Raw genomic sequence first — 72,089 nt, 5'->3', positions numbered from 1 at the left:
ACATGGTAAAATAAATGGTGTCATAGAGCTATGTTAACTAGAGATGAGTGAATCTTTTGAAATTCAAATACGCCAACTTCGACAAATTTTCCCCAAAAATAAGATTTGCGGAAAATAAATTTGGGCACATTTCAATACTGGAAAGCGTAAAATTGCTTCTACCATGCGAATTTGGGAGAGGGGAGAGAGAGAGAAAACCTAAATGACAATAAGACCATACACTTTACACACGAGAAAGAGAGGATCCTGCTAATCATAATGACTTTAACTCTACAGAGTAGAGTAAAACATAAAGTAAAGAAGTTTGGTTTCACCAAACCATACTTACCCAAAAAATAAAGTTACCTGGTAACTTTTGCTACAAAGTGATTCCAGAAAAACAAAACCGAGAAAACAATGCAGCAATTTACTTTTTTATTTCGTTTTCAATTCCACCCGACTTTGTTTTTTTTTTCCAGTACAACATATGGTGAAATAAATGTTCTCATACAACTACGAGTATGTTAACTACAGATGAGTGAATCTGTCACTTTTCCACCCCTCACTGTGTCTGGGATGCAGTTACTGACAGTTCAGCCATCCAATCTTGTACAGTGGCGTGCTGGAGCTGTCAATGCTGTGATTGACAGCTAGACCATCCAATCTGGTACAATGGAATGCAATAGCTGTCAGAGTGGTGATTGACAGCTCGGCTGTCCAATCTGAGACTGGGAGGCACTGGCTATCTTCAGGTGTTCATTATCCCAAGTGAATGCCTGGTTACTTCACTGAGCTGTTTGTCCCAGATCTTTGCCAGACGTACATTCAGCTTGTGTGTGTGGTTTGTTCTCTGTGCCTTGTGTTCTGCTATTGATCTTCTGTTGCCTGACCTTGGACCTTGTTCTGGCCTTCCATCTGTTAATCCCCTTTTGCTCTGATCTGCTATCCTCCTGGTATTATGACCAATGGTACGTTAACTGACTATGCCTTTTCCTCTTCAGGTGTTCATTATCCCAGGTGAATACCTGGTTACTTAACTGAACTCTTTGTCCCAGATCTCTGCCAGACGTACATTCAGCTAGTTTGTGTGGTTTGTTCTCTGTGCCTTGTGTTCTGTTTATTGATCTTCTGTTGCCTGACCTTGGACCTTGTTCTGACCATCTGTCTGTTTAAACCCTTCTGCTCTGATCTGCTATCCTCTTGGTATTCTGACCAACGGTACGTTCTCTGACTATGCCTTTGCCTCTTGCCTCTGTTTTTGACGTACCCTCCTGCCTTTGACTTCGGAGTCCTTGATTTTCCCATCTCACGGCCTGGCTGTGAAAAGTGAATCAGCGTCTGGCCCATATGTTTTTCTTTTTCGCCAGTAGGGAAACTGTACACACTCTCTGTGATCAGGTGGCGAATCTGAAGCAGATGACTCAGGATCTGGCTAAAGAATTCGAGAGTCTGGAGTCATCACAATGTCAGTTGCAAGGTCATATAACTAATTTAATGATGAATACCTCCCATAGCCCTCTACTGCCGGCAGTGGCTGTGACGTCAGTACCCTCTGATGTACAGTTTGTCTCTCCTAAACCTGTAATAGCCCTCCCTGATAAATTTTCTGGAGAGAAAGACCATTTAATCTTTAGGGAGAGCTGTAGCTTATTTTATTATCCTGTGCCCCCGATCGTCAGGGGAGGAGTTCCAGACGGTGGGAATAATCATTTCCCTATTGCGAGGGGGCCCTCAGACCATGGCATTTTCCTTTTTTCCACAAACCCCAGAAGGGTTTTCTGTTGACGCCTTCTTTGATAGATTAGGACTGATATATGACAAACCCAACAGGATCCAGGTTGCTGAGGCTAAGATCATGAACCTGGCACAAGGGGGGTCGCACAGCTGATGACTACTGTACTGAGTTCCGGAAGTGGTCCACTGCAGTTCTGTGGAACGATGCTGCTCTCAGGTGGCAGTTCCACAAAGGCCTTTCCGAAACCCTTAAGGATGCCCTGGCCCTCATGATGTGCCTTGTTCATGACCCAGGACATACGAATGGACGAAGAATCCGTGAGAGACGGAATGAACAGCAGGCTGCCCATTATACTTCCCCTGAGCAGGTCCATTTACCGGAGGTGGAGCCATCAGAGATTAGAGTTGCCACTCTTCATGTTGGAAAACAAGATCTCGAACTCTGTCTGTACTGTGGTCTCTCTGGACATTTTCTCAAGAATTGCCCAACTCGTCCTCAGGCTGGCAAACCATCAGGAGAACATCTGAGTCTGGGTGATGTCCAAAGAGGTCACCCAGACTCACAGGCACATTTTTCTTCATCTACTAAAGTATTGATAAATACTGTGTTATCCTTCAAGAACCAGGTGTTATCAACATTGGCGTTCATTGACTGTGGGTCTGCTGCTAACTTTATTGATTTGGGACTGGTTCTAGGGTTAGGGATAGTTAGTTTAGAAAGACCCATGCAAATCTTCGCCCTCGACAAGACACCATTATCCTTGAATTTGGTCAAGAAGGTAATGGCGGATTTCACGCTTCAAGTAGGAGCTCTCCACTCTGAATCCATCTCATGTTTTCTATTGGATAATTTGCCTGCTGGATTGGTACTGGGGCTCCCGAGATTGCAGATTCACAATTCTGTGATTGATTGGTGTCAGAGGGAGATTGTTAAATAGAGCTCCAATTGTTGCAAGAAATAGTCATATCCGTCCTTCCTCCTCTCCAGTAGCTGCCAGATTTTTCTTCATAAAAAAGAAAGATTGGGGTCTCCTTCCTTGCCTTAATTTCCGAGAACTAAACAAAATCACCGTTAAAAATACATACCCACTTCCACTCATCCATGACGTACATAATCAACTTCTGGGGGCCAGGGTGTTCTCTAAACTTGATCTTAGAGGGGCTTATAATTTGATATGCATCCGAGAGGGTGGAAAACAGCGTTTATAATGTTTGAGGGTCTGTTTGAAAACCTTGCCATGCCATTTGGGTTATCCAATGCACCTGCTGTGTTTCAAAATTTTATGAATGATATTTTCTCTGATTGCGTTGGAAGATATGTTGTGATATGTTGTGGATGATATTCTAATTTTCTCTCCAGACTTGGATTCTCATCAGGAACATGTCCAGGTTGTGTTACAAAGATTAAGGGAGAACTCTTTGTTTGCTAAATTAGAGAAATATTTTTTTTCTGTCCAGGATATTTCATTCTTGCGGTTCATCTGGTCAGCAGAAGGGTTTAAGATGGACCCTGGGAAGGTAAAGGCCATAATTTACTGGGTTTAGCCTCGTGATCTTTGCAACGATTTCTGGGATTCGCCAACTATTATAGGAAATTTATCAAGGCTTTCTCTGAGATTGCTGAACCTCTTAATGACCTGACATGTAAGGGGGCTAATCTCAAGGAATGGTCACCGGGTGCTATCAGGGCTTTCGAAAAATTGAAAGAATGTTTCATGTCTGCCCCCATTCTGATCCAACCTGATCTTCAAGAACCATTCATTGTAGAGGTGGATGCTTCAGAGGTCAAAGTAGGGGCGGTTTGGTCCCAGGGGCCCAAAACTTTTACTTAATTGGGTCCACGTGCTTTTTTGTCTAAAAAATTTTCGCTGGTCGAAAGAAATTATGATGTTGGGAATCGTGAGTTACTTGCTGTAAAATTAGCCTTTGAGGAATAGAGGCATTTTTTTGAAGGGGGCGCTTCATCCAGTTACTGTGGTCACTGATCACAAGAATCTAGCCTACATTGAGACAGCTAAAAGGTTAACTCCCAGACAGGCCAGATGGTCCTTGTTTTTCTCAAGGTTTAATTTTTCAATTACATTCAGACCGGGGTCTAAGAATGTGAAAACTGATGCATTATCTCGTAGTCTCGATCCAGTTTTTCCTCCAGAACCTCCATCCTCCATTATTCCTCAGGTTATTAGGTTTCTATGGTAACCTCAGAATTGGAGGAGGAGATCCGTAATGCCCAGTCATTGGCTCCTCCTGCTACTCCACTTTCTAAATTATTTGTGCCTGTGTACCTAAGATTACATGTGTTACAGGAATTTCATGATTTCATCTTTAGTGGTCATCCTTGGGTTACTCCTACACGGAAAGCCATTGCCAGACTTTTTTGGTGGCTGTCCATGCATAATGATATCAAAGATTTTGTATCAGCCGGCCGGGGAATTGGCTCCATTGGCAATTCCATAAAGACCATGGACTCATTTGTCCATGGATTTCATGACAGATTTGCCTCTGTCTGATGGGAAAACTGCTATCTGGGTGGTAGTGGATCGATTCAGCAAACAAGCTCATTTTGTTGCCTTATCTGGATTACCTAATGCAGAGACACTCTCCGGGTTGTTTATTTCCCATATTGTAAGGTTACATGGTTTCCCTCTTAATATTGTGTTCAATAGGGGAGTACAATTTGTCTCTAAATTCTGGAGAGCTTTTTGTAATAAGCTTGGGATTGAATTGTCATTTTCATCTTCTTACCACCCTGAGACCAGAGGTCAAACTGAGAGGACAAATCAATCTTTGGAACAAATTTAAAGGTGTTTTGTGGCGGCTCAGCAGGAGGACTGGTCTTCGTTTTTACCTCTTGCTGAGTTTACCTTTAACAGTCGAGTTAATCAGTCTACTGGAACCTCTCCATTTTTCTTTAATTATGATTTTCATCCCCATTTTGGTGAATTTTCTAGAATTAGTTCTGAATGTCATGGGGTGGAGGTTGTCGTAGAAAGGCTTGGGGATATTTGGAAGTAAGTTCAAAAGAATATTGGGACTGCTCAGACTCGCCAAAAACTGAAGGCTGATAGAAGATGTTCGGTGGGTCCTGTTTTTAAGATTGGGGATAAGGTTTGGTTGTCTTGCAGGAACATTAAACTTAAAGTGCCGTCGGCAAAGTTGGGTCCAAAGTTTATTGGTCCTTAGGAGATCCTTAAGGTGGTCAAACCAGTGGCATTCAGATTAAAGCTTCCTCCATCCCTTCGCATCACTAATGTCTTCCTTAAATCCCTATTAAAGGAGTTTGTCCCTTTGGTATTGTCTCCATCATCCCCACCTCCTACAGTGCCATTTGATGGTGGCTTGGAGTATGAGGTTCACAGAGTGGTGGATTCTCATAGGGTCCGTAATTCCATCCAGTACCTCATCCACTGGAGGGGATATGGACCAGAGGAGAGATCATGGGTCTCTGCTCGAGATGTAAAGGCCGATCAGTTAGTCAGGGCCTTCCATCTAAAGTTTCCTGGGAAGCCTGGGGGTCTGGTGGCCCCCCTTAGAAGATGGAGTACAGCCATGGTTCCACCCCTCATTGTGTCTGGGATGCAGTTACTGACAGTTCAGCCATCCAATCTTGTACAGTGGCATGCTGGAGCTGTCAATACTGTGATTGACAGCTTGACCATCCAATCTGGTACAATGGCGTGCAATAGCTGTCAGTGTGGTGATTGACTGCTCGGCTGTCCAATCTGAGACTTGGAGGCACTGGCTATCTTCAGGTGTTGATTATCCCAGGTGAATGCCTGGTTACTTAACTGAGCTGTTTGTCCCAGATCTCTGCCAGACGTACATTTAGCTAGTGTGTGTGGTTTGTTCTCTGTGCCTTGCGTTCTGTTTATTGATCTTATGTTGCCTGACATTGGACCTTGTTCTGACCATCCGTCTGTTTAAACCCTTCTGATCTGATCTGCTATCCTCCTGGTTTTTCTGACCAAGAGTACGTTACCTGACTGCGCCTTTGCCTCTTCCCTCTATTTACGACGTACCCTCCTGGCTTTGACTTTGGACTCCTTGACTATCCTGTCTCATGATCTGGCCATGAAAAGTGACTCAACGTCACAGAATCTTTTGAAATTTCGAATTCGCTGACTTTACTGTATTTTCCCCAAAAATTTGATTTGTGCAAACAAGTTTGCACAAATTTCAATACCAGAAAGCTTGTAATTGCTTGAAACATACACATGGGGGAGAGGAGAGAGAATCTTCTTGACCTTAATATCTTACACTTTATGCACAAGAGAGAGAGAGGACCCCGCTGACCATAAAAGCTTACAATTTACAGGTAAGAGAGAGGACCATTCTGTCCATAAAAGCTTACAATCTACAGGAGAGAGAGAGAGGATCTGACTGATCATAAGAGCTTTCACTATACAGAAGAGACAGACTTACCCAATGACTTTGGGGTTAGAAAATGACTCTGGTGTATAAAATGTGCTACACAAATTTCTGAAGGCCCAGGTCAGGTACTGGCCACCACTGTTATATGATAATCTGTAAGATGTCATAGCTGCAGGGCATTATGAGGGAGCCATATGGCAATGCAAAATAACATTTACCTACTCTCTGTTGCTTCAGTAGTGTGGGAAATGTTTAGTTACTTTTTTGTGAACCACAAATCGAATTTAATAATTTCTAATTTGCATGAATTCACAGGAAATTCGAGTCAAACTCATATGTGAATCGATTCACTCATCTCTAATGTTAGCAAAAAAGGAAAATATTGATGGTTCTTGAACGGCGATCAGAAAAAGCAGAAGTGGAAAAAAAGAACAAATTATGGCCACTACTTTACTACTGTACAACTTCAAATATGTGTAAAGTTTTTGCAAAAAACTAATTTACTTTTCAGTTACACATTCGGACTTTTGAGGTGTTGGAATTGGTCATTATTACCTTGATAATTAAAAGTATTTTGCACTTATTTCATTAAATATTTGGAATCATACCCCTAGGAAAAATGTGACAATGATGAGATTATTTGTGCAATATCAATTTATAGAAACAGATGTTGTGGAACACATGAGGACAACTACTTAGCTATATCCAGCAGATGCCATATATTATCACCTTATTATAGCTCTATGTCAACAAATATCAATAAATTAGAAAGGTCACTAAATATTAATTTATTTTACAAGAAATAAACATTTTTAAGCAGCAAACTCATAATGTAGAATAACATACAAAGATCAAACATTTTAACAGCATAGCCAAATGTTAAAAATGCTTTTATGAATGACATTGAAAGTTTACTCTTATCTCTTCTCAAACAGAAAAAAACAGTCAAGAATCTAATTGGCACAATAGTTTTCATATCAACTTGTAAACTAGGGTATTTAGTAGAAATTGTCTTAATTTACATAAAACATGGCTGAAGTCCAATTAAAAAATTACACGTTTTTTCATGTAAATGAAATGTATATTTCCTGGTTTTGCAATTTAATTACATTTACTTTTATCATCATTTTGTAATCACTTACACTTAAATTGCACATAAAACTATTCTTTTATGTCATGGTACAAATAGAGAATATTATGAGCAAAAGTGTTAGGCTACTGCTACACAGCGATATGAATCATGTATCACTGATATAGCAGTATCGCATTAAAGGGGTTGTACATTACTTTATATTACCCCCCAATGTATCTCCCCGGGGCGCCTAAGGATTTTTGTAATTAGCTTATGTTTCAGATACTGCCTGTGAATGGCGCTATTATTGGTCGCTCACAGGCATCATGTGACCCCCGGCTGCTACCGGCTGACATCCGCTGATGTCACGACAAGTGCTGGTAGCAGCCGGGGGGCTCTGTTTTACGCGCTCCACAGTGGTTGCCAGACTTTGGGCGGGGATACCCCCTGCGTCACACTCGGCATCCACCGTGCGCTCTGCCTCTCCCCACTCATTGGGAATACGCGTGGTGGATGCTGGGTGTGACCCGGGGGGTAACCCCACCCACAACCCAGCAGCCACCGTGGGGACCCCAGCGCTGAGTCACGCCTCACTTGCTGTAACATCAGCGCGAGGTTACGTGATGCCTGTGAGCGGCCAAGGATAGCACTGCTTACACACAGAAAAAGCAACGTAACGTATTTGCAAAAATCTTTATGGGCCCCAGGAGGATAGATTGCGGGGGTAATATCTAGGAATGGAAAACTTCTTTAAGATATTATATCTAATGATTTCCTATGGTGTCACATTGCGATCTGCAAGCTGCTGCAAATGCAACACAGTGTTCCAAATGTTTTGAATTTTCTGTCCCTTGTCACAAGTCACATACAATTTACTTGCCATAGATTTCAATGCAAGTGACATATGACTGCAACTTGGATGTGACTTCTCTGCAATTTGGCCATTCTAATAATACAAAATTACAGCTATAAAATTAAAGTTGCAAAGTTTGGCACAAATGTACTTTAATCCATCTCCGGATTTATTTTATGAAAGGCAGTTTTTTTGGTGCAATTTTTGCACCATTTTGCAAAATATGGATAGACATTAAAGATAAAAAATAAAGAACATTTTTTATTTTGCGTAAAGCTCATGAAGCATACCCTTTTTAAGAGTTCGACACAGAAAAAGGCAATGAAAACCACAAGACAAAAAGAAAAATCTTTTTTAAAAAAACGCAAACAATGAACTGGTGCCTATGGCCCACATTTATCACTGCTTTTAACCCAGTTTTCTGGAGTAATTTTTTCATTTTTAGTGGCTTTTGTTTTTGTATATTATTCTCTATAAATTTTGTGCAACTTTTTAAGTTGATTTTCTTTTTTGTGTTGTGTTTCCATGGAAGCCAGAGGTCTGCTAAAGGCCCCCTTGCCTGTCATGACTGTACTCCTGTGAAAATCATTCTGTATCTGAAGTTCATATGAGACCATACAGTACATAGTAGTACTGTAGTATTGCTATGTATAGCATAAGCAATCAGATGATCACAGATTAACGTCCACTAAGGGGACTAAAAATACAGTAGAAAGTGAAAAAAAAAGTTTTTAAAAATATGAACAAAACAAAAATTTAATTTACCTCCTTTTCCCCCATTAAAAATAAAGAAATAGTAAACAATACAAATATTTGGTATCACTATATCCATAAAAGTTTAATCTATTAAAATATAAAATTAATAAACTCAATTGGTAAATGACGTACTGAGACAAAAATCGAAACACCAGAATTATGGTTTTTTGGCCCCCACAATACTGCAATAAAATGCAATAAAATCTGATCAAAACATTGTATCTATTCCAAGTTAGTATTGACTAAAAAATCAGCACAGGGTGCAAAAAATAAACCTTTACAGCTCCATCGACCCAAAATTGAAAACGTTATGGGTCTCGGAAAATAGAGATGAGCAATTTTTTTTTTTCTACAAATTTCTGATTTTTTTTTCCACAATTAAAAGAAAAACTATGCATGTTTGATATCTGCATAATTGTACTGACCTGGAGAATCATAATGTCAGGTCAGTTTTACTGTATAATAAAATTGGAAAATGAAAAAAACAAAAAATAATTGTGGAATTGCACATTTTTGCAATTTCGACACACACTGGGAAATTTTTTTCCTGCTTTCCAATGCATTTCATCATAAATTAACAAAGTCAATCAAGATTACAATTTGTCTCACAAAACACAAGCCCTTATATGGCTATGTAGCCAGTAAAATAAAAAAAAAGTTTATGCTATATTCATGAACTGCATGTGCCATTTTGAAGAATTTGTGCACAAAAATCATTAGTGAATACAAGACAATAAAAGAAAAGTGACTTCAAAAATCACAAATCATGAATCAGTAACTCTGTGTATGATAAAAATAAATGTCAAGTGTGAAGGAAAGGTAAAGAAATTTTCTGTGGTGCTTCCCCAAAGGATATTCATAAAAAGTCCTGAAAAATCACTTTCTTGAGTTTCAACTGTAAGAATTTTGGATCCAAGCCAAGTCCTTCTTAATGAATAGAGATGAGCAAACCCAAGCTAAAAGTTATTTAACTGATCCAAATTGTTAGTACAGGGGTCCCATTGACTATTATAGGGTAAGTAATAAAGTTGGATGGATTGCTTAAAATTCAAATTTGCCAGTTTCGCCAAATTTTTCCTGAAAAAATTAGATTTATGGCAAATACGTTTGTTGTGAATAGCAATACTGAAAAGCCAGTAATTGCTTGGAAAGGAAAGAGGGAGTGAGAGAGAAATATTCTATACTATTCAATTTTGTATCAAATGAGATATAAAGGGCATAATCAACTTTTTGAAATTACTTTGCCATATAGGTGGATCTGGAGATGGAATCCAGCTATGTTGTAGAAACTGCTAGTCCTGCACCTAGCTGTGCTCCTCTTGGATGGTAAGGAAGGAGTGGAAGATAAGTCACATTCAATTTCTATCACTGCTGTCCAGAGGTGGGATGTGGAGAGGAAAAAAATATGACAGAGCACAGAAAAGGCTATCTCATTCTTCCAAAATGGAAAATCACAAGTACTATCCGTGTGTCAGCAAAAACCGTCATCAGCCCACTCTTGGATTATTCAGCATTGTGTGAAATCATGGCAGGCAAGTTTCTTTTTAATTCCTCATCAATCAACTTGTAAAGTATTTAAATTTGAGTGGCGACTTCGAATTTCAGGAAAATCGACTCAATGGATCTACCGTGGATCAATATGCACATCTATAGTAACTTTTGTGTCAGTTTTAAGAGAAATAAAATATGTGCAATGTGCTTTTTTTTTTCTTCCAAAGCTTGACATGTATGATGCATCTCACTATAGTCCTAATTCTGCCTCTAATACAGCCAAGTCAGATCTCTTGCTTTGCACTGAGGAGGGGCAACACCCAAAACACACATCTACAAATACAGATTCTGGTTTGGTTTTTATCCTGAGTCTTTGAGCAAGGTTCATTAAAGGAGGGATATTGACTTTCAGAATTGCTACTTCCAATATGTGGAACTAGAGTTTAAGTCATTTTGAATGTAAAAAAGAGGAAAATCCAACACTACTCGTAAACCTCCTAATTAAACACAAGACATACACTGCAGCTGTTGGAAATTGTGGTGTTCAACATGAAAAAATAGTTAGACTTCAAATGTAGAGATGAGAGAATGTTTTGATGTTCGGGTTTGGCGAACCTGAACCCGAACAGGGCCCCAAACATCCCTGGATGACAGCGCAGTAATCAGGGGCTGTGACCAGCGGTAAGATCGCTACCATCGGTCACAGTGCTGCAGGATCATGCTGACAGGTGTCAGCATGATCCCGCAGCTGTGACAGTGACCTGTGTTATTCCACGCAATTATGGATGCGCCATTTCTGAGGCCACTGAGGGCTGATAATATTAGCCTCGAAGGGGGCCAAGATTCATAGCTCCTTCTCTGGCAATTAATATCATCTCACAGCTGTCTGTATAGCCTTTGCTGGTTAGATTTTATTTGTCAATTTTTTTGGGGTCCCCTTGTAATTTAGCCAGTAAAGGCTAATTAAACAGCTGTTATTAGCCAGGAAACATCTTTGGCTAATGACCCTTTCCCCGGCTAGTAATATCATCCCCCAGTGTCCAGCTTTCCCTCTGCTGGTTATTAAAATGATGTGGGCGCTCACACCATTTTTCTTATTTAATTCTTCATTTTATTTCGTTTATAAGAAATCCCATGCCCACTGTGCTTGTTTTTAATGCTGCGTAAACTCACCCACAGCATGTCAATTTCTGTAGGGGAGATGCCTCATATTTTGACCGATTGAAATGTAATTACATGCAGTGGATCCGCATGTACTGACAAAACAAGTGCGGCATTAGAACAGAGCGGTTTGGATGCAGCTAAAATACCCCAGGTCCGACTGTAATCTAAGGGTTAGGGTATGTGCTCAAGATCCAGAGAGGCAGCATTTTGGACCCAGCATGCTTTATGCTGCAATGAAAGCGCTGCATTCTATTGAACGCACGTGAATCCGCATGTGTTCAGTACATTGTACTAATCAGATTTCTCTTGAGGAAACTAGCAACTACGCAAGAGAAATCGACATGGTGCGGTCTTGAAAGATGCGCCTCATGTCCGTTTCCGAGGGTGATCCGCAGGCACAGTTGAAAGCATAGTGGACATGGGATTTCTACAAATCCCATCCACTATGCTATAACATCTGGCCTCTGCGGGTTTGACGCTGCATAAGCACGCAGTGTCAAACTCGCAGCGGCTCCTGATCGTGTGCACATATCTTTAGCTCCAAAAGCCTTAATTGCAGTACATGCATGCAAAAACACACCAAAAACTCTGCAGCAAAGCGAATGAGAAACGTCAAGTGTCAGCATGTCAATTCTCTGTGCATTTTTGCAGCGTTTTTTGCCTGTGTTTTTTCAGTGCATTCAATAGGAGAAAAATGCAGGCAAAATGCACCAAAAGTCAAAATAGAAAATAATCTTCAGCATGTCAATTCTCTGTGCATTGAATGAACTGAAAAAACGCATATGCATTTTGCCTGCGTTTTTCACCCATTGAATGCACTGAAAAAATGCAGGCAAAAAATGCGGCAAAAATGCACAGAGAATTGACATGCTCATGATTATTTTCTGCACCAAATCTGCAAATCAAAAATACTCAACGTGTGCATGACACGTCACGTTTCTCATTCACTTTGCTGCAGAGTTTTTGGTGCATTTTTTGCATGCGCTTTTTTATGCGTTTTTTTAAAGCAATATTTGGAGATAATTAGAGATATTTTAAAAAAGAAGTGTGGGACATTGCTTTAAGGGCTTATACCCAAATGCGAGAAAAATGGACGAATGCAATCAGATAAAAAATCGGATTGGACTCTGACCAATGTTATTCCATGAGGCACATCTCATTTGTGATTTTTTTTCAGCTGAAATCGGACTGAGAAAAAAATCGCAGCCTGCTGCATATTGCCGTGTATCTCGGACGAGACTTGCCAATGCAAGTCAATGTGTGCGTGAAAAAAAATTGCACGGCACTCAGACCATGCGAGTGCCGTCTGATTTTCACGCACCCATTTCCTTGAAATCTGATAATTCATCATCCATGTACTGTAAAATCACAGCAGTAGCCAACATTATAGAAGAGAGAGAATAGCTATACATACATAGAATAGTTAGATAGAAAGATGTCAGTGACATATATAATTAGTACATTGACTGTGTTGCTTACTGTACATGTAATTTATTGATAAACGAATTAATTAAAAAAAAAAGGAGTGGGGTCTCCCGTAATTTTACACACCAGCAGAGGTTAAGCAGACAACTGTGGGCAGATATTTATAGCCTGGGAAGGGGGTAATGCCCATGGAGCTTCCCAGGCTATAAATATCAGCCCCCAGCTGTATACTTAGCCTTTACTGGCAATTAAAATGGGGTCCCCCTATTTTTACAGCCAACATAGGCTAGGCAGACAGTTGGGGGCTGATATTAATAGCCTAGGAAGGGGTCATGAATATTGGCCCTTCCAGGACTACAAACACCAGCTCTCAGCCATCCCAGAAATGGCGCATCCATAAGATGTCAAACAGATGATGATCAGTGGAGAGCTCCAGTTTTCTCACTTACGGCCTTAGTGTTAAGTGGGAAAATTCCCACACAGCACCAGTGCCGTAAATGAGGTCCTGGAGCTCTCAGCTGATCATCAACTGTTGAACTCCTGTGGCTTCAGTGCTGACAGCTTCTCACGATACACTGCGGGAGTGAGTGCACTCCTGTCAGTGTATCACCGGTTGCCTGATAAGACAGTCACATCTCCAGATGTGGCTGTGCTATCCGTGATATTGACATGGGACACTCGGTATATGTACTACGGTGGACAGGTGAGGATGAGGGTGGTTTATTAATTTATCTTTATTGCACAGGACAATGGCATCAGCTGTAAGGTGAGTATATGGTGTGTTAGGCATCAGTCTGTGGCTGGATTCAAAATGGGTCCAGGACCTTCTGTGTTCTCCCATTTCAGTCCAGCCAGGGCTGATGCTGCTCAGCATCATCGTCAGCCCCAACACCTAGTTGGTCTTTTAGACGTACAGATTGTCTCCCGTAAATTGGTACCTAGCAATGTTATGCATGGGTTGCAGAGGGAGACAGGGCATTTGGAGTCTAAGTCCAGGATTCGCTGCACTGAGCATGCCCGTTATCTGGCGGATCGTGATAGGTGGTTTGGCACCCACCTGACTCGGTGACCTGGCACTGCCTGATTGACGTCCTATCCACGGCTAGTGCCTGTCAGCCACGTGGAGTAGTACCCTTCAGTCCGGTAGCACGCCGGCTGGAGGCATGTGTACCCGTCGGCGTAGTCACACACGCATCCTAGTGCCGCCAGTGTAGTCCCTGTGTAGTTAACAGGGCTACAGCTACTTCCCCGATCGTGCATCTCCCGTGCAGTTAACGGAGATTGAGCGAACCGTTATACCCGTTCCTGTGTGCAGTAACATGGAAGGGTTTATCATTTTAGTTGGTTGCTTTCCTTTTCACCCGGAAAGTGTTTGGCAGCAGTCCACCAGGCTGCATCGCGGACCCCGGGGTCGGTTGCGTTCCATTATAATAAAGTTGTCTGCAACCGCCCTCCTAGCATGGTGTTTTTTTATTTTTTACAGGGAACGAGAACATTGGGGTCAAGGTGTAGGTAAGTATAATGTGCTTATCATTTTTATTTAAATAATTATTTATTTACACATTTTTTTCTTTCTTTCACTCTCATTGTGCCAGCGCAGCTGATGAGAGATTACTTCTCCCATCAGCAGCGGTTATGTAGCTTGTGTACAGTGACAGCAGGCACTGGATGATGGGGGTAGCAGTCCTATCAGCTGGCGCCTGTGACCCGTGGTAAGCTTTTTCCCGTGAGTCACTGTCATAGCTGTGGGATCACACTGACACCTATCAGCATGATCCTGCAGAGCTGTGACCGGCGGTAGCGATCTTACCGCCGGTCACAGCCACTGATTCCCATGCTGTAACGCAGATAACAGTGTAGGAAACCAGGGATATTTCTGTTAGGGGCTGACTTTTGCCAATTTTTGCACAAAAAGCTCGGAACACAAATTGTGCCATATTCGTGCCGAATTTGAAACTTTTCTTGAAATTCGTTGAAATTTTGAAAATCGTTTCCCCAACATATTCGCTCATCTCTTATCAAATGTATGCAGATGATGAGTGCCACTTGTGTTTTCTACATTTGAAGAGTTTAAGTCCTCTTCCTCTCTGACGAGGCAATTTGCATATTTATTTTCACGGAGGAGCATTGCATGGTCTATAAGTCTCCTTACACAGGCATGTCAGGCATACCATTTTCCACAAGGAGACATTACCCCTTAGACCACATGATAAATATGAATTAGTCGTCAGACTTTGTTAATTATTATAATTCAATATTAGATAGATGTTAATCTTTTCTGTATTAATAATTCTTTTGGCTGAAAATCCCAGTACTTCAATATTTTGTCACTTTCCAATTTTTATTATAGAAATATTTGCTTGTTTTGTTTATGATAGTAAGATAAATTCAAGAATGGTATATTTATGTGAAGAATACTCATCCTTTCATGTGAAATTCTGATCATGTTACATATTTATTCTCATGAAAGAGAAGGAAATGGTAAAATAGGCTTTTCTAATACAATATAAATACAATTTATAGCTCATGTTGTATTCAGCATGTTGATCATTCCAGTACATCCAACAGAATACTATGCTATGAGATGTCTCAGGTCTATGATGTTCTTTGAAGAAAAAAATATTCTCATTCAAAGCCTTATCTAAATTATTAAATTAAATGTAAAAAAAAAAACACAAAAAGCCCTGGAACAAACTCACAAGTGGCTTCATCTGACTACTTCTGACATCTCGTCCATTATGGATGTCTGCCTGTATTATCAAACTCATCCTTCCATACAGATCATATTTTGGTCAAGATTTGTTCACAATACTTGGAAAGTATAAACTTCAGACAAATGGTGTATTATTTTTTTTGTTTAAAATTACATTTATTACATTTTTTGTGTTTAAATTACTAATATTTATTAGTATGCGATATCCACAGTCAGCATATATAAAATTAAGTTCTGTTAGCACAAATGTCCTTGATAGATATGATACATTCCTTATGATCTGTCATAATAAGAGAAGACTACTGATGAGCGAGCATGCTCACCACTGCTCGGTACTTGCGCTATGCTCGGGCGGGAGCTCGGGTCCCTGTCCTGCATGTCTGGTGCTATTTAGAGCACCAATCATGCAGGGATTGTCTGCCACTTACTGTAATGCCACAGCCATGGTGGTTGTGGCATTACAGTGATTGCCCAAATCAATGGGAACAGTGCTCACAGTGAAACATGAAAAGCCGGCAATTCAGCAACGGCATACACGGGTACCCGACAATTTAGAACAGAAAGAATAGAGCATCACACATAGATTAGATAGATAGAAATATGTCAGTCACATATATAATAAGTACAGTGACAGTGTTGGTTACTGTACTTGTCATTTAGTGTTAAAGGATTTATTAAAAAAAATAATAGTGTTTTCATGCACCTGTCTCTTTAAAAATGCCGGCCGGCAATTCATCATCGGTAACCGACAATTTAGAACAGAAAGAATAGAGCATCACACATAGATTAGATAGATAGAAACATGTCAGTCACATATATAATAAGTACAGTGATAGTGTTGGTTGCTTTACTTGTCATTTAGTGTTAAAATAAAGGATTTATTTAAAAAAAAAATTGGCGTGGCTTTCACCATAATTTTAGTCTCAAGGGGAGGTTAAACACACGGCTGGGGCAGATGTTTGAAGCCTGGGAAGGGGGTAATATCTACAGAGTTTCCCAGGCTACTAATATCAGCTCCAAGCTGAATACCTAGCCTTTACTAGCTATTAAAATGGGGGACCCAAAAAAAAAAATGACGTGGGGTCCCCCCCTATTTTACTAGCTAGCAAAGGCTAGTCAGACAGCTGGTGGCTGATATTAATAGCCCAGGAAGTGTGCCATGAATATTGGCCCCCTCCCAGGCTAGAAACACCAGCCGTCAGCAGCCCCAGAAATGGCGCATCCATAGGATGTGCCAATTCTGGCACTTAGCCTTGCTCTTCCCACTGCCCTGTAGCGGTGGCAGTGGGGTAATAGGGTTGGGGTTGATGTCAGCTTATAATGCCAGCTGACATCAAGCCCAGGTTAGTAATGGAGAGGCGTCAATAAGACACCCCCATTGCCAACCCCATAGTCAAAGTTAAAAAAAACACAAACACCCAGAATAAAGTCCTTTAATTGAAATAAAGACACATTCCTTTAATGTTCTAAATTAAACCCTACGTACCGTATCGCCCATTCCAGCTGAAACCAATGTCTTCTGCAATAAAAGTAAAATAATAAACCAACCTCATCCTTACCTTTCCATGGTTCCAAGGACAGCTTCAGCTCTACTACTTTGACATGACAGGCTGGATCGTAGCAGAACGCTGCCATCCAGCTTGCCATGCTGCAGAAACCGAGAAGCTCCTCAGTGAAGCTCCTCAGTGTCTCGCTGTGACGGCATCCAGATGAGCCGAGTTCATGTCCAATAAACTCAGCTCACCTCATGCACATCACTGACAGCGTGGGAGAATTCTCCTGTGCTCAGCGCTTGAGCAGGAGAATTCTCCCACGCTGGGATGGCATTGAGATGATAGGCTGGATCGCAGCTGAGCGCTGCTATCCAGCATGCCATCCTTCATTGACACTGCAGAGCGCAGGCAAGGCTAGGTATTCACCTGGGGGCTGATATTAGTAGCCTGGGAAGCTCCGTGGATATTACCTTCTAACCAGGCTTCAAACATCTGCCCCAGCCGTCTGCTTAACCTCCGCTAGAGACAAAAATTACGGGGAAACCCACACCAATTTTTTTTAAAATAAATCCTTTATTTTAACACTAAATGACTAGTACAGTAATCAACACTATCACTGTGCTTATTATATAATCGACTGACATGTTTCTATCTATCTAATCTATGTGTGATGCTCTATTCTTTCTGTTCTAAATTATCGGGTACCGATGCAGAATTGCCGGCCGGCTTTTTTAAAGAGGTGGTGAATAGTGTTGAGCATTCCGATACTGAAATATCGGGTATCGGCCGATATTCACTGTATCGGAATTCCGATACTTAATTCCGATACTTTTATAATATCGAATACCGGAATCGGAAGTTCCCATAATGCCTGCGCTCTGCAGTGTCTGTGAAGGATGACAAGCTGGATGGCAGCGCTCAGCTGCGATCCAGCTTGTCATCAGAATGCCATCCCAGCGTGGGAGAATTCTCCTGATTGTTTAAAAGCCGGCGGGCGGTAAAAAGCCGCCGGCTTTTAAACAATCACACAGCCCCATACTGCTTCCCCGCAGCCTCCCACCCCGATCCTCCGCTCCCCTCGCCACCTCCAATCCCAATCGTAAATTAGGACCGGGCGGGGAGCGCAGCACCAAGGAGCGAAGGACCCGGGCGGGGAAGCCGGCAGTGAAAAGACTTCACCGCCGGCTTTCCCGTTCTCTGCTGCGCTTTCCCGCCGGTTATTTCAAATGAACAGCTGAGGTATCAGGTGATGCCGATCAGCTGTTCATTTGAAGTAGCCGCGGTGCCCTCAGAGGGTTCATGTGAGTTCATGCTTGACTGCATGAACTCACATGAACTTTCCCACGGCCGCACAGGTCAGCCTCACTTCCCAGACCCGTCATGATTAGTGTGTGCGGGGTGTGTGTGTGCGGGGTGTGTGTGTGTGCGGGGTGTGTGTGCGGGGTGTGTGTGTGCGGGGTGTGTGTGTGTGCGGGGTGTGTGTGTGTGCGGGGTGTGTGTGCGGGGTGTCTGTGCGTGCAGGCAGACATAGGCCGATGTGACACTACTACTCCCATCGGCCTATGTCTGTCCCCCGTCCACTCGTGCCAGCAGGATCAGCTCGATGGGAGCAGTAGTTCCCATCAGCCTGATCCTGCTATATAAATTGCCCTACTGTGTCCCCAATAAATGTTAGATACATGTCATTGGTGGCCAGTGGTTACCTAAAAGAAATTAGTTTATACATTACCTGTCCCCGCCGATCGTCACCTAAAATAAAGTAAAAAATAAAAAACTACACCTATACTCACCTAGACACCTAATTCCCCGAAGCCATCGATCTCCTGTAATAAAATATAAAATAATAAACCACAACCTTATCCTTACCCCTCCGTAGCAGTCCACGAGTGTCCCACGAAGATCTCCAGTTCAGAGCAGCCACATAGAATGTGACCGCTCTGAACCGCTGCCGCCGCTAGAATGACGGGGCCGTAAGGGTTCACCAGAGTTAAGGCAGCGCTGCTCCGGTTAGCTGCTTTACGGCACTGCTGTATCGTGAGAAATTCCCACGGTACAGCACTGCCGTAAAGGAGGTCTCCGGAGCTGCGCTGCCTGAATGCACTCCGGTAACCTCAGTCAGTGGCTCCCGCTGCCGGGAGCGGACGTGTTCCCGGCAGCGTGAGCTTACAGCAGCCATGCACAGCTGTCACCATCTCCAGATGTGACAGCTGTGCATGGGAGATCAGCGCAGGAACGTGGACAGGTAACTATTTTTTTTTAGTAAACTAAGAATTAAATAAAATGGTGTTTTATTTCAAATAAATTATTTTTTTCTGGGTGTAGTGTGTTTTTTCTTTTTAACACTTTGTAGGTTAGTAATGGGGGTGTCTTATAGACACCCATCATTACTAACCTGGGCTTCATGGCAGCTGGCGCTGACATGAACCCCACCACTATTACCCCCTGCCACAGCACCAGGGCAGCGTGGAAGAGCGAGGCTAAGTGCCAGAATTGGCGCATCCTATGGATGCGCCATTTCTGGGGCGGCTGACGGCTGGTGTTTCTAGCCTGGGAGGGGGCCAATATTCATGGCACCCTTCCTGAGCTATTAATATCAGCCCCCAGCTGTCTGCCTAGCCTTTGCTAGCTATTAAAATAGGGGGGACCCCACGTCATTTTTTTTGGGGGGGTCCCCCATTTTAATAGCTAGTAAAGGCTAGGTATTCAGCTGGGGGCTGATATTAGTAGCCTGGGAAGCTCCGTGGGTTTTACCCCCTTCCCAGGCTTCAAACATCTGCCCCAGCCGTCTGCTTAACCTCCGCTAGAGACTAAAATTATGGGGGATCCCACGCCATTTTTTTTTAAAATAAATCCTTTATTTTAACACTAAATGACATTTGAGGACTTAATAAAGATGCAGTCCCTAAATTATTATTTATTTTTTAATAAATTTTTCCCAAAACTTTTGACGTGGGCTTCGCCATATTTTTGTATGCCAGCCAGGTACAGCATCCAGCTTCTATGAACGCGCCATTTTCCGGGGCGGCCGCGGACTGCAATTTTCAGCGGGGGGCAGAAAGCTTGGGCCTCCCTGCGCTGCAGATTCCATCCCCCAGCTGCCTAGTTGTACCTGGCTGGACACAAAAATAGGGAGAAGCCCCACGTTTTTTTTTTTTTAATTATTTCATGAAATTCATGGAATAATTAAGAAAAAAAGGGCTTCCCTATATTGTTGTGTCTGGCCAGGTACAAATAGGCAGCTGGTGGTTGGGGGCAGCCCGTTCCTGCCTGCTGTACCTGGCTGGACACAAATATAGTGTGAAGCCCCACGTCAATTTTTTTTTAATTATTTCAGGAAATTCATGAAATAATTAAAAAAAAATTATGTGGGGCTTCGCCCTATATTTGTGTCCAGTCAGGTACAGCAGGCAGGAACGGGCTGCCCCCAACCACCAGCTGCCTATTTGTACCTGGCCGGACACAACAATATAGGGAAGCCCTTTTTTTCTTAATTATTCCATGAATTTCATGAAATAATTAAAAAAAAATTGACGTGGGGCTTCGCACTATATTTGTGTCCAGCCAGGTACAGCAGGCAGGAACGGGCTGCCCCCAACCACCAGCTGCCTATTTGTACCTGGTTGGACACAACAATATAGGGAAGCCCTTTTTTTCTTAATTATTTCATGAATTTCATGAAATAATTAAAAAAAAAAAATACGTGAAGCTTCTCCCTATTTTTGTGTCCAGCCAGGTACAACTAGGCAGCTGGGGGATGGAATCTGCAGCGCAGGGAGGCCCAAGCTTTCTCCCCCCCCCCCCCCCCCGCTGAAAATTGCAGTCCGCAGCCACCCCGGAAAATGGCGCGTTCATAGAAGCTGGATGCTGTACCTGGCTGGCATACAAAAATATGGCGAAGCCCACGTCAAAAGTTTTGGGAAAAATTAATTAAAAAATAAATAATAATTTAGGGACTGCATCTTTATTAACTCCTCAAATGTCATTTAGTGTTAAAATAAAGGATTTATTTTAAAAAAAATTGACGTGGGGCTTCGCCCTATATTTGTGTCCAGCCAGGTACAGCAGGCAGGAATGGGCTGCCCCCAACCACCAGCTGCCTATTTGTACCTGGTTGGACACAACAATATAGGGAAGCCCTTTTTTTCTTAATTATTCCATGAATTTCATGAAATAATTAAAAAAAAAAATGCTTGGGGCTTCGCCCTATTTTTGTGTCCAGCCAGATACAACTATGCAGCTGGGGGCTGGAATCCGCAGCGCAGGGAGACCCAAGCTTTCTGGGCCACCCCCGCTGCAAATTGCAGTCCGCAGCCGCCCCAGAAAATGGCGCGTTCATTGAAGCGCCATCTTCTGGCGCTGTACCCAACTCATCCAGGGCCCTGGTGCGGTGGCTCACTGGGTAATAAAGGGGTTAAGGCCAGCTTGGTATTATCAGCTGGCCCTAAGCCCAAAATTCATGGGGTCACGCCAATATTAGACATGACCACCATGAATTTCTAGTAAAGTATTTAAAAAAACACAACACCCAGAAAAAAGTCCTTTAATTGAAATAAACACACAATTCTTTATTGTTCTAAATTAAACCATACTTACCATCACGCCCATTCCAGCTGAAGCCAACGATCTCCTGCAATAAAAGTAAAATAATAAAGCAACCTCATCCTTACCTTTCCATGGCTCCCACGACAGCTTCAGCTCTGCTACATCGAGATGACAGGCTGGACCGCAGCAGAACGCTGCCATCCATCCTGTCATCCCGCAGACACTGAGAAGCACAGGCATGCTTGTGCTCCTCAATGTCTGGCTGTGACGGCATAAAGATGAGCCGAGGTCATGTCCAATGAACTCAGCTCACCTCATGTACGTCACTGACAGCGTGGGAAAATTCTCCTGCACTCAGCACTTCAGCGTGAGAATTTTCCCACACTGTCAGTGACGTGCATGAGGTGAGCTGAGTTCATTGGACATGACCTCACCTCATGTATGTCACTGACAGCGTGGGAGAATTCTCACGCTGAAGCGCTGAGTGCAGGAGAACTTTCCCACGCTGTCAGTGACGTGCATGAGGTGAGCTGAGTTCATTGGACATGAACTCGGCTCATCTGGATGACGTCACAGAGAGACACTGAGGAGCGCAAGCATGCCTGCGCTTCTCAGTGTCCGCGGGATGACAGGCTGGATGGCAGCTTTCTGCTGCGGTCCATCCTGTCATCTCGATGTAGCAGAGCTGGAGCTGTCCTGGGAACCATCGAAAGGTAAGGATGAGGTTGCTTTATTATTTTTCTTTTATTGCAGGAGATCGTTGGCTTCAGCTGGAATGGGCGTGATGGTAAGTATGGTTTAATTTAGAACAATAAAGAATTGTGTCTTTATTTCAATTAAAGGACTTTACTCTGGGTGTTTGTGTTTTCTTTTAACTTTGACTATGGGGTTAGTAATGGGGGTGTCTTATAGACGCCTCTCCATTACTAACCTGGGCTTGATGTCAGCTGGCATTATAAGCTGACATCAACCCCAACCCTATTACCCCCTGCCACCGCACCAGGGCAGCGTGGAAGAGCGAGGCTAAGTGCCAGAATTGGCGCATCCTATGGATGCGCCATTTCTGGGGCGGCTGACGGCTGGTGTTTCTAGCCTGGGAGGGGGCCAATATTCATGGCACCCTTCCTGGGCTATTAATATCAGCCCCCAGCTGTCTGCCTAGCCTGTGCTAGCTATTAAATTAGGGGGGACCCCACGTTATTTTTTTTGGGGGGGTTCCCCCATTTTAATAGCTAGTAAAGGCTAGGTATTCAGCTGGGGGCTGATATTAGTAGCCTGGGAAGCTCCGTGGGTATTACCCCCTTCCCAGGCTTCAAACATTTGCCCCAGCTGTCTGCTTAACCTCCGCTAGAGCCTAAAATTAAGGGGAACCCCACGCCAATTTTTTTTTAAATAAATCCTTTATTTTAACACTAAATGACAAGTACAGTAATCAACACTGTCACTGTACTTCATATATATGTGACTGACATGTTTCTATCTATCTAATCTATGTGTGATGCTCTATTCTTTCTGTTGTAAATTGTCGGGTACCGGTGTATGCCGCTGATGAATTGCCGGCTTTTCATGTCATTCTACATTATTCTTAGTTGTTTTACTTCATGTAGAATTAACCTACAAGGAAAGAAAGGGTTTATTTTCATTCCGATATTTGTGTCCCATTGACTTGCATTGGTTTCCGGTATCGGAATCGGCGATATCCGATACTTTTTGGGTATCGGCCCGATCCAATCCGATACGATATTTCCTGATATCGGAAGGTATCGCTCAACACTAGTGGTGAATGAAAACACTATTATTTTTTTAAATAAATTCTTTAACACTAAATGACAAGTACAGTAACCAACACTGTCACTGTACTTCTTATATATGTGACTGACATGTTTCTATCTATCTAATCTATGTGTGATGCTCTCTTTTTTCTGTTCTAAATTGTCGGGTACCGATGCTGAATTGCCTGCTGGCTTTTTTAAAGAGCGTGTCTTCTGAGCAGTTTGTCAGCTATTGGACACCTTTGAAGGTGTTTTCTATGTGTTTTTGTTTGCCTGCCATTGGTTTTAACAGTGTTCGACGGAGTTTGACAGTGTTCTAAGGTGTTCGACGAACCGACCCGAACGCAAACACTACGGGGGTGGCTCAACACTAACCAGGACCTCCAAGGCATAGAGAGCCAGTTCATTCCATGAATCCAGCTTGGATACTCAATAATTATAAGGCACAGAGGAATCATGCAGGACATTGGTACGGTCGGCAAGGTACTAATCAGCATCTTCCCAAACTTTGTACTACTTGTGATAGTACCCCGTGCCTCAGGGCCTGTGCGATGGAAGTGGCTGAGAAAACTCTCCCAGAAGTTTGATAGTGTTCCCCTGCCTCTGCTGAATTGAAGTTGTGTCACTCATGCCTGTACTCCTTGATAGTCCAACGAAGTGTGCCCTCTGCTGCCAGCGTTTTCAGATGGGACTTTTTTTAATAGTTCCGCAACAAGGGCCTTCTGGTACAGCCCCATTTTTGTAGACCTATCCGCCTCAGGAATAAGAGATATAAAGTTCTCCTTGTAGCGTGGGTCTAGAAGTGTCACCAACCAGTAATGACTGTCACCCAAAATTTTGAGAACGCGAGGGTCACGGGAAAGGCAGCATAACATAAACACAGCCATGCATGCCAGACTACTAACAGGCAAGACTTCTGTGTCCTCACCAAGAGGATGACTGACCATGCTCTCATCGTCCTTCTCTCTGTTCTCTGTCCATCCACGCTGAACAGACGGTATGACAGCTGTGCAGGTAGTACCGTCTATAGCGCATGAAGCTAGCTCCTGTCCTTCCTCCTCTGCCTCCTCTTCCTCATTGTCACCCAATCCACGTTTGGATGAGATGAGGCTGGGCTGTGTGTAATCACCCTGTATAGTTGCTTGCTCCATCTCATCGTGCTCCGCCTGCAATGCATCCTCTTTGACTGTGAGCAGAGAGAGTTTCAGAAGACAGAGAAGCGGGATGGTGACACTAATTATGGCGTCATTGCCACTCACCATCTTGATGGAGTCCTCAAAGAGTCCACTCCTTAGGTCTTATGTGTGGAGTCTGAACTGAATACAGATGGCGTTGTTGATGCTGGTGCTCAACAATTGCTCTCTTCTGCTCCCTAATCCTTCCCAACATCTGCAGTGTAGAGATCCAAAGCGTGGGGACATCACACACCAGTCTGTGAGACATAAGGTGCAAACACGGCAAGGGCAGCGGAAGCTGTAGATGGCTTTCAAAAGTGGGCACACAGGCAGCATACTTTAACAAGCAGATCCGGCAGCCCCGGTAGGATTTGAGAAACCACTGAACCACGAGGTTAAGCTCATGAGCCAGGCATGATACATGTGTGAGCTCGCCTCGCCTCAGAGCCGCCACCAGGTTCCGGCCATTGTCACACATGACCATGCCTGGCTGTAGGTTCAGCGGTGTTAGCCACAGATCTGCCTGCTCTTTCAGAGATATCCACAACTATTCAGCATTGTGCGGTTTGTCACCTAAGCATATTTGCTTCAGCACAGCCTGTTGCTGCTTGGCCGAGGCAGTACTGCAGTGCTTCCAGCTTGTGACTGATGTGGTCATTTCAGAGATGGAGGCTGAAGAGGAGGAGGAGGCTGAGGAGAATGAGGTGCAGGAGCAGTAGACCGTGGGGGCAACCCTCATTGACCTAGGGCCCCCCAATCCTTGGCGTCAGGAGGACATGTTCCATCCCAAGGTCTGACTGGGTCCCGGCTTCCACTATGTTAACTCAGTGTGCCATCAGAGAGATGTACCATCCCTGCCCACAAGCACTTGTTCACGTGTTCGTGGTTAGGTGGCCTTTCCCGGTAACTGCGTTGCTGAGGGCACAGTTAATGTTTTGGGACACGTGCTTGTGTAATGCGGGGACGGCACACCGGGAAAAATAGTTGCGGCTGGGGACCAAGTACCGATGGACGGCTGCCGCCATCAGGTTGCGGAATGCTTCCATCTACAACAGCCTAAAAGGCAACATTTCAAGTGCAAGCAGTCGTTAAATGTGAGAATTTAGTAGTGTGGCCTGTGGGGCGCTGACTGCATATTTGCGCTTGCGTTCCAAGGACTGGGGTAGGGACAACTGAATGCTGTGCTGGGACAAGGACATGGACGTGCTTCCTGATGCTGCTACTTGAGAGTGTGCAACGACAGGTGCAGGGAAGGAGGCATCTTTGCATGCATCATGGACAGGGGATTGGCTTGCATGCACAACAACAGAAAAAGCAATTGTGCCACCTGCAGACACTGCTCATGGACCCTGGGGTTCGGGCCACACAGTCGGGTGCTTTGCTGCCATGTGCCTGATCATGCTGGTGGTGGTCAGGCTGGTTGTTTTGCCACCCCTGCTGATGCTAGCCTGGCAGGTGGTGCAAATGGCCTTTTTAGGGTTATCAGCAGAGTCTTTAAAAAACAACCAGACTCGGGAAGACGTAACAGTTGTTCTGGCAACTTCCTTCGTTTTGGTGTTATGGGGAATGGTTGCCTGCCTTCTGTCTGTGGCCACCACACTGCTTCTTCCTGCCTGTTGGTGTGCTCTGTCTCCCTCCCACTGTGTGCTGCTGTACTAGCTCTGCATGTCCTCCTGCCAGGTTGGGTCAGTTACTATATCATCCACCACCTCGTCTTCCACTTCCGCACCCTGGCCCTCCTCCTGACTTTCTGGCAATTGTGTCTCATCATCATCGTCCACCTCTTGTTACAGTTTTTCACCATCGCCTTCGTGTGACTGTGGCTGCTCAAATATTTGTGCATCGCTACATGCGATCTCCTCTTGCCCCGCTTTAAATGGACCAGGCGAGAGGCCCGAATCTATAAATGGAATAGTGAACAGCTCTTCAGAGTGTCCAAGTGTGGGATCAGTTGTCTCCGTGCACTCGGCATGGTGGGAGGAAGGAGGATCAGGGTGAGAAATATGCAGCCCTGACTCACGGCTACTGAGACTTGACCGTGTGGAAGACAGGGTAGTGGTGGTGGCTAAGTGACTAGAAGCATTATCCGCTATACAACCAACAACCTTTTGACACTGCTCTGGGTTCAATAGTCGTGTGGTGCGGTACCCTAGAAATTGGGACTGGAAGGTCAGGCGAGAAGATGTGTGTGTTTGTTGTGGCACAATTTCAGCTTGCCCACGGCATTGTCCTCGGCCTCTGCATGCACCATCACATCCAGTTCCCCGTCCTTGCCATATGCCTTGCCCATTTTAAATGGAGGACAGTATCTTCCACGCTCACTACAAATGACTGAGTTTGGAGAGAACTTATATGTGATCAGTGTGATAGTGAAAACAAAGTTTTAAATACCTGGCCTATAGGTAGCTTGTTTGAACAGCAAGCTGGTGTGAATTGCTTCACTGACACATTGAAAGAAAGTTTTAATGGAGGCCAGAAAGTGCAGTATTTTCTGTCAACGTATATGTGATCCGTGTGATGGAGAAATCAGAGTTTTAAATTCCTTGGCTGTAGGTAGCTAGTTTGAACAGCAAACTGATGAGAATTGCTTCACTGACACACTGAAAGAAATTTTTAATGGAGGCCAGAAATGGCAGTATTTTCTGGCAACGTATATGTGATCTGTGTGACTGAGAAAACAGTGTTTTAAATACCTGTATTGTAGGTAGCTAGTTTGAACAGCAAACTGGTGTGAATTGCTTCACTGACACACTGAAAGAAATTTTTAATGAAGGCCAGAAATGGCAGTATTTTCTTACAACGTATATGTGATCCGTGTGATGCAAATCTCTCCCTAGCTCAGCAGCACCTCTCCCTACTGTGTCTGATTCCGGAGTGACTGTGACGAGCACAGCGGCACCAGTTCTGATATAGACCTGATGTCGCAGTGCGGTCAGCCAATCACTGTAATGCCACAACCACCATGGCTTCGGCATTACAATGAGTGGCAGGCAATCCCTGCATGTTGATTGGCTCTCTAAAGAGCGCCAAACATGCAGGGAGGGGACCCGAGCATCCTGAGCATACTGAGTATGCTCGCACATCACTACTGTCATGCTCTCTTCACAATGTTATACCACACAGATCCATTCATTCCCACAATACAACACAGGAAACGCTCTCTCAAATCACTCAACCATCTGCTCACTCTCTGTATCTTCCTTCTCTTAGTTGCAGGTGATATTTCTCCTAATCCTGGGCCCTCCAGTAATAATAATACTAATTCTTTTCCTGTTAGATTCAGAAACCCTACTAATCTTATTAATATTCCCTGCATGTCTTCTGTTTCATTCAACTGTGCCCTTTGGAATGTGCGTTCAGCATGTAATAAACTCTCTTACATCCATGATTTCTTCCTCTCTACTTCCCTCAACCTTCTGGCTCTCACCGAAAACCTGGATCCAGTAGTCGGACACCTCCGCCACTGCAGCTCTCTCCTATTGTGGCCTACACTTCTCTCATACCCCGAGACGTGACAACAGATCAGGTGGAGGTGTTGGTATGCTTCTTTCAACAAAATGTACTTTTCATGTTATCCCCCCAGTAACCTCCCTTATCTTCCCTTCTTTTGAGGCCCACACAGTCAGACTCTACCGGCCCTTCTCTCTGCGAGTGGCAATTGTCTATTACCCTCCAGGTCCCTCCCGTCAGTTCCTGGATCCCTTTGCTGCCTGGCTTCCAAATTTTCTATGCTACGTCATCACCACTCTAATCATGGGAGATTTCAACATCCCAATTGGCGATTCTCTTTCCCCATCTGCCGCTCATCTTTTATCACTAACCTCCTCCTTTGGCCTTTCACAGCTTGCTAATTCTCCTGCACATGAAGACGGGAACACATTGGACCTGATCTTCTCCTGGCTTTGCTCAGTACATGACTTTACTAACTCTCCCCTTCCACTCTCTGACCATAATCTTCTTTCATTCTCTGTCAAGAACTGTAATCCTACCCAATACACCCCCACTTTCCACACTTATAGAAATATATGCGCCATTAACACCCAGAAAATTATGAAAAAGTTGCAATCATCATTGGCTCCAATCTCCGCCCTGTCATGTCCCGGCTCTGCATTGAAGCATTATAACGAAATATTGCTAGGCGCACTGGATGAAGCCGCACCTCCTACACAAAGAACAATTCAGCATAGGCGATGACAACCCTGGCACAAGCCTCAAACACGTCTTCTCCAGTGGTGCTCCAGGTGCGCTGTCCGAAGATTTCCTCCATTATAAATTTATGCTGAAAACATATAACTCAGCCCTTCACCTCTCCAAACAAATCTACTTTAACAAACCTTATCATCTCACTTTCCAATAATCCTAAATGCCTCTTTGACACGTTTCATGTAGTATGGGAGGAAAATACACTACATAAAAGACTAGCACACCTCCAATATAGAAAATATAAAGAAGTTTATTAGACCAAATGAAACATAATAAAAACATTTAAAAAAGGGACCATATATTGGCCTGCCAAACTGTCCACCACATGGCAGGTATCAAAAAGTGACACAATAATTAGTCAAAGAAATGAGCCCCCCAATAGCATATAAATATAATAAATAAGTAAGGTATTACATCCAGATAGTGTGGTAACACATATTTAAGAAGATTCCCTGATGAATCTGGTTAAACAAAAAGTTACATGGAATGGATGGAAAATATCACATATGCAAGGCAGTAAATTACTGTTAATAAATGAACACATTTCATAACAATAATATCAATTTGAGAACCATGTCACATTCTGTGAGCCATCCACAATAAGAAGGTTCTCACAAAGAGAGGTAACTATAAAACCACATTATTGGAACAATAAATCTTACGGAATACATGATAAGCATCCCATCAGGATAATGGTTCGTTACATAAGAATGACCTGCAATTGAATGAGGGCCTGTGTGGCGTCAGGCAGAGGACAGGACGAGACCCCACGCGTATCGCCGTATCACGTACGGCTTCGTCACGTTTCATTCTCTCCTCAATCAAACAGCACAGGACCTGACCACCGAACTCAGCGCTGACGATCTGGCTAATTATTTCAAAGAAAAAATTGACCACATCCGACAGGAAATTTTCTCCCAATCCCAAAATGTTATGCATGCTCTCCCCTGCCACATTGTATTTTGATCACTTTCTAACTTTGAACCAGTCTCGGAAGATGAAGTGATCAGGCTACTTGAATCTTCTCACCCTACTACCTGCACCAGTGACCCTATTCCCTCACATCTCCTTCAGTCCCTTTCTCCAGCTGTCACCACTCACCTAACTAAAATGTTCAACCTCTCCCTCTCATCTGGTATCTTTCCCTCTTCTTTTAAACATGCCAGCATACAGTACAGACCAAAAGTTTGGACACACCTTCTCATTTAAAGATTTTTCTGTATTTTCATGACTATGAAAATTGTACATTCACACTGAAGGCATCAAAACTATAAATTAACACATGTGGAATTATATACTTAACAAAAAAGTGTGAAACAACTGAAAATATGTCTTATATTCTAGGTTCTTCATTGTAGCCACCTTTCGCTTTGATGACTGCTTTGCACACTCTTGGCATTCTCTTGATGAGCTTCAAGAAGTAGTCACCGGAAATGGTCTTCCAACAATCTTGGAGTTCCCAGAGATGGTTAGCACTTGTTTGCCCTTTTGCCTTCGCTCTGCGGTCCAGTTCACCCCAAACCATCTCGATTGGGTTCAGGTCTGGTGACTGTGGAGGCCAGGTCATCTGGCGTAGCACCCCATCACTCTCATTCTTTGTCAAATAAGCCCTTACACAGCCTGGAGGTATGTTTGGGGTCATTGTCCTGTTGGAAAATAAATGATGGTCCAACTAAACGCAAACTGTATGAAATAGCATGCTGCTGCAAATGCTGTGGTAGCCATGCTGGTTCAGTATGCCTTCAATTTTGAATACATCCCCAACAGTGTCACCAGCAAAGCACCCCCACACCATCACACCTCCTCCTCCATGCTTCACGGTGGGAACAAGGCATGTAGAGTCCATCCGTTCACCTTTTCTGCGTCGCACAAAGACCCGGTGGTTGGAACCAAAGATCTCAAATTTGGACTCATCAGACCAAAGCACAGATTTTCACTGGTCTAATATCCATTCCTTGTGCTCTTTAGCCCAAACAAGTCTCTTCTGCTTGTTGCCTATCCTTAGCAGTGGTTTCCTTGCAGCTATTTTACCATGAAGGCCTGCTGCACAGTCTCCTCTTAACAGTTGTTGTAGAGATGTGTCTACTGCTAGAACTCTGTGTGGCATTAACCTGGTCGCTAATCTGAGCTGCTGTTAAACTGCTATTTCTGAGGCTGGTGACTTGGATAAACTTATCATCAGAAGAAGAGGTGACTCTTGGTCTTCCTTTTCTGGGGTGGTCCTCATGTGAGCCAGTTTCTTTGTAGCGCTTGATTGTTTTTGCAACTGCACTTGGGTAAACTTTCAAAGTTTTCCCAATTTTTCGCACTGACTGACCTTCATTTCTTAAAGTAATGATGGCTACTCATTTTTCTTAACTTAGCTGCTTTTTTCTTGCCATAATACAAATTCTAACAGTCTATTCAGTAGGACTATCAGCTGTGTATCCACCAGACTTCTGCACAATACAACTGATGGTCCCAACCCGATTTATAAGGCAAGAAATCCCACTTATTAAACATGACAGGGCACACCTGTGATGTGAAAACCATTTCCGGTGACTAAATCTTGAAGCTCATCAAGAGAATGCCAAGAGTGTGCAAAGCAGTCATCAATGCGAAAGGTGGCTACAATGAAGAACCTAGAATATAAGACATATTTTCAGTTGTTTCACACTTTTTTGTTAAGTATATAATTCCACATGTGTTAATTCATAGTTTTGATGCCTTCAGTGTGAATGTACAATTTTCATAGTCATAAAAATACAGAAAAATCTTTAAATGAGAAGGTGTGTCCAAACTTTTGGTCTGTACTGTACATCCATTACGTAAAAAACCATCCCTTGACCAGAACTGCACGGCCAACTACAGACCTGTTTCTAATCTTCCATTTATCTCTAAACTCCTGCAATGCCTGGTCCATTCCCGTCTAATCTGCTATCTCTCAGACAACTCTCTTCTTGACCCTCTACAATCTGGTTTACGCTCTTCACATTCTACTGAAACTGCCCTCACTAAAGACTGTAATGATCTACTAACAGCTAAATCTAATGCTCACTACTCCCTGCTGATTCTCCTGGATCTCTCTGCAGCATTCGACACTGTGGATCACCAGCTCCTCCTCACTATGATTCGCACTATTGGCCTCAAGGACACTGTTCTCTCCTGGTTCCCTCCTATCTTTCTGACCGCTCCTTCTCTGTGTCTCTTGCCGTCTCCTCCTCCTCTCTCCTTCCCCTTACTGTCGGGGTTCCTCAAGGATCAGTCCTAGGCCCCCTTATTTTCTCCTTATACACCGCTCCTATTGGACAAACAATCAGCAGATTCAGTTTTCAGTATCATCTCTATACTGATGACACCAAATTATACACCTCTGATCCGGACATCACCCCTGCATTACTACAAAAGACCAGTGATTGTCTTTCTGCTGTGTCTAACATTATGTCCTCACTTTGTCTTAAACTCAATCTGTCAAAAACTGAACTACTCGTATTCCCTCACTCCACTAACCTTCCTGTGCCCGATATTGCCATTTCTGTTTGTGGCTCAACCATTACTCCCCAGCAACAAGCCCGCTTTCTTGGGTTCATTTTTAATTCAGATCTTTCTTTCACTCCTCACATCAAATCACTTGCTCGTTCATGTCATCTACACCTCAAAAACATCTCAAGAATCAGGACTTTTCTCACCTTTGACTCGGCAAAAACTCTTACTGTAGCTCTTATTCATTCTCATCTCGACTACTGCAGCTCTCTACTAGTCGGTCTCCCTCTTACTAAACTCTCCCCTCTCCAATCCATCCTTACCGCAGCAGCCAGGATCATATTCCTCGCCAACCGCTACACCAATGCCTCTTCCCTGTGCCAGTCATTGCATTGGTTGCCCATCCAATATAGAGTTCAATTTAAACTTATCATGCTTACCCACAAAGCGCTCCATGCTTCAGTACCCCCCTACATCTCCTCCCTTGTCTCAGTCTACCACCCTACACGTGCCCTCCGTTCAGGAAATGACTTAAAACTAAAATTCTCCATAATCCAAACTTCCCAATCCCATCTCCATGATTTCTCGAGTGCTGCGCCAATTCTTTGGAATGCACTACCCAGGAAAGTTTGATTAATTCCCAATACCCACAGTTTCAAGCGGACCCTAAAAACATATTTTTTAGACTGGCGTATCGCCTCGACACACTATCTGTCCATTCCAGTTTTCCCCCATGTTGAAATCTGCTTCAATTTCAGGTTCATACCATCCATGCACTTAATAGCCTCGGTCAGGATGGTACACATACTGGCTGGCGACCAGTCCATGTATTATTATTAGTGTTGAGCCACCCCCGTAGTGTTCGAGTTCGGTTCGGTTCGTCGAACACCCTTGTGTTCGCCGAACTGTTCGTCGAACACCTTCGAACACCGTTAAAACCAATGGCAGGCAAACAAAAACACATAGAAACACATAGAAAACACCTTCAAAGGTGTCCAAAAGCTGACAAACTGCTCAGAAGACATAACTAACACATGGAAAAGTGACAAGTACATATAGTCATGCGAAAAGAAAAGAGGTGGAGGAGTAAAAGGAGGGGGAGACACAGATATAGGCATGTCATGCCCTTCTAAAATCCAAAAAGTGAGAAGCCGACACGGCCAGTCCGTTCCTGCCCGTGCCACCTCCGTTTGTGCCAGAGCCGCGGTGGACCCCAATGGCCAGCACCCCTCTCCCAATACTGGTGCCTGTCCGCTGGTGGGTCGAGCGAGCCCCCCTGTGGTGGAGGCAGCTCTAAGCTTTTTAATTTAAATTGTCTCTCTAATTTGAATGAATACACTTTAAATCCTTTTACAAGGATCTATTGAAGGGCAAGTCTCATGCCAGCAGCCGCGTAATTCCAGCTCCAGTAGCGTCCACTAAAGCTGCTGCAGTTAAAAAGCTTTTATAAGGATCGAACCCAGCTGTCCACCGCAAGGCGTCCTACCGCCAGTCCCAGCCCCTATGCCTTGGGGTGCCTCCTGATGCTCTTCACTGAGTATCCCGGGGTCCCGAAGCATTTCCTTTGAAAAAATTAAGTGTCCAAACTACAGGTGGTGTAGCTTGCTTAACAGCCAGGATAATCCGCTGACTAGCAGACACTGCTACTAGGCACAAAGTATTTCCTGGGCTAGATGCAGTTAAAAATTTGTAATTAGATGCTCTCGTTGGATGCTGAGAAAGCATTCCATAGAGTCTCCTGACACGCCATATATTATTCTCTTAAAAAGCTTGGGGTAGGGGTCTAGGAGACCCTTTTATAGCCAAAATCACGGCCCTGTATCGCAATGCGTCACCTAGACTGAAGATAAATGGAACTGTAGCACCTCGAGGGCTCAGTTGCTGCAGAGGTATTGCACCTCACCCAGAGGTGTGATATCTCACTCTCAGGTAAGGATGGAGTGTGGATCAGGACCCCGACACCTGCATGCATTACACCACATTGCCGTGGGGCAGGGCGACCAATATGCCCCTGAGATGGGCACGACAGTCCCGGACCCTGGCTGGAGTGGGGGGAGGGAACACTGAGGAAGGGGAACATTGTAGTGCAGGAGCAGGGAGGAAGCAGTTCCTGGGTGCATTGAGAAGGCAGTATAAAAGGTGGGCACCATCTTAGTTCAGTGCAGAGAAGTCTGAGCAGAAGTGACAGGGAGCATAGGCTCTGCATGAGCTCTGCTCCGGAGGAGGGCCTAGTAACAGAGGCCCAGGCCTGGAAGAGGGAGAAGGAAGGAAGAAGAGCGGAGAAGGCTCCAGGAATGAGGAATGAAGGGATCCCAGAGGTGTGGACGGGTGAGTCACCACCTCACACCCAAATCCACCTGCGTGGAGGGGTCAGGCCAAAGGGGGAGACCGGTCCCCGAAACTAGTGGAGGCAGGAAACGACCCTCAGCTAGAAACTGGAGGCTGTGACATTTTATGTGGCGCAGCCCCTTGCTACACCCGCTAGGAGGTCAGGGAAACTGGCGCCAAGTTTACCAAGAGGAGGCCCGAGGCAGCCGTACAGAAGAATTGGTAAGAAAGGCCAGACAAAGGACACACAAAGGGGGTCATGTGAAGCGCTCCAAAGTTATCTGGGAGTTGTCTGAGCCCCTCACCTGTTGAGCACAGTACGACGTGGGCAGCCGTTACCTGCAGAAGTGGTCTGGATAATAAGAACTGTGAGTAAAGGCCCTGGACTGCATCACTGACTCCGTGTCGTTACTGCTGCTGCCCTGCACCATCACCCCCATCCTCCGCATACACTGCCCTGAGGCTATACTCCTCCTGTGGGGAGTTATGCTACTCTCTGCTGCACCCACAACACTAGCCTCAGCGGTCTGCCCTGCAGCGGCAGTTCACTCTGACCGCAATCCACGGGTGGCGTAGTCGGACATTTAAACATCAAAACCACATAAATAGTTCCGCCACTGGTTTGACCGCCCTAAGTCACAGAACCGGGTCACCGCCACGGAGACTACAACCACCAGCATCCACCAAAAAGGGTCCGACACCGGATGTCCAAGGGCCCAGGGCGCGCGTCAGAACATTTTCATTACCTTTCATAATCACCAATTGGACAAGGCAGGGATGTCCTCTGTCCCCTCTATTATACATCTTAGTGACGGAGCACCTGCTCTCATCAATTCGCCATAACCCCAATATTAGGTGGATTGAGGTGGGAGGCACCGAGTACAAGTGCTCTCTATTTGCTGATGATGTCCTAGTATATATCACTCAATCACATATATCCATCCCTGCTGTTATGGCTGAAATAGATCACTTTGTTACATGGTCAAATTTTAAAATCAATACAGCGAAGTCTGAGGCCCTCGATGTCTCCCTCCCCAAATCCATACAGGATTCCATCCAGTCCAACTTTCCCTTTGCCTGGCCCTCACAGGGTATCAAATTCTTAGGAATTCCTATTCATAGAGACCTCTCCGGTCTATGTTATCTTAATTTTGGGCCCTTTATTGAACAACTCCATACAGACCACGGTTGGCAAGTTAGAACTGTAAGATCCACTACGTGAACCACTGGTGTTTTGTGGAAAAGCACATGTACACTGTGTTCCAAATTATTATGCAAATAGTGTTTAGGAGTGATAAGGGAAGAATTTGTTTGTTTGTCAGTTAAACTCATTGATGATGATGTGTGTCAGGGCTCTTTATATCACTGTAAGCAATTGCAGACACCTGTGCTAATTAGTTTGGCTGGTGTGTCCAATGAACGGCAAGACTACTTAAGAAGGCTGTCCCACATTATTAAGCAGCCTACATTTTCTGCCAAAATGGGAAAGAAAAAGGATGCGTTGGCTGCTGAGAAGCAACAAATTGTGGAGTGTTTAGGTCAAGGCATGACTACAATCAACATTGTGCGATGATCAGGATGAAGTGTCTAGGCAATCAAGAAGTATGTAGCTGATTCACAGTACACACGTGTGCGTGCTGATAAGGGCAAATTGAGGACTCTTTCCTACAGGCAATTACATCAGTTTAAAAGAGCAGCGACAAAAAAGCCTTGTCATAGCAGCAGACAAGTTTTTGAAGCTGCTGGTGCCTCCAACGTCCCCCGAACAACAAGATGCAGGGTTCTTCAGAGGTTTGCAGCTGTGCGTACGACATCCTGTCGACCTCCTCTATCCACTGCACACAAGCATAAATGTCTCCAGTGGGTCAAACATTACATGAAGACTGATTTCAAAACTGTTTTGTTCACGGATGAGTGCCGTGCAACGCTCGATGGTCCAGATGGATGGAGTGGAGGATGGCTGGTTGATGGACACCCCACGCAAACACGGCTACAGCGCCAACAAGGACGAGGTGGAGTAATGTTTTGGGCAGGAATCATGGGGAGAGAGATTGTCAGCCCCTTTAGGATCCCTGAAGGGGTAAAGATGAACTCCATAATGTATGCGGAGTTTCTCAAACAGCACTTCCTGCCATGGTTCAAGAAGATCCGTGTATTCCGCAGCAAGATTATTTTCATGCATGATAATGCACCGTCTCATGCTGCACATAACACATCTGCATCTCTGGCTGATATGGGCATAACAGGGGACAAACTTATGGTGTGACCCCCCTGCTCCCCTGACCTCTACCCCATTCAGAACCTCTGAAGCATCATCAAAAGGAGTGTCTATGATGGCGGGAGGCAGTTCACATCTTAGCAACAGCTCTGGGAGGGTATTCTGTCCTCATGTAAAACAATTGAAGCAGAAACAATCCAAAACCTGACAAATTCAATGGACGAGAGAGTTCAGAAGCTCCTTTCGACCAAGGGGTCCTATGTGCAAATGTAACATCACCTAGAATAAAGTTTTGAGTTGAAAACTGCTTGATTTCAGTTTCTAATAACCTGCTAATGCTTATAATTTCAAAAATGACCATTTTTTTGGACTTTATTAAAATTAAAAGGTTGATCGAAGAGTGTGGGGGATCTAAGAGTGTGGCAACCCAGTAGTCAGGATTACTTCGAATTCTGACAATCTGAGGGTCATGTTGCAGGTAGTGCAGCAAAAAGGCACTTATGTGTCTTGCGCATCTTGGAGCCCCAAAGTTATTTTCCGGGCTAGATGCAGCTAAAAATTATTATTAATTTTAAATCTGGTGGAGCTTAGTATAGATGGCCTAATATAATCAGTACTGCACACTGCTACAAAGCCCTAATTATTTTCCAACCAAGATACAGATAAACATGATTAGTAATTTGAAAGCTTAAAACTGATTTTGTGAGGTGATTTTAACCAATCATCAAGCTTTTACTCTCCCCAGGATGACACAGGGGTAGAAAAGTCATTTCGGATCCATGATTTGTTCATCTTTATGAACGTGAGTCTGTCTACATTATCAGTGGAGAGCTGCGTGCGCTTATCTGTCAGCACACCACCAGCAGCGCTGAACACACGTTCAGACAGAACGCTGGCTGGGGGGCATGGCAAGGTCTCCAAGGCGTAAGTGGCGAGCTCCGGCCATTTATCCAGATTGGAAGCCCAAAAAGAGCAAGGGTCCAGTGACACAGTCATGGCTTCAATGTTTACTTGGAGATACTCCTGTACCATCGTCTCTAGGCGTTGACTAGGTGTCAGACTTCTTGTCTCCTGTGGCCTTGCAAAGGATGAGCTAAAAAAGTGGTGAAATGATTCTGCAAAATTGATGTTACCAGCAGATACTGTGTTTCTGTTATGGTTTGAGTGCTGAACACTCGACGGTCCCACGGTTGGCAAGTTGGAACTGTGAGATTCACTACGTGCACCACTGGTGTTTTGTGGAAAAGCACATGTAAGATTCTGCAACAGTCTCTGGTGATACTGCTGCATGCGTGCATCCCTTTCTTTGGCAGGAATTATTTCTGCAAATTTACTTTGGTACCGGGGATCTAACAGTGTGGCAACCCAGTAGTCAGGATTATTTCTAATTCTCACAATTCGAGGGTCATGTTGCAGGTAGTGCAGCAAGAAGGCACTCATGTGTCTTGCGCATCCAGGAGCACCAAGTCCCTGTTGTGTTGGTGGAGAGGTAACAATCATGCTTCCTTCCTCTGTCCTCTCCCACCAACCTCGCACAACAGAAATGTGATCAAGGTCTCCCTCATCTGATGAGTCTTCCATCATTTCGTCCTCCACTCCTTCCTGGGCTCCTGCACCTTCCTCACTAGTTTGGCTGCTACCATGCGCCCTGGTAAAACCATCTCCCCCACCCTCACATGCCTGCCGCCTTGGTGCTGCCGACCGTCTGGACCTTGCAGATGTTAGCCCTTCCGCATACAACTCCTCCTCCTCTACTTCCTCCACCTACTCTTGTGCCACCACCTGACTCCGAATTCTGTTTAACATGTGCTCCAGCATGTAAATCACCAGAATAGTCATGCTGATAATGGCATCGTCACTACTAAACATCTTCGTCGCCATTTCAAAACTGTGCAGAAGGGTGCATAGGTCCCTGATCTGAGACCACTCCTCCAGCGTGATTTGCCCCACCTCTGGATCCCGTTGGCCCAGGCTATACATCAGAACGTATTGCAGCAGGGCTTGTCGGTGCTGCCACAGTCTCTGCAACATGTGCAGAATTGAATTCCACCGGGTAGGCACATTGCATTTTAGCCGGTGAAGTGGCAGGCCCAACGACTTCTGTAGAGATGTAAGTCGCTGAGCAGCGGGATGCGAACGGCGGAAGTGAGCACACAGCGACCGTGCCCTCTGCAGAAGGCCATCTAGTCCGGGATAGTGGGCTAAAAATTGCTGGACAACCAGGTTCAACACGTGAGCCATACAAGGCACGTGTGTGACATTGCCCCGGCGAAGGGCCGCACCCAGGTTTGCAGCATTGTCGCACACGGCCTTCCCTGGTTTCAGGTCCAGTGGAGACAACCATTCATGAAATTGGTTCTCCAGATATGACCACAACCACTCAGCTGTGTGACTCACATTTCCCAGACATTTCAAAGTAAAAACCGCCTGATGACGTTGAGCCCTACTGCCAGCATAGTAAGCAGGTGTGCAGGATCCCTTCTGCGCAGTTAGAAAGCTTGTGGCATGACCAGACAGGCTTTGGGTGCAGGTGGAGGACCGAGAGGAGGTTGAGGAGGCAGAAGCAGTGGAGGAACTTTGACATAAAGAGGATTGACGCACAACTCGTGGGGATGGCAAGACTTGGACAGCAGCCCCTTGTCCTGCTGTCACCATAGTTACCCAGTGCCCAGTCAGCGACATGTAACGCCCCTGTCCATGCCTACTCGTGCAAGTGTCTGTGGTGAAATGCACCCAGTCACACACAGAGTTTCTCAAAGAAGCGATGATGTTGTGTGCGACATGCTGGTGGAGCACAGGCACACCTTTCTTTGAGAAGTAGTGCCGACTGGGCATCTGGTACTGGGGCACTGCGACGGACATAAGGTATCGAAAATTCTCTGTGTCCACCAGGCGGAAAGGCAGCATTTCTGTAGCCAAGAGCTTGCAGATGGTGAAATTCAACCTCTTATCTTTCTCATGGCTAGGAGGAAATGGTCTTTTACTTGTCCACATCTGAGGGACTGAGGGCTGGCTGTTGTGCTTAGACAGGGTTGATAAGGGTGTCCCCGGCAAACTGCCGGCCTGTGAGGAAGATGCAGGCGGACATGTTAGGTTGCCTTGATCCAAAGGTGGTGCTATCGATTTCAAACAGCGCTCAACACCAGCTGGTGTTACCACCTCCAAAGAAAATGATGACCTGCCATTCACGCTGGCTGTTGCGGGTAAAGAGGTGGCAGGTCTGCGTCCCAAATCAGGTGTGACTGCTGTCCCCCCAGTCACGGAGGATGAAGAGGCCGCAGATGCTCAAGATGGGGCAGACGGTGGTTGGCCCAGCCGGCTAGGCCGCATTTTAGCACAGTGAGCTTCCCACTGCAGCTTATGCTTCATGTCCATGTGCCGGTTCATGCATGAAGTACTCAAACTATGTATTTTTTGGCCTCTACTTAGCTTTTGTTGACAAATGTTACAGATAACACGAGTTGGGTCATCTTTATCGATCTGAAAAAATGCCCAGGCTATGCAAGGCTTAGCACCCATGCGACCTGAAGAGCCACCACGACTTGTGGTCAGAGGCAGAGTTGTGTTTGAGGATGCAGTTGTTGACGTGCTTCCAGTACTACGTCTCTGTCCAGGAAGGGGCAACCTGACCTTGTCGTCACTAGCATCCTCCTCCACCTCCTCTGCTGACCTCATCTCTTGGCTGACTGTGGGTTGACAGTAAGTGATATCTCCAACCTCATCATCATCACCCTGTGTGTTATCACACCTGTCGTCCTCAGAGCCAACCTGTTCCTGCCCTGACAAAAAACTAAAGTTGTCGCTCCAATCAGGTATTTGAGTCTCATCATCGTCTTCCTCATTGTCTCCACCAACAGGAGTTACAGTTTGGGAATGAGGGTCTACATTATGGTCAGAACCTTCTGCGTCTGGTCCTGGATCCGACTCATAAAGATTCTGTGCATCAGTGCAGATCATTTCCTCGTCTGGATTCACAGAAGTGCTGGAGCCGACCTCTGATTGCCAGGCTATAGTATGAGTAAACAGCTCTGCAGACTCAACCATCTGTTCTACCTCATACTCAGACGGGCAGCTGGAGATTTTGGAGCTGTGAGGAAGCAAGTGCGATTGGGGTGACACCTCTGATGACTGGAGTATTTGTGATGTTGAAGTTGATGTGAAGGAGAGCCCACTTAAAGGAGCCCTTGATATCCATTGAAGCACCTGCTGTTTTTGTGCCTCATCTGGAATTTGTAGCGATTGGCGTGGCAGTAAGAAAGGGATCTTATCACATTGTCCGCTAAAAGAAGTAGACATTTTAGTTTTGCTGGAAGATGGTCTTTCTTCTGCAGATGTTACTGTTGCTTTAACACCTACTCCACGGACACAACCTTTTTCCCCTTCCCAACACACCTATTCCCCTTTCCTCCAGCAGCAGGCCTTTTTCCACTCATTTTGGTGGTTAATAAATTCACAACTCTGCAGTTGTTTGCACAAAAAAACAATGGATGGGAACCGAGCAGAGCTGAGTGGCCAAACTGTGGTATAAGGCCAAAACTATTGTCTGGGTTAGATGCAGAAAAAAATTATATTCAGTTTGCAACCTAATGGAGGTCAGTATAGATGGACTAATAGAACAAGTCCCACACATTGCTATAAGGCCAAATATTTTTTCAGAGCTAGATGCAGAAAAAAAATATATTCAATTTGCAACCTGATGGAGGTCAGTATAGATGGACTAATAGAACAAGCCCCACACACTGCTAGAAGGCCAACTATTTTTTCAGAGCTAGATGCAGAAAAAAATGATATTCAATTTGCAACCTGATGGAGGTCAGTATAGATGGACTAATAGAACAAGTCCCACACACTGCTAGAAGCCCAAATATTTTTTCAGAGCTAGATGCAGAAAAATATTATATTCAATTTGCAACCTGATGGAGGTCAGTATAGATGGACTAATAGAACAAGTCCCACACACTGCTAGAAGCCCAAATATTTTTTCAGAGCTAGATGCAGAAAAATTTTATATTCAATTTGCAACCTGATGGAGGTCAGTATAGATGGACTAATAGAACAAGTCCCACACACTGTTGATGGCCAAATATTTTTTCAGAGCTAGATGCAGAAAAATATTATATTCAATTTGCATCTGATGGAGGTCAGAATAGATGGACTAATAGAACAAGTCCCACACACTGCTGCTAGAAGGCCAAATATTTTTTCAGAGCTAGATGCAGAAAAATATTATATTCAATTTGCAACCTGATGGAGGTCAGTATAGATGGACTAATAGAACAAGTCCCATACACAGCTAGAAGCCCAAATATTTTTTCAGAGGTAGATGCAGAAAAAATTTATATTCAATTTGCAACCTGATGGAGGTCAGTATAGATGGACTAATAGAACAAGTCCCACACAATGCTAGAAGGCCAAATATTTTTTCAGAGCTAGATGCAGAAAAATATTATATTCAATTTGCAACCTGATGGAGGTCAGTATAGATGGACTAATAGAACAAGTCCCACACACTGCAAGAAGGCCAAATATTTTTTCAGAGCTAGATGCAGAAAAATATTATATTCAATTTGCAACCTGATGGAGGTCAGTATAGATGGACTAATAGAACAAGTCCCACACACTGCTAGAAGGCCAAATATTTTTTCCGAGCCAGATGCAGAAAAATATTATATTCAATTTGCAACCTGATGGAGGTCAGTATAGATGGACTAATAGAACAAGTCCCACACACTGCTAGAAGCCCAAATATTTTTTCAGAGCTAGATGCAGAAAAATATTATATTCAATTTGCAACCTGATGGAGGTCAGTATAGATGGACTAATAGAACAAGTCCCACACACTGCTAGAAGCCCAAATATTTTTTCAGAGCTAGATGCAGAAAAATATTATATTCAATTTGCAATGTGATGGAGGTCAGTATAGATGGACTAATAGAACAAGTCCCACACACTGCTAGAAGGCCAAATATTTTTTCAGAGCTAGATGCAGAAAAAAGTTATATTCAATTTGCAACCTGATGGAGGTCATTTTAGATGGACTAATAGAACAAGCCCCACACACTGCTAGAAGGCCAACTATTTTTTCAGAGCTAGATGCAGAAAAAAATGATATTCAATTTGCAACCTGATGGAGGTCAGTATAGATGGACTAATAGAACAAGTCCCACACACTGCTAGAAGCCCAAATATTTTTTCAGAGCTAGATGCAGAAAAATATTATATTCAATTTGCAACCTGATGGAGGTCAGTATAGATGGACTAATAGAACAAGTCCCACACACTGCTAGAAGCCCAAATATTTTTTCAGAGCTAGATGCAGAAAAATTTTATATTCAATTTGCAACCTGATGGAGGTCAGTATAGATGGACTAATAGAACAAGTCCCACACACTGTTGATGGCCAAATATTTTTTCAGAGCTAGATGCAGAAAAATATTATATTCAATTTGCATCTGATGGAGGTCAGAATAGATGGACTAATAGAACAAGTCCCACACACTGCTGCTAGAAGGCCAAATATTTTTTCAGAGCTAGATGCAGAAAAATATTATATTCAATTTGCAACCTGATGGAGGTCAGTATAGATGGACTAATAGAACAAGTCCCATACACAGCTAGAAGCCCAAATATTTTTTCAGAGGCAGATGCAGAAAAAATTTATATTCAATTTGCAACCTGATGGAGGTCAGTATAGATGGACTAATAGAACAAGTCCCACACAATGCTAGAAGGCCAAATATTTTTTCAGAGCTAGATGCAGAAAAATATTATATTCAATTTGCAACCTGATGGAGGTCAGTATAGATGGACTAATAGAACAAGTCCCACACACTGCAAGAAGGCCAAATATTTTTTCAGAGCTAGATGCAGAAAAATATTATATTCAATTTGCAACCTGATGGAGGTCAGTATAGATGGACTAATAGAACAAGTCCCACACACTGCTAGAAGGCCAAATATTTTTTCCGAGCCAGATGCAGAAAAATATTATATTCAATTTGCAACCTGATGGAGGTCAGTATAGATGGACTAATAGAACAAGTCCCACACACTGCTAGAAGCCCAAATATTTTTTCAGAGCTAGATGCAGAAAAATATTATATTCAATTTGCAACCTGATGGAGGTCAGTATAGATGGACTAATAGAACAAGTCCCACACACTGCTAGAAGCCCAAATATTTTTTCAGAGCTAGATGCAGAAAAATATTATATTCAATTTGCAATGTGATGGAGGTCAGTATAGATGGACTAATAGAACAAGTCCCACACACTGCTAGAAGGCCAAATATTTTTTCAGAGCTAGATGCAGAAAAAAGTTATATTCAATTTGCAACCTGATGGAGGTCATTTTAGATGGAATAATAGAACAAGTCCCACATACTGCTTGAAGGCTAAATTTTTTTTCAGAGCTAGATGCAGAAAAAGATTGTATTCAATTTGCAACCTGATGGAGGTCAGTATAGATGGACTAATAGAACAAGTCCCACACACTGCTAGAAGCCCAAATATTTTTTCAGAGCTAGATGCAGAAAAATATTATATTCAATTTGCAACCTGATGGAGGTCAGTATAGATGGACTAATAGAACAAGTCCCACACACTGCTAGAAGCCCAAATATTTTTTCAGAGCTAGATGCAGAAAAATTTTATATTCAATTTGCAACCTGATGGAGGTCAGTATAGATGGACTAATAGAACAAGTCCCACACACTGTTGATGGCCAAATATTTTTTCAGAGCTAGATGCAGAAAAATATTATATTCAATTTGCATCTGATGGAGGTCAGAATAGATGGACTAATAGAACAAGTCCCACACACTGCTGCTAGAAGGCCAAATATTTTTTCAGAGCTAGATGCAGAAAAATATTATATTCAATTTGCAACCTGATGGAGGTCAGTATAGATGGACTAATAGAACAAGTCCCATACACAGCTAGAAGCCCAAATATTTTTTCAGAGGTAGATGCAGAAAAAATTTATATTCAATTTGCAACCTGATGGAGGTCAGTATAGATGGACTAATAGAACAAGTCCCACACAATGCTAGAAGGCCAAATATTTTTTCAGAGCTAGATGCAGAAAAATATTATATTCAATTTGCAACCTGATGGAGGTCAGTATAGATGGACTAATAGAACAAGTCCCACACACTGCAAGAAGGCCAAATATTTTTTCAGAGCTAGATGCAGAAAAATATTATATTCAATTTGCAACCTGATGGAGGTCAGTATAGATGGACTAATAGAACAAGTCCCACACACTGCTAGAAGGCCAAATATTTTTTCCGAGCCAGATGCAGAAAAATATTATATTCAATTTGCAACCTGATGGAGGTCAGTATAGATGGACTAATAGAACAAGTCCCACACACTGCTAGAAGCCCAAATATTTTTTCAGAGCTAGATGCAGAAAAATATTATATTCAATTTGCAACCTGATGGAGGTCAGTATAGATGGACTAATAGAACAAGTCCCACACACTGCTAGAAGCCCAAATATTTTTTCAGAGCTAGATGCAGAAAAATATTATATTCAATTTGCAATGTGATGGAGGTCAGTATAGATGGACTAATAGAACAAGTCCCACACACTGCTAGAAGGCCAAATATTTTTTCAGAGCTAGATGCAGAAAAAAGTTATATTCAATTTGCAACCTGATGGAGGTCATTTTAGATGGAATAATAGAACAAGTCCCACATACTGCTTGAAGGCTAAATTTTTTTTCAGAGCTAGATGCAGAAAAAGATTGTATTCAATTTGCAACCTGATGGAGGTCAGTATAGATGGACTAATAGAACAAGTCCCACACACTGCTAGAAGCCCAAATATTTTTTCAGAGCTAGATGCAGAAAAATATTATATTCAATTTGCAACCTGATGGAGGTCAGTATAGATGGACTAATAGAACAAGTCCCACACACTGCTAGAAGCCCAAATATTTTTTCAGAGCTAGATGCAGAAAAATTTTATATTCAATTTGCAACCTGATGGAGGTCAGTATAGATGGACTAATAGAACAAGTCCCACACACTGTTGATGGCCAAATATTTTTTCAGAGCTAGATGCAGAAAAATATTATATTCAATTTGCATCTGATGGAGGTCAGAATAGATGGACTAATAGAACAAGTCCCACACACTGCTGCTAGAAGGCCAAATATTTTTTCAGAGCTAGATGCAGAAAAATATTATATTCAATTTGCAACCTGATGGAGGTCAGTATAGATGGACTAATAGAACAAGTCCCATACACAGCTAGAAGCCCAAATATTTTTTCAGAGGTAGATGCAGAAAAAATTTATATTCAATTTGCAACCTGATGGAGGTCAGTATAGATGGACTAATAGAACAAGTCCCACACAATGCTAGAAGGCCAAATATTTTTTCAGAGCTAGATGCAGAAAAATATTATATTCAATTTGCAACCTGATGGAGGTCAGTATAGATGGACTAATAGAACAAGTCCCACACACTGCAAGAAGGCCAAATATTTTTTCAGAGCTAGATGCAGAAAAATATTATATTCAATTTGCAACCTGATGGAGGTCAGTATAGATGGACTAATAGAACAAGTCCCACACACTGCTAGAAGGCCAAATATTTTTTCCGAGCCAGATGCAGAAAAATATTATATTCAATTTGCAACCTGATGGAGGTCAGTATAGATGGACTAATAGAACAAGTCCCACACACTGCTAGAAGCCCAAATATTTTTTCAGAGCTAGATGCAGAAAAATATTATATTCAATTTGCAACCTGATGGAGGTCAGTATAGATGGACTAATAGAACAAGTCCCACACACTGCTAGAAGCCCAAATATTTTTTCAGAGCTAGATGCAGAAAAATATTATATTCAATTTGCAATGTGATGGAGGTCAGTATAGATGGACTAATAGAACAAGTCCCACACACTGCTAGAAGGCCAAATATTTTTTCAGAGCTAGATGCAGAAAAAAGTTATATTCAATTTGCAACCTGATGGAGGTCATTTTAGATGGACTAATAGAACAAGCCCCACACACTGCTAGAAGGCCAACTATTTTTTCAGAGCTAGATGCAGAAAAAAATGATATTCAATTTGCAACCTGATGGAGGTCAGTATAGATGGACTAATAGAACAAGTCCCACACACTGCTAGAAGCCCAAATATTTTTTCAGAGCTAGATGCAGAAAAATATTATATTCAATTTGCAACCTGATGGAGGTCAGTATAGATGGACTAATAGAACAAGTCCCACACACTGCTAGAAGCCCAAATATTTTTTCAGAGCTAGATGCAGAAAAATTTTATATTCAATTTGCAACCTGATGGAGGTCAGTATAGATGGACTAATAGAACAAGTCCCACACACTGTTGATGGCCAAATATTTTTTCAGAGCTAGATGCAGAAAAATATTATATTCAATTTGCATCTGATGGAGGTCAGAATAGATGGACTAATAGAACAAGTCCCACACACTGCTGCTAGAAGGCCAAATATTTTTTCAGAGCTAGATGCAGAAAAATATTATATTCAATTTGCAACCTGATGGAGGTCAGTATAGATGGACTAATAGAACAAGTCCCATACACAGCTAGAAGCCCAAATATTTTTTCAGAGGTAGATGCAGAAAAAATTTATATTCAATTTGCAACCTGATGGAGGTCAGTATAGATGGACTAATAGAACAAGTCCCACACAATGCTAGAAGGCCAAATATTTTTTCAGAGCTAGATGCAGAAAAATATTATATTCAATTTGCAACCTGATGGAGGTCAGTATAGATGGACTAATAGAACAAGTCCCACACACTGCAAGAAGGCCAAATATTTTTTCAGAGCTAGATGCAGAAAAATATTATATTCAATTTGCAACCTGATGGAGGTCAGTATAGATGGACTAATAGAACAAGTCCCACACACTGCTAGAAGGCCAAATATTTTTTCCGAGCCAGATGCAGAAAAATATTATATTCAATTTGCAACCTGATGGAGGTCAGTATAGATGGACTAATAGAACAAGTCCCACACACTGCTAGAAGCCCAAATATTTTTTCAGAGCTAGATGCAGAAAAATATTATATTCAATTTGCAACCTGATGGAGGTCAGTATAGATGGACTAATAGAACAAGTCCCACACACTGCTAGAAGCCCAAATATTTTTTCAGAGCTAGATGCAGAAAAATATTATATTCAATTTGCAATGTGATGGAGGTCAGTATAGATGGACTAATAGAACAAGTCCCACACACTGCTAGAAGGCCAAATATTTTTTCAGAGCTAGATGCAGAAAAAAGTTATATTCAATTTGCAACCTGATGGAGGTCATTTTAGATGGAATAATAGAACAAGTCCCACATACTGCTTGAAGGCTAAATTTTTTTTCAGAGCTAGATGCAGAAAAAGATTGTATTCAATTTGCAACCTGATGGAGGTCAGTATAGATGGACTAATAGAACAAGTCCCACACACTGCTAGAAGCCCAAATATTTTTTCAGAGCTAGATGCAGAAAAATATTATATTCAATTTGCAACCTGATGGAGGTCAGTATAGATGGACTAATAGAACAAGTCTCACACACTGCTAGAAGGCCAAATATTTTTTCAGAGCTAGATGCAGAAAAAAATTATATTCAATTTGCAACCTGATGGAGGCCAGCATAGATGGACTAATAGAACAAGTCCCACACACTGCTAGAAGGCCAAATATTTTTTCAGAGCTAGATGCAGAAAAATATTATATTCAATTTGCTACCTGATGGAGGTCAGTATAGATGGACTAATTGAACAAGTCCCACACACTGCTAGAAGCCCAAATATTTTTTCAGAGCTAGATGCAGAAAAAAATTATATTCAATTTGCAACCTGATGGAGATCAGTATAGATGGACTAATAGAACAAGTCCCACACACAGCTAGAAGCCCAAATATTTTTTCAGAGGTAGATGCAGAAAAAAATTATATTCAATTTGCAACCTTATGGAGGTCAGTATAGATGGACAAATAGAATGATGCTATGCCCAAAAGATTTTACTTCACTAGGTGCAGTAAAAAAATTGGTATTCTATACACAGGTGGTGTAGCTTGCAACACAGATAGGCTACTCCACTGACTAACTCACTCTGCAATAGGCCAAAAAGGATTAGCTTTCCTAGATTTAGCCAAATGCTGTGAAAAAAACTTGCACAGCACTGGCACAGACCTGCCTGGCAAAAACTGATAGGAACTGATCTAACTTAGTCCTGAAAAGGACTGCAATTACAATTAGTCTTTACTCCCAACCTATCTATTTAAGAGCACAGACCTGCCTGATAAAAGTCGTAGGAAATGCTGTAACCTAGTCCTTAAAAGGACTGCAATCACAACTATTCCCTACTCCCAAGCTATCTGTAGATTTGTGCAAAAATTGGCTTGAAATTAACAAGGTATAGCACACACAGCAACAGCGGTGCCATCTAGCACGCAGCTGCAGCAGTGAGAAAACAGCCCTGTTAGTTGCCCTGACTACAGCGAGGAGAGTAAGTGACATACAGGCTCTCTCTATATCCCCACCATTTACTCAAATTCTAGACGATAGAATTATATTAAAACCTGACCCAGCCTTTCTTCCAAAGGTAGTCACTCGGTTCCATAGGACTCAGGAGATTAGTCTTCCAACCTTTTGTTTTCCCCCTAAAAATCAAAAAGAGGAGAAACTACACACTTTGGATGTTAGGAGGTGCGTACACACGGTTTTAGGAAAGATAGTTCCCTATTCATATGCCATCAGGGGGATAGTAAAGGTTATAAAGCCTCAAAATCTAAAATTGCGAGATGGATTAGAGAGGCCATTGCCCTCGCCTACTCTTCAGGGGAGAAGGAAGTACCAGAAGGGTTGAGAGCTCATTCCACCAGAGCAGTAGCAACCTCCTGGGCGGAGAAGACAGGGGTTTCCATTGAAGACATATGTAAGGCTGCCACCTGGTCTTCTCCCTCCACCTTCTATAGGCATTATAGATTAGACTTGGGTGACTCTTCTGATCTTACCTTTGGGAGAAGGGTGCTTCAAGCTGTGGTCCCTCCCTAGTCTCCTTTCATCTCTGTTATTCTCTCGTGGTGCTGTCATGGGAGTACGAATAAAGCCTTAGTTACTTACCGGTAACTGGATTTTTCGGAGCCCATGACAGCACCCTTATATTCCCTCCCTACACTGGTGTTTTTCGCACTCCCGTAGAATTAATTTCCTTTTTTGCACCCTCGGGGGAAGTTACTTAAAGTAATTGGCTTAAAATGAATTTGTTTGTTGTAATTAACCTTGGCGGTCCTCTCATGCTCTGTTAACTAAACTGAGGTGGGAGAGAGGTGCCGCCCTTTTTAGCTGTAGTTTTCCTGTCCTTGATGGGCGGATCCTCTCTCTCGTGGTGCTGTCATGGGCTCTGAAAAATCCCATTACCGGTAAGTAACTAAGGCTTTCTTTGATTTACCGTAACATACTATAAAAATATTGTCTATAAAATATAACAATAATTTGATATGTGATATAAATGGATTGATCAAATTGAATATCTTCTATTTCAAACTACTCAAAAAATATATTTCTAAAAGTCGGGGCCATTGGCATACCCATTGCTGTACCAGCTACCTGGATATACCAATGGCCCAAACAATTGATAGGAGTTATTTCCCAAAACAAAGTATAAGGATTCCATATAAATACCAATTGTTCACCCTCTATATTATCCTTCAGTCAATGTCAGCCTGCATACCGGTATCCTGTGGGATTGCTCTCAACGCCCATCAGTGCCAGATGGAATCCTTCTTGCCAATCAAATAGATCCTGTATTTGTAAAATGTTGCACTCTTAAATTCAAAATATCATCCATGCATGGGACATAGGATATTTACTTGCCATATGACAGCCAATATTTTCAAGGTGTTGTCATTAAACACCTAGTTGCAATACCAATACACTCAGAGCTAGTCAGCCAGGCAAACTGGACTAGTAAGAAAGGATAAAAGATTAAAATGTGTGCATTATTTTTTTTTTTTACATTTTAAACACTACCCCCCAACAACAAAAAAGTCCATAAGAAAGAATGTTATGGGTAGGTATGTACACAGACAGAAAGGAAGATACCACTTCAACCCATAGTATTGTTATGGTGGTAATAGTTCATAAATTTGACTAGTAAAACAGTTTTACAAAACTTTTTTTTATTCACCCCCCTTGGAGATAATCTGTAACTTTGCTGCTGGGTTGTACACACTCTGAGAGAAGCTTGAGGAAACAACACACAATATTGTCATTGGGTGTACAGTTACTTATTTGGACTAGAAGAACATGTATACAAAAAGTAAAAGTGTATGTTTTATGAAAATATTTCTATTCAAAAAATTAATATCCCTCTTTGACAGAAAAAACTATGACAAAAAAGATTGGTAGGTAAACATGCCAAAAGCCAACACCTGCACAAGCCCACTCTTTGTGTGGCATGTACAGATGTAATGTTTGACTATTAAAACAAGTGTGCAAAAAATGTATAATTTTTCTAAAACATGCACACTTTGTGAGAAAGACAATTGGATTTGAATTTTCTTTTGTTTATAATAAAATAAAAAACAGTTTAAAAAAACTTTTGACTAAGAAATGTAAAAGCTGTTGCTTATGACTTATCTGTTTCACAAGCCAAGAAGCAGACAGACAATCTTAAGTATTTTTTGCCAGTAAGAAAATTAGGATACAGGTGACTTGAACTGCCCTCCTTGCTAGTAGCACATCAAGAATAAAGAAAAGGCGGCATACCCAGAAGAGAAAGGGAAGGCTCCTACAGCCAAACTTTGTTATGTGCAGTCTTGGATAGATCCAGATCCACCCATTGTCAACCTATCTTACTAGATAGAAAAATACAATTAGCAAGGAGTATTGTTTGACTTATTTAGCATGAGTTTCCTTTTGTGGGTATAACCCTCAAAAATATGTTTTTGAGATATTACATTGAAGTACTCTGTATCAGTTCCACGATGTCTTTAAGGCTGGAGTCACATGGCCATCAATTAATTCATGCGAGAATCAGGCCAATTATGCTAATGACACTTGGCTCAAACTCTATCAGAGTACTGTGCCTTTAAACCGATGTGTGTATTCTGCACCCACGCCTGTGAGAGTACTGTGCTTTTAAGCCATTTTGTCTACTCTGCACTCCCGCCTGTGGGAGTACTATGTCTTTAAGCAGCTGTGTGTACTCTGCACCCATTTCTGTGTAGAGTATGGTGCCAAAAAGCTGCTGTATGTACTCTGCAAACCCGCCTGTGGGAGTACTGTGCCAAAAAGCCTCTTTGTACTCTGCAGCTGTGTCTGTATGAGTAGTGTCTCTAAAAAATAAATCTACTCTGCAGGAATCATTTTTTTATTTGTAGGCCAAAAAATTAATTTTACTGTACTGCTTTATCTATAAAAGTCGTGTGGCAAAAAATCAATCTACTCTTCCTCCATCTTTGTTCAAGTAGTGTGCGGAAAAACTACTCTCAAAAATGAGAGCATCAAATAGGGGATGTTGATGTGGCTGTGGTGGTGCTGGTGTAGCTGATGCGGGTGGTGGTGTAACTGCTGCAGGGAGATGCTCCTCTTATTCTCTTTTCTGCTGCAGTCTCTGCCTCTTTTGCCTGCTCAAAATCAACAGGGCCACCAGCCTCCCCGCAAAAAGAGGATGTGACAGCACCAGCACCGCCACCAGTTTCACCGAATATCTCCACAGCGCCACATGGTAGTATTCAGCTTTCCATCCCAAAAACACTTGAGAGAAGGAGGAGATACCCCTCTAACCACCCACGAGCCATGGTCCTGAATGACAGCATTTCCAAATTACTGGCCTTTGAAATGCAACCATTCTGGCTGGTGGAGACGGATAGTTTAAAAAAAGCGATGACTGTCCCACAGTACGTTCTTCCCAGCCACCACTACTTTTCCAGATGAGCCATCCCTGCCCACATATTACAGATAGAATAAAGTGTACACTGCGCAACACCATCAGTGGCAAGGTCCTCATAACCACTGATATGTGGACCAGTGAGCAGGGCCAAGTACGTTACATCTCCCTAACTGCCCACTGAGTAAAAGAAGGCTTTCTAGTCCATGTCCTACCACCACTGAGGATTGCTGGACATTTCTCTGTACAGGTTGCCTCCTCCTCCTACTGCGCTTACTCCACTGCCTCCTCATCTGGCCACATTAAGCCCTACACAACCAACTTCAGCACAGCCAGGGGGAAATGACAGCAGACTGTTCTTAAACTCCTCTGGTTGGATGACAAATCCAACACCGCACAGGTGCTATGAACGGGGCTCAAACCACAGACAAATGAGTGGTTGGTGCCAGTGAACCTGAAGCCCGGCTAGGTGGTGTGCAAAATCTCATAGCAGCTGTGAGCCTAATCAGTTTAATGCCCATCCCTTGCCTGCAGCATGTGCAGAACTTTCCAGCTTCCTGAAAAACTACCCGCATATGTCAGAGCTGCTGCTGAAAGTGCGGGCGGTGTATGTGCAGTTTCGGAACTATCCCGCTGCTGCTCAGCTGTCTGCGCTGCAGCGTCACTTCTGCCTTCCCACTCACTGGCTGATAGGTGATGTACCCACAAGGTGGAACTCCACCTTGCATATGCTGGAGAGACTGCGCAAGTAGCAGGCAATTTTGGAGTTTAAGCTGCAGCACGCACGGGTGAGTGGCTCTACAGAAGAACACTACTTCACCATCAATGAGTGGGCCTCCATGTGGGTCGTGTGTGCTGTGTTGTGCTGCTTTGAACACTCCAGAAATATGGCCGGCGCTGAAAACGTCATTATCAGTGATACTATACCACTAATATTCCTTCTGTAAGAAACTATTCAGGCGATGATCTATAAGGTGGTGGCACAGAAGGAAGAGGAGCAGGAGAAGCATTGCCAATTAACACTGTAATCAGGCCTGTTATCCACACACAGCTCAAGAGGTTGATTACTGTCCCAACAGGGGCTAGGTGCCAAACTGCACAGCCAGAGGAAAGTTTGGGAGGAGGAGGAACAACCATGTTCACAGCAGAGTGACACTCAGAACAGTTCACAGGAATCACTGGAGCATGGCTAGGGGGATACAGAATAACCAGACTATAAACCTCTCATCGAGGACAGCTTGTGGTTGCTTCTGGTCATTCTGGCACACATGAGACAAAACATGCTGCTTTGCCTGACCACCGAGTTGCCTGTTTTGCTAACAGTGCTGATTTCTGGCTGGCCACCCTGCTGTATCCATGCTACAAGGACAATGCACCATCATTACTTCCGTTACAGGAGCATGATTGCAAAATGCGTGAATACAAGCACACAGTGGTAGAGAAACTACTGATGGTTTCCCACCTGACAGCGGGGGCTTTGTGGAAGAACAAGGCCGAGACGAGGGAGGAATTTGCCAACACAGCTGGGTACCACCAACTCGGAAAGCAGAGCTAGCGTGCTTGAAATGTGGTAAAACTTTATGAGCACACCACAACATCCTGCACCACCTTCTAATAGGATCCGTATTAGCAGGAGGCAGCGTTACAGCAACACGGTGTACAAGTACCTGTTAACAAGTCTCCACGTACTAATTGATGGGTCTGCCCCATTTAACTTCTGAGTCTCCAAATTGGAAACATGGCCTAAGCTTGCCCTTTATGCCTTGGAGGTGCTGACCTGCCCTGCGGCAAGTGCACTGTTGGAATGTTGGAACGTGTGTTTAGCACGGCCGCATTTGTGATCACAGACAGGCGCGTCCCCTTGTCCACATCCAACGCGAGGAAGCTAATAATCCTTAAAATGAACTAAGCGTGGGTACCACAGTTCTTGGCCATATTTTTGAATAACTAGACAACTATTCCAGCCGCAGATAGACAGTCTTCAACTCTATGTGCCATTCGTTTAATTTAGGTGCCTCCTCCCCAAATAAAAAACCCAAAGAAATGTGTTGGCTACCTGCTACTCTGCCTCTTCTACCTACACTGCCACATTCACCTCCTTCACCTCCTCCAGTTAGAACTTTGCACCCTGGTTGTAGCTAATTAGTTTATTTTGGGTTCATTCTTTGCTGTTTTAAAACAGTTTCATAGAAAAAAACATACGGAAAAAAAGCAAAAAAAAAATAAAAAAAACAGTGTTGGATGTCTTCTCCCTTGCCTCTTCCACCTATACTTCCATGTCCACCTCTTCTTCCACTTGGACCTTCATCTCCTGGTTTTAGATTGCTAGTTTTAGTTTTGTTAATTCTAGGTTATTTTAAGACAGTTCCGCAAAAAATATACAAGAAAAGTGTTGGATTGCTCTTACCACCTTTTCCTCCACTTGTACATACACCTCTTGGTTCTAGATTGCTATCTTTATTTTGTAAATTCTAGATTGGTTTCTAGGATTTTAAGGGCAGCTCCGAAAATCGCCTGAAAAATTGTTTAAAATGCTTTCATTTTTATTGTAAAATTAATTTTATCATAACATTCAATGTTTTGAGCAGTTTTAATCAAGAGCAACTGCTTTAGAAAATTAAGTGCATGTCACTTCCTTGAAGCAGCTCCTGTCTGAATCCACACTGTCCAATCAAAAGGCTGCAAAATAACGCTTCAGAAAAAAAAACTCTTCCAAAACCCTATTTCAAATTAGAGATGAGAGGATTGATTCATGGGACTCCCGTCCATCAGCTCGGTTAGTAATCTCTGATTGCAGGACAAGAGGCTTACAAATGTATTACATTCTGGGATCCCCAGTGTGGCTTTTTATTCAGTGGACGCAACATCATCTGTTCAAAACTGCTTTAGGAAATGAAGGGGTAATGTTTCTCCTTGAGTAGAGTGACATGCCTAGCCTGGCATGCCAATGTGAGGAGGCTTATAAACTTTGCAATGCTGATTGCCATAGGGTGAGTTCATACTGAGTTTTTGTTGTGTTTTAGGAGAAGAAACTCTCTAATCAAAACTGTTTTTAACTTCTCTTGGGTTATTGGTGAGATTCTTCTCTACTCAGTGAGGAAAAAAACTGTGTGAACATACCTTTAAGGTATGCGCACATGATGTCATTCACACGAGGGCAAAGCTAGCTGAGTTTCTAAGTTGAAGATGTTTCAGGATATGTTGAAATGATATATCTTTATTTATGTGTTTTTGTTCATTTCCTGAGCAAATATTCAAAATTTTTGATAACTGGTTATCACTTCTCTTAGACACTGTAGTGTGGCGATGTTCACACTGTGCGTTAATGAGGCAGTGACCCAGGAAAAATTCAAATCAAATGTCTTTATTCTCCAGAAAAATCACAAAGTAAAGGTACTTGGCATCCTCCGGATCACAGCCGGGCAGTCAAAGTACAGTCCATTTCCTGACCCATTGCCGTGGGCAACTGCATCTCCGTATCACTCTGAGGTGTGTCAGAGTTTTGCCTTCTTGGGCTCTGTGTTCCTGTCACACAGGCCAGTATTGCAGCGTCTCCAGCTCTGCAACTTGCAAACACAAAACTGACACACCCAAACCTTTGCTGTAGGTTTTTAAATGAAAAGTGTGGATATGAGCCACATGCAAGACCCAGACTGGAGGGAGTGGACAGTCCCACTGCCATCCTGTATTTCACTCCAAGAATAAATTCCCATGCCAGGCTTTACCAAATCTGCCTTGGTCAAATAGCTTGACAAAGTCCAAACTTACTTTTATTCTGCACTGCAACCACAGTTATGTCAGTGATTGCAATGCACTCCAGCGGGTTCAATATGCTTCTATGTGGATTCTGGGGGATACATACTGTCCCTCGCATATAATTCCCCTCACTGCCTCACAACACTTTGTATCTTTTTTAACCTGAAGATGGTAAATGATGCTCAAAAAACATATTTTTTTTACAAGGAAATGCAAGTTGTTAATTCTTTTGAAGAGTATTTTCTGAGTACTTTTTCATATCGGTTTTTGGGCAGACTCGCCTGAAAAGATATTGTGTGCACATAGACAATCGTGATCCAGAGTGCACTGGAGTAAGTTGCACCAAAGTCATTAAGAAGCTAATTAATTTGTTTCCTCTTTCAGGTGTCAGTGGGTTGGAGTAAAAATATGTACCTTGTCCATAATATATGGAGTGGAGTACATTTCTGCTATCAGTTACACCACCTCCATTATGTTAATTATCGTGAATTTGTCAGGTCATGCAAGACATGTACAGCATCTAAAAATGAATTAGAAATGTAGGTGTGCCATTGAATACTGTCAAATGATTAAAATGTTGCTGCAGCCATAGTACATTACAATTTGTATCTAAAAGAAATATATCTATTTGTTTCTCTAGTGGAACAGTTTGATTGAGCTGAATTTTATGTGTGTTGATAGATACAAAGAACCAGATGGAATGGTATTGCAGTATGGGATTTCAAATAATTGATGTGGAAGCTGTTTGACTCATTTAGCATTATCATTTAGTGATAGGATTTCTGGTTCCAAATAATGTTCACGCAAGTGAGAGAATACTGTTTAGAATATTACCCAGAAAAATGTTTTCCTCAGAATAGCTGATAGGAAGTAAAATAATTAAAATCATCAACACGTATAGCATTGTAAGTTGTAAATCAACTTGACTTTGATTAATCATTTACAAATAATGGTTCTGGTGAAAGACCTTTTCGAGTTAGATGTTGACCTTTACATTTCTTGTATTGTTCCAAATCTCATGAAAGCCTGATAGAATCATGTCAGATCTGATTGGCTGGATCCAAGTGCAGTGGACAATTCTTCATTAGCTGTGTCTAAACAAGTCTTAGCTTTGTAATCCTTTGATAAGCTCCTGTAAAAGAGGGATATACATAAAATATCACTCATGCTTTCAGAACATAATTTAAAGAGATAGTGAATATATAGAAATATCTCTTTAAAATATAGAGTGGATCTATGAAAATCATAGGATCAATGGATAATATGCAACTAAGCAAAAAAAGGAAACCGCTTGCAAAATATTTTTTTTATTTTGTTATTCTTTTGATGGCCTTTTATGGTTCACCTTTACTAGATAAGTTTAAAATATAAAGTATACAATCCTCAATTATGACAAACATATTTTAGATTAAAATCATGAATGAAGCCCCTGTCCCTGTGAAAGAACACTTGCTGACAGTGGTTAGACCAAAATGGGGTAGAGATATTTGCATAAATGTCACAATTTTTAAATGATGGAGCACATGTAAGCCTATGGAATGCTCAGGCTCATTTAAACACACTATTAGAATATTAAGAGGAATAAAATGGAGAGATTTCACCCATGTATGGTTTTCAGAGAATTCTCATCCAAGTCCTCTTGATGCCTCTTGTGAATTCTGGAGTCCTGGTCATCTACTTTCCCTGCCAGTCCCTAAAAACTGGAACAGACCCTGAGACCCCAAAACTCCCGCCCTTACAAGGGCAGTCCACAGCTGGCCCTGGTGTACTAACCCAGCCCTGAACTGACCCTTTGTGCCTCCCAACGCGTTTCTTCAGGAATCTGAGTCATCAGGGGAATGGTAAATGCGTCTCCACATTGGGAAAAGGAGTAAGCACCCACCCTTTAGGATATGGATGGGTGGTATCAAACAGATAACAGGTATCAAAAATGGATCATTTAAATAGAATATGCTTAGGTGGGAACTCCCCCCACCAAATATGCTTATATGTCATGATTGGGCAAATTTAAATAATAACAACCAAATGGACGAATCAGAAGGGTATCACATCTTAAACAATGATCCTCATTTAGTACGTCCCCATTCTTCTGGAGTGCTAAAGCACGCCAGTTTCTGGTGCATACTGTGTATCAAGCGTGCCAGTGGGCATCTTTTCCAGCTCTGTGGAATGCAAGAGAGTATGCATTCAGCATTGCTGATAAAAAAAAAGATGCAACAAGAATTAAACTGGTGGCAGTGAGAAGTGGAGGAACCAGAGAGATGAGCAGTAAGGTGAGTATAGGTGTTTTTTTTTTATATTTTACATCTTACTTTTATTATGTTCTGCCATCTGGAGAGCCCCTCAAGCATAAATAAGGAACATGCAACTGAAAGAGAATAATTCATCTGCAAATTGAATTTCCTGGGAAAATTCATACAGGAGAATTTTAATTTCGCCTGATACACTAATTTCTACTTCCAATCATTTAATTTAAATACTGGCTCACCTCCTAGTCGATAAACATGGTATCATGCATTAATTGACAACTTAGCTCTAATATCAGAATATCTGTTCATGATAACTTTGACAACTAACAGTGGGGAAAATAAGTATTTGATACACTGCCGATTTTGCAAGTTTTCCCATCTGCAAATAGAGAGGTTTGTAATTTTTATCATAGTTAGACTTCAACTGTGAGAGACAGAATCTTAAAAAAAAATCCAAAAATTACATTGCATCATTTGTACATAATTAATTTCCATTTTATTGCATGAAATAAGTCAGTGATACAATAAAAAAACAGAACTTAATATTTGGTACAGAAACCTTTCTTTGCAATTAAAGTCAGACGTTTTTTAATCCATATGCTTTATAAAAAAAATTCATTTTTACAACAAAAACAAAATAAAATTACATACATCAACCTTAGATGTATACATTTAACATAAGAAATAGATATGATCATAAAAAAGTGCAACATATTACATAGCATCACCTTGCGAAACATCATAATTTACTTAAGACATCATGTGTTAATAGTAATGGTCCACACGGGGATAGAGTCCACGATTTCCTTCTATCCATATTTTATTTTTCTATTTTGCCGCGAAGATGCTAGCATACATTCATAATGATAGTAGGTATTCATTTTCCTGTAGCTCTTGATCCAGATTGCACACAGTGCACAAGGGATTTGGCCTACTCCTCCATACAGATCTTCTCCAGATCTTTCAGGGCTGTCGCTGGCCAACATTGAGTTTCAGCTCCATCCAAAGATTTTCTATTGAGTTCAGGTCTGGACGCTGGCTAGGCCTCTACAGAACCTTGAAATGCATCTTACAAAGCCACTCCTTAGTTGTCCTGGCTGTGTGTTTTGGGTCATTGTCATGCTGGGAGACCCAGCCTCGAACCATCTTCAATGCTGTTACTGAGAGAAGAAGGTTGTTGGCCAAAATCTCACAATATATGACCCCATCCATCCTCCCTTCAATACGATGCAGTTGTCTTTTCCCCTTTGCAGAAAAGTACCCCCAAAGTATGTTTCTCCCACCATGATTCACGGTTGGGACAGTGTTCTTGGGGTTGTATTCATCCTTCTTCTCCCTCCAAACACTGCGAGTGGAGTTGATACCAAAAAGTTCTATTTTGGTCTCATCTGACCACATGACCTACTCCGATGCCTCCTCTGGATCATCCAGGTGGCCATTGGCAAACTTCAAATAGGCCTGGACATGTGCTGGCATGAGCAGATGGACCTTGCGTGCCTCGCAGGATTTTAATTCATGACAGTTTGGTGTCTTACAATAATGTTTGAGACTGTGATACCAGCTCTCTTCAGGTCATTGACCAGGTCATCCTGTGTAGTTCTGGGCTGATTCCTGACCTTTCTCAGAATCATTCTTACCCCATGAGGCAATATCTTGCATGGGACCCCAGACCAAGGAAGATTGACTTTCATCTTGTGCTTCTTCCATTTTCTAATAATTGTGGCAACAGTTGTTGCCTTCTCACCAAGCTGCTGGCCTACTGTTCTATAGCCCATCCCAGCCTTGTGCAGGTCTACAATTTTGGTGTCCATAGACAGAAGTGTTGAGCCACCCCCGTAGTGTTCGAGTTCGGTTCGGTTCGTCGAACACCCGTGTGTTCTCCGAACTGTTCGTCGAACTGTTCATCGAACACCTTTGAACACCGTTAAAACCAATGGCAGGCAAACAAAAACACATAGAAACACATAGAAAACACCTTCAAAGGTGTCCAAAAGCTGACAAACTGCTCAGAAGACACAACTAACACATGGAAAAGTGACAAGTACATATAGTCATGCGAAAAGAAAAGAGGTGGAGGAGTAAAAGGAGGGGGAGACACAGATATAGGCATGTCATGCCCTTCTAAAATCCAAAAAGTGAGAAGCCGAGACGGCCAGTCCGCTCCTGCCCGTGCCACCTCCGTGTCGCCGGGTTTGTGCCAGAGCCGCGGTGAACCCTGACGGCCAGCCCCCCTCTCCCAATACTGGTGCCTGTCCGCTGGTGGGTCGAGAGAGCCCCCCTGTGGTGGAGGCAGCTCTAAGCTTTTTAATTTAAATTGTCCCTCTAATTTGAATGAATACACTTTAAATCCATTTACAAGGATCTATTGGAGGGCAAGTCTCATGCCAGCAGCCGCGTAATTCCAGCTCCAGTAGCGTCCACTAAAGCTGCTGCAGTTAAAAAGCTTTTATAAGGATCGAGCTCGGCTGTCCACCGCAAGGCATCCTAGTGCCAGTCCCAGCCCCTATGCCTTGGGGTCCCTCCTGATGCTCTTCACTAAGTATCCCGTGGTCCCGAAGCATTTCCTTTGAAAAAATTAAGTGTCCAAACTACAGGTGGTGTAGCTTGCTTAACAGCCGGGATAATCCGCTGACTAGCAGACACTGCTACTAGGCACAAAGTATTTCCTGGGCTAGATGCAGTTAAAAATTTGTAAGTAGATACTCTCGTTGGATGCTGAGAATGCATTCCATAGAGTCTCCTGGCACGCCATATATGATTCTCTTAAAAAGCTTGGGGTAGGGGTCTAGGGGACCCTTTTATAGCCAAAATCACGGCCCTGTATCACAATACGTCACCTAGGCTGAAGATAAATGGAACTGTAGCACCGAGGGCTCGGTTGCTACAGACGTATTGCACCTCACCCAGAGGTGTGATATCTCACTCTCAGATAAGGATGGAGTGTGGATCAGGACCCGACACCTGCATGCATTACACTACATTGCCGTGGGGCAGGGCGACCAATATGCCCCTGAGATGGGCACGACAGTCCCTGTCCCTGGCTGGAGTGGGGGGAGGGAACACTGAGGAAGGGGAACCCTGCAGTGCAGGAGCAGGGAGGAAGCAGTTCCTGGGTGCATTGAGAAGGGAGTATAAAAGGTGGGCACCATCTTAGTTCAGTGCAGAGAAGTCTGAGCAGAAGTGGCAGGGAGCAGGGGCTCTGCATGAGCTCTGCTCCGGAGGCGGGCCTAGTAACAGAGGCCCAGGCCTGCAAGAGGGAGAAGGAAGGAAGAGGAGCAGAGAAGGCTCCAGGAACGAGGAATGAAGGGATCCCAGGGGTGCGGACGGGCGAGTCGCCACCGCACGCCCGAATCCACCTGCGTGGAGGGGTCAGGCCAAAGGGGGAGACCGGTCCCCGAACTAGTGGAGGCAGGAAACGACCCTCAGCTAGAAACCGGAGGCTCTGACATTTTATGTGGCGCAGCCCCTTGCTCCACCCGCTAGGAAGGCACCACATAGGGTCAGGGAAACTGGCGCCAAGTTTACCAAGAGGAGGCCCGAGGCAGCCGGACAGAAGTGTTGGTAAGAAAGGCCAGACAAAGGACACACAAAGGGGGTCCTGTGAAGCGCTCCAAAGTTATCTGGGAGTTGTCTGAGCCCCTCACCTGGTGAGCACAGTACGACGTGGGCAGCCGTTACCTGCAGACGTGGTCTGGATAATAAGAACTGTGAGTAAAGGCCCTGAACTGCATCACTGACTCCGTGTCGTTACTGCTGCTGCCCTGCACCATCACCCCCATCCTCCGCATACACTGCCCTGAGGCTATACTCCTCCCGTGGGGAGTTATGCTACGCTCTGCTGCACCCACAACACCAGCCTTAGCGGTCTGCCCTGTAGCGGCGGTTCACTCTGACCGCAATCCACGGGTGGCGTAGTCGGACATTTAAACATCAAAACCACATAAATAGTTCCGCCACTGGTTTGACCGCCCTGAGCCACGGAACCGGATCGCCGCCACGAAGACTACAACCACCAGCATCCACCAAAAAGGGTCCGGCTCCGGGTGTCCCAAGGCCCAGGGGGTGCGTCAGAACATTTTCATCACCTTTCACAATCACCAATGGGACAAGGCAGGGATGTCCTCTGTCCCCTCTCTTATACATCCTAGTGACGGAGCACCTGCTCTCATCAATTCGCCATAACCCCAATATTAGGTGGATTGAGGTGGGAGGCACCGAGTACAAGTGCTCTCTATTTGCTGATGATGTCCTAGTATATATCACTCAATCACATATATCCATCCCTGCTGTTATGGCTGAAATAGATCACTTTGTTACATGGTAAAATTTTAAAATCAATGCAGCGAAGTCTGAGGCCCTCGATGTCTCCCTCCCTAAATCCATATAGGATTCCATCCAGTCCAACTTTCCCTTTGCCTGGCCCTCACAGGGTATCAAATACTTAGGAATTCCTATTCATAGAGACCTCTCCCATCTATGTTATCTTAATTTTGGGCCCTTTATTGAACAATTCCATACAGACCACGGTTGGCAAGTTAGAACTGTAAGATTCACTACGTGAACCACTGGTGTTTTGTGGAAAAGCACATGTACACCGCGTTCCAAATTATTATGCAAAAAGTGTTTAGGAGTGATAAGGGAAGAATTTGTTTGTTTGTCAGTTAAACTCATTGATGGTGATGTGTGTCAGGGCTCTTTATATCACTGTAAGCAATTGCAGACACCTGTGCTAATTAGTTTGGCAGGTGTGTCCAATGAAAGGCAAGACTACTTAAGAAGGCTCTCTCACATTATTAAGCAGCCTACATTTTCTGCCAAAATGGGAAAGAAAAAGGATGTGTCGGCTGCTGAGAAGCAACAAATTGTGGAGTGTTTAGGTCAAGGCATGACTACAATCAACATTGTGCGATGATCAGGATGAAGTGTCTTGGCAATCAAGAAGTATGTAGCTGATTCACAGTACACACGTGTGCGTGCTGATAAGGGCAAATTCAGGACTCTTTCCTACAGGCAATTACGTCAGGTTGAAAGAGCAGCGGCAAAAAAGCCTTGTCATAGCAGCAGACAAGTTTTTGAAGCTGCTTGTGCCTCCAACGTCCCCCGAACAACAAGATGCAGGGTCCTTCAGAGGTTTGCAGCTGTGCATACGCCATCCTGTCGACCTCCTCTATCCACTTCACACAAGCAGAAACGGCTCCAGTGGGCCAAACATTACATGAAGACTGATTTCAAAACTGTTTTGTTCACGGATGAGTGCCGTGCAGCGCTCGATGGTCCAGATGAATGGAGTGGAGGATGGCTGGTTGATGGACACCCCACGCAAACACGGCTACAGCGCCAACAAGGAGGAGGTGGAGTAATGTTTTGGGCTGGAATCATGGGGAGAGAGATTGTCGCTAAAGATGAACTCCATAATGTATGTGGATTTTCTCAAACAGCACTTCCTGCCATGGTTCAAGAAGAAGAACCGTGTATTTCACAGCAAGATCATTTTTCTGCATGATAATGCACCATCTCATGCTGCACATAAAACATCTGCATCTCTGGCTGATATGGGCATAAAAGGGGACAAACTTATGGTGTGACCCCCATGCTCCCCTGACCTCTACCCCATTCAGAACCTTTGGAGCATCATTAAAAGGAGTGTCTATGATGGCGGGAGGCAGTTCACATCTAAGCAACAGCTCTGGGAGGGTATTCTGTCCTCATGCAAAACAATTGAAGCAGAAACCATCCAAAACCTGACAAATTCAATGGACGAGAGAGTTCAGAAGCTCCTTTCGAACAAGGGGTCCTATGTGAAAATGTAACATCACCTAGAATAAAGTTTTGAGTTGAAAACTGTTTGATTTCAGTTTCTAACAACCTGCTAATGCTTATAATTTCAAAAATGACCATTTTTTTGGTCTTTATTAAAATGAAAAGGTTGATCGAAAAGTTTGGGGGATCTAAGAGTGTGGCAACCCAGTAGTCATGATTACTTCGAATTCTGACAATATGAGGGTCATGCTGCAGGTAGTGCAGCAAGAATGCACTTATGTGTCTTGCGCATCTCGGAGCCCCAAAATTATTTTCCGGGCTAGATGCAGCTAAAAATTATTTTTAATTTTAAATCTGGTGAAGCTTATTATAGATGGCCTAATAGGATCAGTGCTGCACACTGCTACAAAGCCCAAATTATTTTCCAGTCAAGATACAGATAAACATGATTAGTAATTTGAAAGCTTAAAACGGTTGGTAGGGTGATTTTAACCAATCATCAAGCTTTTACTCTCCCCAGGATGACACAGGGGTAGAAAAGTCGTTTCGGATCCATGATTTGTTCATCTTTATGAACGTGAGTCTGTCTACATTATCAGTGGAGAGCCGCGTGCGCTTATCTGTCAGCACACCACCAGCAGCGCTGAACACACGTTCAGACAGAACGCTGGCTGCGGGGCATGACAAGATCTCCAAGGCGTAAGTGGCTAGCTCCGGCCATTTATCCAGATTGGAAGCCCAAAAAGAGCAAGGGTCCAGTGACACAGTCGTGGCTTCAATGTTTACTTGGAGATACTCCTGTACCATCGTCTCTAGGCGTTGACTATGTGTCAGACTTCTTGTCTCCTGTGGCCTTGCAAAGGATGGGCTAAAAAAGTGGTGAAATGATTCCGCAAAATTGATGTTACCAGCAGATACTGTGGTTCTGTTACGGTTTGAGTGCTGAACACTTGACGGTCCCACGGTTGGCAAGTTGGAACTGTGAGATTCACTACGTGCACCACTGGTATTTTGTGGAAAAGCACATGTAAGATTCTGCAACAGTCTCTGCTGATACTCCTGCATGCGTGCATCCCTTTCTATGGCAGGAATAATTTCTGCAAATTTACTTTTGTACCGGGGATCTAACAGTGTGGCAACCCAGTAGTCAGGATTATTTCTAATTCTCACAATTCAAGGGTCATGTTGCAGGTAGTGCAGCAAGAAGGCACTCATGTGTGTTGCGCATCCAGGAGCACCAAGTCCCTGTTGTGTTGGTGGCGAGGTAACAATCATGCTTCCTTCCTCTGTCCTCTCCCCCCAACCTCGCACAACAGAAATGTGATCAAGGTCTCCCTCATCTGATGAGTCTTCCATCAGTTCGTCCTCCACTTCTTCCTGGGCTCCTGCACCTTCCTCACTAGTTTGGCTGCTACCATGCGCCCTGGTAAAATCATCTCCCCCACCCTCACATGCCTGCCGCCCTGGTGCTGCCGACCGTCTGGACCTTGCAGATGTTAGCCCTTCCGCATACAACTCCTCCTCCTCTACTTCCTCCACCTCCTCTTGTGCCACCACCTGACTCCGAATTCTGTTTAACATGTGCTCCAGCATGTAAATCACCGGAATAGTCATGCTGATAATGGCATCGTCAGCACTAAACATCTTCGTCGCAATTTCAAAACTGTGCAGAAGGGTGCATAGGTCCCTGATCTGAGACCACTCCTCCAGCGTGATTTGCCCCACCTCTGAATCTCGTTGGCCCAGGCTATACGTCAGAACGTATTGCACCAGGGCTTGTCGGTGCTGCCTCAGTCGCTGCAACATGTGCAGAGTTGAATTCCACCGGGTAGGCACATCGCATTTTAGCCGGTGAAGTGGCAGGCCCAACGACTTCTGTAGAGATGTAAGTCGCTGAGCTGCGGGATGCGAACGGCGGAAGTGAGCACACAGCGACCGTGCCCTCTGCAGAAGGCCATCTAGTCTGGGATAGTGGGCTAAAAATTGCTGGACAACCAGGTTCAACACGTGAGCCATACAAGGCACGTGTGTGACATTGCCCCGGCGAAGGGCCGCACCCAGGTTTGCAGCATTGTCGCACACGGCCTTCCCTGGTTTCAGGTCCAGTGGAGACAACCATTCATGAAATTGGTTCTCCAGAGCTGACCACAACTCCTCAGCTGTGTGACTCACATTTCCCAGACATTTCAATGTAAAAACCGCCTGATGACGTTGAGCCCTACTGCCAGCATAGTAAGGAGGTGTGCAGGATCCCTTCTGCGCAGTTAGAAAGCTTGTGGCATGACCAGACAGTCTTTGGGTGCAGGTGGAAGACCGAGAGGAGGTTGAGGAGGCAGAAGCAGTGGAGGAAAAATGACATAAAGAGGATTGACGCACAACTCGTGGGGACGGCAAGACTTGGACAGCAGCCCCTTGTCCTGCTGTCACCATAGTTACCCAGTGCCCAGTCAGCGACATGTAACGCCCCTGTCCATGCCTACTCGTCCAAGTGTCTGTGGTGAAATGCACCCTGTCACACACAGAGTTTCTCAAAGAAGCGGTGATGTTGTGTGCGACATGCTGGTGGAGCGCAGGCACACCTTTCTTTGAGAAGTAGTGCCGACTGGGCATCTGGTACTGGGGCACTGCGACGGACATAAGGTCTCGAAAATCCTCTGTGTCCACCAGGCGGAAAGGCAGCATTTCTGTAGCCAAGAGCTTGCAGATGGTGAAATTCAACCTCTTAGCTTTCTCATGGCTAGGAGGAAATGGTCTTTTACTTGTCCACATCTGAGGGACCGAGGGCTGGCTATTGTGCTTAGACGGGGTTGATAAGGGTGTCCCCGGCAAACTGCCGGTCTGTGAGGAAGATGCAGGCGGACATGTTAGGATGCCTTGATCCAAAGGTGGTGCTATCGATGTCGGACAGCGCTCAAGACCAGCTGGTGTTACCACCTCCAAAGAAAATGATGACCTGCCAATCACGCTGGCTGTTGCGGGTAAAGAGGTGGCAGGTCTGCGCCCCAAAACAGGTGTGACTGCTGTCCCCCCAGTCACAGAGGATGAAGAGGCCGCGGATGCACAAGATATGGCAGACGGTGGTTGGCCCGGCCGGCTAGACCGCATTGTAGCACACTGAGCTTCCCACTGCAACTTATGCTTCATGTCCATGTGCCGGTTCATGCATGAAGTACTCAAACTATGTATTTTTTGGCCTCTACTTAGCTTTTGCTGACAAATGTTACAGATAACACGAGTTGGGTCATCTTTATCGATCTGAAAAAATGCCCAGGCTATGCAAGGCTTAGCACCCATGCGACCTGAAGAGCCACCACGACTTGTGGTGAGAGGCAGAGTTGTGTTTGAGGATGCAGTTGTTGACGTGCTTCCAGTACTACGTCTCTGTCCAGGAAGGCGCAACCTGACCTCGTCGTCACTAGCATCTTCCTCCACCTCCTCTGCTGACCTCATCTCTTGGCTGACTGTGGGTTGACAGTAAGTAGGATCTCCGACCTCATCATCATCACCCTGTGCGTTATCACACCCGTCGTCCTCAGAGCCAACCTGTTCCTGCCCTGACAAAAAACTAAAGTTGTCACTCCAATCAGGTATTTGAGTCTTATCATCGTCTTCCTCATTGTCTCCACCAACAGGAGTTACAGTTTGGGAATGAGGGTCTACATTATGGTCAGAACCTTCTGCGTCTGGTCCTGGATCCGACTCATAAAGATTCTGGGCATCAGTGCAGATCATTTCCTCGTCTGGATTCACAGAAGCGCTGGAGTCGACCTCTGATTCCCAGGCTATAGTATGAGTAAACAGCTCTGCAGACTCAACCATCTGTTCTACCTCATACTCAGACGGGCAGCTGGAGATTTGGGAGCTGTGAGGAAGCAAGTGCGATTTGTTTGACACCTTTGAGGACTGGAGTATTTGTGATGTTGAAGTTCATGTGGAGGAGAGCCCACTTAAAGGAGCACTTGATATCCGTTGAAGCACCTGCTGTTTTTGTGCCTCATCTGGAATTTGTAGCGATTGGCGTGGCCGTAGGAAAGGGATCTTATCACATTGTCCGCTAAAAGAAGTAGACATTTTAGTTTGGCTGGAAGATGGTCTTTCTTCTGCACCTACCCCACGGACACAACCTTTTTTCCCCTTCCCAACACGCCTATTCCCCTTTCCACCAGCAGCAGGCCTTTTTCCACTCATTTTGGTGGTTAACTAATTCACAACTCTGGAGTTGTTTGCACAAAAAAACAATGGATGGTAACCGAGCAGAGCTGAGTGGCCAAACTGTGGTATTAGGCCAAAACTATTGGCTGGGTTAGATGCAGAAAAAAATTATTTTTAATTTGCAACCTGATGGAGGTCAGTATAGATGGACTAATAGACCAAGTCCCACACACCGCTAGAAGCCCAAATATTTTTTCAGAGCTAGATGCAGAAAAAAATTATATTCAATTTGCAACCTGCTGGAGGTCAGTATAGAAGGACTAATAGAACAAGTCCCACACACTGCTAGAAGCCCAAATATTTTTTCAGAGCTAAATGAAGAAAAAAATTATTTTTAATTTGCAACCTGATGGAGGTCAGTATAGATGGACTAATAGACCAAGTCCCACACACCTCTAGAAGCCCAAATATTTTTTCAGAGCTAGATGCAGAAAAAAATTATATTCAATTTGCAACCTGCTGGAGGTCAGTATAGAAGGACTAATAGAACAAGTCCCACACACTGCTAGAAGCCCAAATATTTTTTCAGAGCTAAATGAAGAAAAAAATTATTTTTAATTTGCAACCTGATGGAGGTCAGTATAGATAGACTAATAGACCAAGTCCCACACACTGCTAGAAGCCCAAATATTTTTTCAGAGCTAGATGCAGAAAAAAATTATTTTTAATTTGCAACCTGATGGAGGTCAGTATAGATAGACTAATAGACCAAGTCCCACACACTGCTAGAAGCCCAAATATTTTTTCAGAGCTAGATGCAGAAAAAAATTATTTTTAATTTGCAACCTGATGGAGGTCAGTATAGATGGACTAATAGACCAAGTCCCACACACTGCTAGAAGCCCAAATATTTTTTCAGAGCTAGATGCAGAAAAAAATTATTTTTAATTTGCAACCTGATGGAGGTCAGTATAGATGGACTAATAGACCAATTCCCACACACCGCTAGAAGCCCAAATATTTTTTCAGAACTAGATGCAGAAAAAAATTATATTCAATTTGCAACCTGCTGGACGTCAGTATAGATGGACTAATAGACCAAGTCCCACACACCGCTAGAAGCCCAAATATTTTTTCAGAGCTAGATGCAGAAAATTTTTTATTCAATTTGCAACCTGATGGAGGTCAGTATAGATGGACTAATAGACCAAGTCCCACACACTGCTAGAAGCCCAAATATTTTTTCAGAGCTAGATGCAGAAAAAAATTATTTTTAATTTGCAACCTGATGGAGGTCAGTATAGATGGACTAATAGAACAAGTCCCACACGCTGCTAGAAGCCCAAATATTTTTTCAGAGATAAATGAAGAAAAAAATTATTTTTAATTTGCAACCTGATGGAGGTCAGTATAGATGGACTAATAGACCAAGTCCCACACACTGCTAGAAGCCCAAATATTTTTTCAGAGCTATATGCAGAAAAAAATTATTTTTAATTTGCAACCTGATGGAGGTCAGTATAGATGGACTAATAGACCAAGTCCCACACACCGCTAGAAGCCCAAATATTTTTTCAGAGCTAGATGCAGAAAAAAATTATATTCAATTTGCAACCTGCTGGAGGTCAGTATAGAAGGACTAATAGAACAAGTCCCACACACTGCTAGAAGCCCAAATATTTTTTCAGAGCTAAATGAAGAAAAAAATTATTTTTATTTTGCAACCTGATGGAGGTCAGTATAGATGGACTAATAGACCAAGTCCCACACACTGCTAGAAGCCCAAATATTTTTTCAGAGCTAGATGCAGAAAAAAATTATATTCAGTTTGCAACCTGATGGAGGTCAGTATAGATGGACTAATAGAATGATGCTATGCCCAAAAGATTTTACTTCACTAGGTGCAGTAAAAAAATTGGTATTCTATACACAGGTGGTATATCTTGCAACACAGATAGGCTACTCCACTGACTAACACACTCTGCAATAGGCCAAAAAGGATTAGCTTTGCTAGATTCAGCCAAATGCTGTGAAAAAAACTTGCACAGCACTGGCACAGACCTGCCTGGCAAAAACTGATAGGAACTGATGTAACCTAGTCCTGAAAAGGACTCCAATTACAATTAGTCTTTACTCCCACAATCTATCTATTTAAGAGCACAGACCTGCCTGATAAAAGTCGTAGGAAATGCTGTAACCTAGTCCTTAAAAGGACTGCAATCACAACTATTCCCTACTCCCAAGCTATCTGTATATTTGTGCGAAAATTGGCTTGAAATTAACAAGGTATAGCGCACACAGCAACAGCGGTGCCGTCTAACATGCAGCTGCAGCAGTGAGAAAATGGTGGCGACGGGGAAAATGGCTTGGTCTTATAGGGCAAGGACATGTGACATACACTGCCAATCACACATGCCCTTGCTTGTGTGAAAAAAAGCACTTCGCTCCGTGTGTGCGCTGCTGATAGGCTGACAGATTGCACCTCCCCACTGCAAATGCGGGAAAGAGAAAAAAAAATGGAGATCTTCATTGTTCCTGCAGAGATCCATCCCCTGCCCCTCCCCCCGCCCCGCTGTACACTCAAACTGCGTATTAACATTAATTTTCATCATTACTGAGAAAAAATCCAGTTATGATTTTGGTGCACGAACAGTTATCGAACATAACCTCGAACAGCCGAATTTTTCTCAAATTGTTCGTGTTCGCCGACCGGCTCGAACACCGCCCAAAACAGCTCGAATTTGAGATTGGCGAACAGTTCGAGTAGAACAACGCTCATCTCTAATAGACAGCTCTCTGGTCTTGGCCATGATGGAGAGGTTGGAGTGTGATTGATTATGTGGACAGGTCTCTTTTATACAGGTAATGAGTTCAAACAGGTGCAGTTAATACAGTTAATAAGTGTAGAGTAGGAGGGCTTCTTAAAGAAAAACTAACAGGTCTGTGAGAGCTAGAATTATTGCTGGTTGGTAGGTCATCAAATACTTATTTCATGTAATAAAATGCAATTTAATTATTTAAAAATCATACAATGTGATTTTCTAGTTTTTATTTTTAGATTCTATCTCTCACAGTTGAAGCGTACCTATGATAAAAATTACAGACTTCTCCATTATTTGTAGGTGGGGAAACTTGCAAAATTGGCAGTGTATCAAATACTTATTTTCCCCACTATATATACACAGTGGGTTAAATAAGTCTTGAACACATCACTAATTTTCTAAGTAAATATATTTCTAAAGGTGCTATTGACATGAAAGTCTCACCAGATGTCAATAGATGTCAGTAACTAATAAGTTATCCATTCCACACAGGCAAAGAAGCCATAAATGTCCATAAATTAAGTTTTATAATTTGTTAAAAAAGTTTAAAATATCCAATAAATTTCGTTCCAAATTAGAATTTTATATCTTTATGTTTGAAGCCAGAAATGTGGCAAAAGATAGAAAGGTTCAAGGGGGCCAAATACTTTCACAATCACAGCAAATGAAAAAAATGTACCCAGACATTCTTTATAAAAATCTACTGCCATCT

This window comes from Phyllobates terribilis, unplaced genomic scaffold, assembly GCF_046119375.1.
Source record: "Phyllobates terribilis strain yellow unplaced genomic scaffold, ASM4611937v1 Scaffold_2__4_contigs__length_985480577, whole genome shotgun sequence".
NCBI lineage: Eukaryota > Metazoa > Chordata > Amphibia > Anura > Dendrobatidae > Phyllobates > Phyllobates terribilis.
This window is presented reverse-complemented; position numbering follows the sequence as displayed.